Source organism: Leopardus geoffroyi, chromosome B4 (genome assembly GCF_018350155.1).
Source record: "Leopardus geoffroyi isolate Oge1 chromosome B4, O.geoffroyi_Oge1_pat1.0, whole genome shotgun sequence".
NCBI classification, from domain to species: Eukaryota; Metazoa; Chordata; class Mammalia; order Carnivora; family Felidae; genus Leopardus; species Leopardus geoffroyi.
The window spans coordinates 119,529,533-119,601,621 of NC_059341.1; the positions used below are offsets into that span (position 1 = coordinate 119,529,533).

The window sequence follows — 72,089 nt, forward strand, 5'->3', positions numbered from 1 at the left end:
ATATCCTGCGGCTATGCACATTAACATTGCAGAGGTTAAAAGGCAAGCCTGAACTGCATGTAGCAGGAAACTAGGGAGTTTTTCAAGTCTAAGCAAGTGCCATATTGAGGACGATGATTTCATCCATAATGGCTGTCTCTGGCACACCGTGTCAGCCCTGACTATTTTTCTCCGTTTTACACCCTCTGCCAACTAAAAATCTCACTGGACTTATCTACATGCCAGAACGGGACATTATTTCATCAGATAAGAAGCCACGGGATGCCAGCAGAGGCCGAGCAGGGGTAGACATGCTGCCCATAGACACTTTTGTCACTGTGACTGGCTACCCATAAGCCAAGCTGGAGAACATAAAGCCACAACATAGCACTACTAATTGCATATTCTTTGTCTTTTTTTCTTTTTTTTTTTTTAAGTTTATTTATTTATTTTTGATGGGGGGAAGGGCAGAGAGAAGAGAGAGAGAATCCCAAGCAGGCTCCGCACAGCACAGAACCCAATGTGGGGCTCCAACTCACAAACTGAGAGACCACGGCCTGAGCTGAAACCAAGAGTCAGACGCTTGACCTTGTCACCCAGGCACCCCTGCATGTTCTTATGCTTCTTCATTTTTCAGTTCCAATTTTGCAGAGAAAAATACCGGCATCCAAATTCAGAGTCAAGGAACATTTATAGGTGCCTCTGTGCCTAGCACTGTTCTGGGCTCCAAAATGCCTTACAAGCTCCAGAGTTAGTCAATCTCAGGGAATTCACAAATTTGTCTCAGTGCATGATCTCAGGCAATCTCTCTAATCTTATCTGTGAGAGAGAAAATGATTTCTACATCACAGGGTTTTTATAAGGATCAAATGATTAGATAGATAGGTAGACATTGATATAGATATAAATATATCTTGGAATAATAACATGAGCTATTATTATTAGGAATGTTGCATTTAATTCTTACAACATCGAAGGCAGACTTTGTTGAACTAATGTTTTCGTCTGTTCAGGCTGCTATAACAAAATACCACAAAGCCTAGGTGGCTTGTAAACTACAGAAATTTATTTCTCACAATTCTGGAGGTTGGGAAGTCCAGGATCAAGGCACAGGCAGATTTGATGTCTGGTGAAGATCTGCCTCCTGGAGGGAGGTGGCTAGGAGCTCTGCCAGGCCATTAATCCCATTAATGAAGCCTCCACCCTCATGACCTAAGCACCTTCCAGAAGCCCCTCATTTCAATAGCATCACATCTGCCATTAGGATTCCAACATATGAATTTGGAGGGAACACAAACGTTCAGACCTTAGCAGCCTTTTTTACAAATGAAAAAGCTAAGCTTCAGAGAGAGAGATTGATGAAGAATTGCATTAACTCTTTCCAGCCATTTTATGTCCTGGAGTTAGTAGGCTTAAAGGAAAAAAGGAGGGTCCCCCAAAGGAATAAAGGACTTTGCAACAGTGGCAGTAGTTGCTGAATATTCCAGAATCCCAGCTTTGCAGGGATTCCTTCCATTGGCCACGTGCAGCTTCTGCTACTCACTAAGCTTCGGTTAATTTGAAGAGTACAGCAAGTTAAAGGAAATTCTTGTGTGTTAATAGCTGGGGCATCACCTACCCATTTCTTTTTACTTGTATGAATTTATTTTGTAGATAAATTCACATCGATTTGCAAAGTTATATGTACAGGATGCTCCTTGCTTTCTGATCGTAATAAAAACAAACAGCTAGATACTAAGAAAGAGCCTCGAAAGCCATTAAAAGGTGGCAGTGTATATTCATCATGGTACTTTTTCCTCTCCAGATTTTACTGAGATACTACTGTCATGTAACATATGTAAGTTTAAGGTATACAACATAATGATTTTATAAACAAATATATTGCAAAATGATTACCACAGTAAGGCTGGTTAACACTTCCATCCCCTCACATAATTACCATTTTGTGTGTATGTGGTGATAACGTTTAAGATCTACTCTTTTTTTTTGTAATCCATCTTGATATCGGCCCTAAGTTCTCTGATGATCAAAATCTCGTGAAGAGAAGTTACCCAGGGAAATACATAAAATGTGTGGCCAGAATTGGATTAGGTCTAACCGGGCTTTGTTTCTTGTGTGTTTATTTATTTTCCTTACCCTGCTCAGTACCAACTCAGAGAATAACTACCAGCTTTACTGAGGATTTCTATATTTGTGAAAGAAGTCCACAATTTCAAAATAAGTCCTGGAAAGACGGTGATATAAATAAGCCTGTAGAAACTCGGGGAAGATAGGAAGGAGAGACACATTCATGGCTAAAAAAAGTCCTCATTGGAATGTTGGCAGCAAAATAAGAGGTAAGGTTAGCAATGAGGGAATAAGCCCTGGGCCATCAGTCTGTAGTCATTTCTGTATTCAACAGATGATTGTTGAGCTCCTAGTCTCTGTGACCCTGTGCTAGGATTGCACTGAGAATAAGTAAGATAAGTAAGAAGCCAAAGGGGAATGGGTCTCCTTGAGTGTGGGGGGGGGGGGGTAATCCTCTTACCCACATAACTGTTACAGCACAGGGTCCTATCCTGCCAGTTCAAAAGCCAGCACAAGCCCACTATTTCACTATTTCTCTCTAAGTGTTAGGCATCCACATCAAGCCCCTCACTCTCCTCCATGATGCAGTTCAGCATGGAACACTGACTCTGGCAAGCCTCAGGCTGGAGTGCTGGTTTTTGCCAGTGTTTGGCAGTTATGTTACTCCATGCAGCTTGCTTAAACTCACTCAATTTCTGTTTGCTCATCTGAAAAGCAGGGTTTATAATACTCACTTCTTCCGAAGACTATTATGAAAGTTAAAGATGGTTTATGTCAACAACTTAAAGCAGAATCAGGTATATACTAAATGGTATACGCAGCACACTTATTTACAGATCCATTAGAGTCAGGCTTTGGAGTTATTAACAGTAACAAATACCACTACCTGGAATATCATTCAGGCACGAGAAAGGAGGATATCCTGCCATTTGGGACCACAGGGATGGAACTTGAGCACATTTTCCTAAGTGAGAGGAGTCAGACAGAGAAAGACAAGTGCAACAGCATTTGTATGTGGAAGCTAAAAAATTCAAAGCTGTAGAACACAGAAAGTAAAATGGTAGCCACCAGGGGATGGAGGTGGGGCTCAAGATGGATGGTGTGTAAAGGCACGAACATGCAATGAGTAGTAAACAAGCCATACAGACCTAATGCACAGTAGCATGAATATAGACATTAATATTATATAATAATTACATGATGTGATAAATATCACGGCAACAGCAATCGTTGCTTAGAGTGAAAAGCTCCAAAATGAAAGTATGAATCAGGTGCCCTTCAGAGTCAAGGGTGGCAGTGAATACATGTGGCTGGAGAGACCCAGAAAGGCTGTTGTTTCTCTTTTCCTGCTTTAGCCTCGCCATCTGTGAATTAACAGACCAGCTGGAGAAGACGGTCTCCAAAGGCCAATAGCAGCTCAGGTTTGTTCGGATTTTAAGAAACGCCCCGGAGGAGCATCTACTTTTCAGACTCCAGTGTAGGGAAACCCTGGTTAGGATGGGTGAGGAGGAGGGCTACGGTGAGGATGGGGAAGAGGCTCCATGTGTGCGGCCCCTTAACAGTCCAGTCCCCTGCCCCTCACAACTCAGCTCACACCAGTGAGCATGCTCATTGAGCTTTCTGCTCATTACTTTGCAGAACTAAGTTGAAAAAATAGGCCAAGGAGAAAATCAGTAGATTATAAGCCAACCCCTGGTCAAATAACACAAAAACTAGCGGCTGGTGGAGCCTCAGGCCCAGTCCTGAAGAACAGGGTCCTCACAGACAGAAGCAGGAACACGGGCTTTCCCCAGTGGCCTTCCAGAGTCCCAGGTCCAGCCTCACTTTCCATCGTGTCTGCCTCCACCACCCTTTCCGGTACTTGGGGATGGTCTCACTTTTATTGTGATTTGAAATGATTCCATGACTCAGTTCTATTGTTGTTCTGTGTACAGTGAGTAATGAAACATTTTTAACGGCATCTTTTGGGCGCCTTTTCCTTTGATTTTTTCCACCTTAATGACATTATTGGGAGGGCTTCGGGGACCGTTATGCAGATGTACTTCCTGGCGAAGTTGCTGCTTCAGGAGAAGTCATTACTTTTTGTGGGGCCCACAGGCACTGGAGAGGCTGCTCTTACAAACCGCTTCCTGCGACAGTTACCTCATGAAAAATATGTTATATGTCAAATTAACTTCACGGTGCAGACCTCAGCTAAGCAGACCCAGGACATCTCCCTAACGGAACTTGAAAGGTACCCAGAGTTTTAATTAAAATCAAGAATGTAATTGTGCTTAGTTTACTCCTCAGAGATTATCCACAAAATAATATGAAGCGCTCGCCTTCGGTTTCTGACAGAATAAATGAAACTTGATTTGTTCCCCCCTGTAATGTTTATTACCGGGGAAACTACATTTTAATTGTTGTTGACAAATATTCTGATTTATGGTGTGCATAAAATGGAACGCAGTCTAGATAGCATGTGTCGACTTAACTTTTTCTTTGCAAAATTTTGCTTCGGGAGGCTGTGCTAGCTGTCTGTCGTGGGTATTCTTTAGGCCAAAGCATATTAAAGTAAATCACCAGATTGGATCTTGACTAGTAAAAAGAACCATCTGTTAGGGAAAAATGTAAGCAGTGGGCGATAGAGGCAGTACTTGCCAACACAGGGAGGGCAAAAAGATCAACTGGAAGAATGGCAGTGTCCGGGGGATTCTATCCAGAAGCTGGTTAGCTTTCCAGCCTCCAAATCATGCATTTTTAATTCATCACATGGCAAAAAGACAAGTCAGACACTAATTGGCACCATAAAAGAAAATTTGCACCATACCAGGAACTGTTCAGTCAGGGGGACGTTGCGTCCCATTCCACATGGACCATTTTATATTCTGTTTAAAGTTTAGAACTAAAACCTGAGGATTCAGAGATGGCTAAAGAATCTATTTAAATGACAGATTCCATTCAGAATGCTAGTTCATTACCAGAAAAACATTTGGGGGTAAATATGCCCATGACCCTCTTCTAAACAAAGTAAGAATCTAGTAAATAATTGGCACGTATGGAGTGTCCATATATATATATATATATGGAATATATATATATATGGAATATATATATATGGAATATATATATGGAATATATATATATATATGGAATATATATATGGAATATATATATATATGGAATATATATATGGAATATATATATGGAATATATATATGGAATATATATATGGAATATATATATATGGAATATATATATATATGGAATATATATATGGAATATATATATGGAATATATATATGGAATATATATATGGAATATATATATGGAATATATATATGGAATATATATATGGAATATATATATATGGAATATATATATGGAATATATATATATGGAATATATATATGGAATATATATATGGAATATATATATGGAATATATATATGGAATATATATATGGAATATATATATGGAATATATATATAGGGAATCTATATATAGGGAATCTATATATAGGGAATATATATATAGGGAATATATATATAGGGAATATATATACATAGGGAATATATATATATATATATATACCAGTTATGTTATGTTATGTTATGTTATGTTATGTTGTTATGTTATACACACACACCTAAAATGTGTCAGGTGTTAATAACAAAGTATTTGCTATATCAATAATCAGTTGGTTCTGATAGTGGTCATTTTTTATATGTGTGTCCTTAAGGAAACTAGAATAAATGTTGATTAATTTTAATGTTATATGTTAAATATACATTAATATATTTGAGATCTATTAAGTTGAAGAATCTTGAGACTTGCGGTATTTCTTTCCACTGGTGACAATTAAGCCTCAGGAATACATAAAAGTATTGCCCTATTCTTCTAGGTCCTTGTCCCAGAAGAAGCAAAATGAATGTTAATGGAGGGTCTTCCTTGCCCTCAATATGGCTATGGGTGATTACAGACTTTGCATACTTTGCTTTCAAGATTTTTCTTATGGCTGCTTTCTCAAACTTTATATCCCAACACACTTTGCTTTTGCTGCATTTTTAGCTCAAAAAGCTCTTTCAAGCATAATTAAATCATTTAATGTTCCTGAGTGTTATTTCCCTCCTTAAGAAATGCAATTTCATGTCATTTCTTTAATTTGAACTCGTATTAGTTTTTCTGCCTTAGAATATACCTGTCTTTATGAAGCTCCTGCAGGTACATTTCCAACACCTGGGATTTTAAGAAGTTAACCCAATACTGCCCCACTGCAGATGGGCAGGGCCAGACCATTACTACCACCATGCACTTTCTTTGGGACATTTTGAAACTTAAACATCACTGTGGGGACTCAGCATTACATCTCAGCCAAGTTCTCCATCCCTGTCTCCTGGGGAGAGAACGAGGTGACAGTCAAGCCTTTCCTGAGGTGACATTTGCAGAGTTCAAATAGAAAGATGGATTTCCTCTTTTTCTTTAGCCTTGAAAATTTTCAAATCTTATGGGAAGTCTGGAGAAAAAGTTAGGGAACTTTGATCATAGAGGCATGAAAGAATGGTTGGGACTCGAGCCATGTGCAGAACCTGGAGGAGAATTTAGGAATAACTGCTCAATTTGGCAACCTTACCAAAACTGAAGTATCAAAAATAGTTGCTGTCTTAGTCAGCTCAGGCTGCCATAGCAAAATACCACAGACTGGGTAACTTGAACAACAGAAATTTATTTTCTCCCAGTTCGGGAGGCTAGATGTCCAAGATCAAGGTGTTGGCATATTTGATTTCTCCTGAGATTTCTCTCTTCACCTGCAGATGGCCACTTTTCACTGTGTCCTCACATGGCCTTTCCTCTGAGTGTGTGCGTCCATAATGCCTCTTCCTCTTCCCATAAGGACATCAGTCATATTGGATTAGGACCTACAAATATGACCTCACTTAACCTTCATTACCTTTTTGAACACTTTATCTCCAAATACAGTCACAGTCTAAGGTATGATGGGTTAGGACTTCAACATATGAATTTTAAGGGCACACAGTTAAGTCCATAACAACTGCAAATGCTCTAATGTGGTGAGAGCAGCCAGCGTGGGGGAAATTAATTCAATATGCCCAAGATGCAAAGCACCCCACTGGACAACATGAATAAAGCCCATCCTTAGGACTTGAAGTATTTTATTTCTGTGCCTGAAAGGGCTACATGAAAACCTATGGGATTCACAGCCCAAGACATTATCTTTAAGAAAGAGAAAGATTCAAGAAAAGAATAATCAAAGCTAAGTTACTGTTCGCAGGATGTTCCTGGCTAATCTAGCCTCAAATTCATTCTAAGCCCAGTATTAGAGCACCAGATACATCTTTTCACAGTGGCTCTAGACTGTGAGCTCCTCCAGGGCAGGGACTCTGTGTCACACATCCTTTGTGTCTCTCATGCCCAACGAAGGACCTGACACATTCAGGGGTTGGCGGGTGGGGAGTGGTGAGAGTTTCCTGAACGGAGGCAAAGACTTTGTTAGCAGAGCAAATGAGAGTGTGGAGAGGCTCAAGTCCTGCTGAATTCATTATATTAGGTAGAACTATCTGGTATTTCTCTCAAATTAGAGCTTTTTCTGCCAGAGTAGTATTTGAAATAGAATGCATGACAACTGTGAATAAAATAAAGAATTCACTTTAAAAGTCAATGTATTCATTCCTGGTGTTTACTCAGAAAATATCTGCAGAACATATTAAGGCATTTAAAGTTTCAGAGGGAATTAACAGTCCCTAAGGAATATCAGTGACCTCACGGAAACAATCTAAATATTTCCCCAAAAACTCTCGTCAAACTTTGGCACACTACTTCGTTTACATTTACATCTTTTCTTAGAGAAATAGATGGTATGTACCTTATTCTCCTCTGTATCTCTTTACAATTGTGCCAGATGGGAATTTCTACTAAACTTCTAATTTTACCCCTATTGGTTTTATTAAATATTAACCATTTAGTCAACTGACCCTCAGACAAATAATTGTTTCTTAGTAATGAGCATTGATTTTCACATATTAGCATGACAGTAAAGGGAACCTTAGATGTTTTAGGTGTACCATATTAACTTTTCAGTTGAAGACGTAGCTGGTAAGCATAATGTGGAGACTATGAGAGAATGAGACCCATCCTTTAGACTCCAAGTACTTTCTTAAAAGAATAACTAATATAAACCTGGGCTCTACTGTCCCAAGTTTCTCTTATTTCTCCTAAAAAGTAAAGGCAATTTCACACCTGTTCTCTTTTATCTCTACAATATCCCTCTCAGGAAAACCGATTGCTGTGCCTCTGTTTTGTGAATGGAAACGCTCACTCAGGAGGTATTCACAGCTTTCCTACAAGTCACGGTGTGCACAAAGCTGGGATCACACTCCGGGTCTTCATCAACTTCAGTGGCAGAACTGACTTTAACAGCTGAGAATGGAACCTTCTTGAAGGTGCCTATAATCCATAGAGCTCCTGGCATTTGCTGGGCACTCAGAGCAACACAACTTGATATGCAATAGATTTCAAATCACCTGAGCTTCAGCTAAAACTTCTCTACAGTGGTTTAAGACCACCTATAAGAAAAACCCTCCTATGAATATTGTTTTCATGATAAAAAAAATTATAAGGCAGAGCCACCTTTAGAAATGTGGAGAAGACAGCTGGGAAAAAGCATTAATAATCTCTGCCCTATAAAGAACAAAACAGTGACTACTATTTAAAAGATGAAAAGGACATTTACTCTTACTATAGACAAGTCATGTGTGGCCCACCACAGGACTCTCTAGGATCAGTGCCTTTTGTCGACTATCTCCAGATGAAGTTTAATTTAGAACCATGTTAACATAGAACTTTAGGGTTGTAAGAGGTCTTAAGGGGCATCTTATGCAGGATTCCATCCAGTGCTTGACTTTCTTCAATAATATCCCCCCAACTGATTGTCACTCACTCTTGGCTTAAACACTTGAAATGCAGTAAGGGGCCTCTTCTCCTTTGAACATCTCTGACTGATGAGGGACCTCCATAAGTTCCATCATCATGCAATGAACAGAAATGTCTAACTTCAACCTATTATTGCATTTCCAAGGTGGACTCCCAGAGAACTAATCTAATCCTTCCTCTATAACATGGTACTTTTATAGTTGGTGATACCTATCCTGTCTCATTTTCTCCCAGCTGAACAATCTCAGTTCCTCTAACCACCCTTAATAGGACATGGATTCAGTTTACCACCTCTCCTTGTGACCATGCCATTGAATGTATACATTTTTATTTTATTTTACTTTATTTAATTTTTTTAATATTAGAGGGAGAGAAACTGCAAGCAGGGGAGAGGGGCAGAGGAAGAAAGAGAGAATCTCAAGTAGGCTCCAAGCTCAGCACAGAACCAGACACAGGGCTCAATCCCATAAATGATCTGAGCCGAAATCAAGAGTCCGACACTCAACCCACTGAGCCACCCAGGCACCCCTGAATGTATACATTTAATATTTATTCATTTGACAGATACTTATTGAGTGCCTCAGGTGTGAAGCCAAGAACCTAAAGATCAAGTATATAGCTCTACTAACAGAATACAAAAAATGTGGTCAAGTCATTTGGTATCTTCTAGATGATTTCTTCCAGAATACCATTTCCCATTAAACTAGACACCATACTTCTATTAATATTACTGAAGACTGAAGTGGGGTTTTTTGTTTCTATTTTTGCTTGTTGTTGTTTTTTTAGCAAAGAATAACGGTGGTTATTGTGGTAATAGTCCCCAAATCTCTATGGCTTAACTTGTAATAGTTTGTAATAGTTGAGCACTTCTCAGGTGACATGAAGTCACAGATCAGGAGGCAAGGGCAGAGGAAGGGCTCTCCTCAACACAGTCCTTCATGGACCAAGGCTTTGGCACATTCCTAGGACCTCAGAGTACCCCACTACATCCAGCCCTAAGTCAAGGGAAAAGTGAAATTATGGAGAAGGCTTGGTGCTCTTAACTGCCTTTGCCCAGAAAAGTCACATGGATCATACCGTCCTGAATTTGTACAGTTCGTTTATTAGTTGATTTGTCAAATTTTTGTCCGATTTGATTCAGACCATTTATTTTGTTTTATTTTCAATCTTTATTCTGTCACAAGTTATATTTGCTATCACTTCCATATTCATGTCACTTTACCATCTGTACATTTCTTAAGAATATTGTTATGTCCTCATGAAAGGCATTAGCTGAAAAGGTAAATCACCTGGGGAAAAGGACTACAGCACACTATTAGAAACTCCCTTCCAAGGTAACAAAAATGAACTTTCTTTGTATTTAGTTATTGTTATTCTTCCAATTATGAAGTCATTTATATAGGTAGAAGATAGATGATAGATTGACTGATTGATACATGATAGACAGATAGATAGTTAGATAGATAGATAGATAGAGTCATCTTGCTAAAACACATCTTTTCCTTATTCCCTTGCCTGAAATTCATCATTCAGTTATTAAATAAACAATTGTTTTTAACCTTTACTGTGGGTCAGGTACCTTGATAAGATTTTGATCCATTTCTCCTTAATCCTCACAAGTACCTGTAAAATAGTTATGCTCATCTTACAGATAAAGAAACTGAAACTTAGGAAGATGAAGAAATTCCGCCAAACTAAGTAGTTTGGAGTCAGAATCTAAACTTTGATGTCTGTCTCCAGAGCCTGCTTTTGCATGTGCTTCATGACCTTTCATACCTCAGTGGGTCCTCTTCTCTGTTCTCCTTCCTCTTGGGCCATAGGCAGATGGGTTCAGGCAGGGAGAGATGGATAACCTCAACAGCACATATCTCAATTATTATCAGGGACCACTGTTATGTTATTATCACTCATGGTTTTCCCAAGATTCAGTGTCAAGCAAACCAAACCATGGGCTTCTCCATATCCAATAGACCTTTTGCTGGTCTTTTCTCAGGCATACTTTGGCTCTGTTGGCCACTCCTACTCTCTTGAAATACTTTCTTTCTTTCCTCAGCTCCAATGATACCTCACTCTCTTCTCCTTCCCTCCCTCTGGCCATTCCTTCTTTGTCTTCTCCTCTACTTAGCATTAAATGTTGCTATTCATTAAAATAGGAATCTATGCCCCCTCTTCTCATCCATGCCTATAGCTGCATCATCACGTATATACAGATAAATCCAAGTGTACATGTGACATTTTAGAATTTCCTCTGAGCTCCAGACCCAAATATCCAGCACTCCCTTGGCTCACCACACTCAACAGTCCAAAAGCAGACACGAGCTTCTCTGGCAAACATGGTTTTCTTCCAGGGGTCTCTTAGCTTGCTTACGAGTACTCCTATGCACACCAGAATCAGAGAATCACCTCTCTGCCCATCACCATCCTGTCATTATCTTTACATTCACTCATTCTATTTCTGCCACTTCTACCCCAATCCAGCCCTTCTGTGCTATCTCTTCTGAAATAGCCCACTGGCTAGTCTGCCTACATTCATTCTGGTCTCCTGACAACCCATACCCCCACTGCAACCAGAGTGATCTTGCCAAAACCTAAATCTATTCACATCTTCCTCTGCTTTAAACTCCTTGATGGGTCCCCATTGTTCCCTGATCCCTAGCCACATTGACCTTTTCTCAGCCCCACTTAGCTATTATGCTCCCTCCTGCCCCAGGACATTTGTATACATTGTTCCTTCTCTCCAAAGTACCCTTTCCCATGACAATTCCACCTGAAGAAATCATGCTTCTCCCTCACCTCAGTGCAAACACCACTTCCTAGGGAAAACCAGGTCGATTTCTCTTATATGCTCACACTTACATACCTTTCACCCTTCTTTTGTAACAGTTATCATGACTGTCATTTTATATTTATTCTGGTATTTCTTTGATTAATGTATGTCTTCCCCACTAGACTATAACGTTTTTAGGAGCAAAGGCCATATCTCCTTTTAACCCCTCGTATTGCCAGTGCCTAATAGAGTGCTTAGCACATTTCTGTGAAATAAATGAATGACCCAGCCCATTCTGTAATTCTAATTCTCATTTGATTCCCAGGAAACTGTCCTGATCTAATGAAAACTAAAATATCCACTTCATTATTAAATTATGGCTTCATGAGAATTCATTGTGGGTAGGCCAGAACCAAAATTTCACCTAACCACTAGACGCATATTCATTCGTGTGCATGAAATCTACCATATTACTTCACAGCGCATGATGAAATATAAACTCCAGTGCTGGAATGTTTTCCAATAGTGAGCTATTAATAATTTAACAAAATTAATTCAGAACACTTCACTCAACAGTGAAACAGAGATGAGGAGGAAATGATGCGTGTACCAGTCTTCTAAGGTTGAATTAAATACGGCAAGCAAGTAAAAGGGAAAAGCCGCCGACCCTTCTTTAGAATGAAAGTCCCCATTTACAATTTAACACAAATTTTATGTTTTTCTACAGATATTAAAGAACAAACATCAGAGACATAAATAAAAATCTCTGCTTTACACAGGTGAGTGACTTAACATGGTAATAGTCATTTGTCAGGCCTCAGAAAAGGAAAGAAAAATTGAAGGGATTTTTTTCTTCAGCATGAAGCAGTAATCAAGTCAAAGAAAAGCTTTCAGTAATTATTATTATTAGGAATAATCATTAGGACTAAAAAGTGAGGCAGACAATCCACAGAGCATAGAATTAGCTCCTACCCAGAGGGCCTCACAGTTTTCACTAGAACAGCAGAGAAAAGCAGGAGACATTTATTAGACAAACAGGTGAGCCACTAGTGGAGCAAAGTTTCCCAGTCAAAATCTTACTTTAAATAGGGAAGCCAGCTGATTTCTCTACCCCACCCACCAAGAGTTAAAGAGGAGAAAGATGGTGAGCAAGCTGCCAAAATCGTTATCCGAAGGAAGGAGAAAACAGATGTCCAGCAGTCAAAATGTAACTCGTCAATAAGAAGCATTGGTATGTAGACCAGTGGTCCCCAGACATTAGAGCATCACCATCACACGAAGGCTTGTTAAAATGCAATAACTGGAGAGCGCCTGGGTGGCTCAGTCAGTTAAGCATCTGACTCGTGGTTTCGGCTCGTGTCATGGTCTCACCGTTAGTGAGTTTGAGCCCTGCAATGGGCTCCATGCTGACAGCGCAGAGCCTGCTTGAGATTCTTTCTCTCCCTGTCCCTCTCTGCCCTTCCCCTGCTCACACTCACTCGCCCTCTCTCCTTCTCTCTTTCAAAATAAATAAGGAAACTTAAAAAAATAAAAGAATAAAATGCAATAACTGGGGCCCACCCCCCAGAAGTTCTGATTCGGTGAATCTAGGGCAGGCCCAGGAATTTGCATTTTAACACACGTTCACAGGTGATGCCGATGCTGCCGCTCTAAGGACCACCCTTCGAAAACCACCGTTTGAAAACCACCTACAAAACTTCTAATAATAATGAGTGCTTGCGCTGTGCTGAAGGTTTTGCATATGTCACCTCATCTCATCTTTATAACAACACTAGGAAAGGGGAAAAATATCCCCAACTTATAATAAGGAACTTGAGGCTGAGGCATGAGTTAACCGGCCAGCCCAGTGTGGAAAGTCTAATTCCAGAGGTCAGGACATGGGTAACACTGCTGGTGGGAAACACCGACCCAAGCAGGAGCCACAGGACAGCAGTAGAGAGGTTACAGAGATGCTGCTCTCTTATGTAAATGGGTTCTTCTCCCGGTACCCCCACTGCCCTCCAAAGAAGCCTGCATCCTAGAGGACAGCTCTGGAGTATAACAGACTATACGTGGGTGCCAGGGGTTACAAGCCTTCTCTATAGCTCAATTACTCATCTGTTTCATGGACCTAATAATTCCTCCCTCCACGGCTTGTAAGAATTAAATGAGATAATGTATGTAAAGCACTTAGTACCTGGGGCATCATACCAGCTCAGAAGCTGCTGGCTCTTTTATTATTATTGCTATTGTTGCTTCGTTATCATCAGCATTAATGTTGTCATCCTCAAGGGAAGAGCAATTATTTCAAAGGGAAAGTATAATGGCCTTGATAATCTTCAGTGATCAGTTCACAGTATTCCTCCTGTTAATCAAAAGCTTGGCAGTTTGGGTCACGTGGTTCTAATGGCACAGGTGCTCCTGACAGAATTAGCAAAAAAGGAAAGTAAAATAAAGCAGCATTTGGTGCCCTACTTTTCTCCAGTACGGTTTACATGTTCTCCTAATTAAATTTTTGAGTAAACTTCGTTCCACAGCCGTGCTGGGTTTACTCAGATGCACTATAGAATGATTCACAGCCTTGATAGAAACTTCTCCGCTCTCGGTGCCAAATGCCTTGCTGTAGGTGCAACATGAGAATTCATCTATTATTTTACCCTCGCTTAATTAATTCCACTGCCAGCTACCTGTTGATGATGGGGGTCTGTTGGCAATGCTGAACAAAGTCTTAAGTCAAAGAGTTTTAATAACATGTTTACTGCTGGGTGGTCTGCCACTTTTGATTAAACTTCATGAGGATTTATAACCATGTTTCCCCCCACATGTCTGTAACCTTTAAGGGATGTCTGATACAAAGCAAAGGTCATGGGTTCCAAAAGCCCTTCTTCTAATAAATATGTTAGACAGCTGATCCTGAACATGCAGTGGTTTCTCATCCTTTCTCCACCCCCCCCCCACTTGCTTTTTACAGCAATTCTCAACAAGGATAAAAATTAACGCGAAAAGAATTAATGGTTTAATTTTGCAAGAGCAAAGAGAGCGTTTACGATGTCTCACTGGGGAAAGGGGCTTCTGTCTTTGCTGATGACCCAAACGTGTCTGCCAAGGAGAAATATGGTGTCCAGTCTCCCATTGAACTGCCACAGGAATGGATTGGCCGTGGCTACTGGCTTGACAGGTGCAATAAATATTAATTAGTGTGCTTGGCTACAGAGGGAGTAATGATATACACTGCTCCTCTGAAGCGTTAAATTGTAGTGTTAGTCTTGATAATGCCTCATCTTCTCCATCACGGCAGGAAAACATTTTGAGTTACACGCGTCCCTATATAGGCAAAGGAATAAAGGTTTATCTGCTGTCAGGAATATTGCAGGTGCAAAAAGTGGGGGCTAAGACTGATGTGAGTCAGGCACCAGGTATTCCGTGTGTGTGTGTGTGTGTGTGTGTTTTAATCAGCATTTCATGCGGCACAAACCAATTTCTATAATGTTTGCTGCTGTTAAGGGATAAAGCTGAAACATTTTGCTATTGTCAAGATACTTGATTAGGTTGGGAATGGATTTGAAAACTCCTTGTCTGAAACAACTGCCACAAATATGCATTAAATATTGGAGGAACCGTGTTTATTAGATTACAGACGAGTTGGTATGTTTATGGGATGATCCCCAGTGTTTGTGAATAAATACCTAGAACAGCCTGGGAACTGGAGATGGCTGTATTTGGGAACTAAAGATAAAAATGCTCTTAAAATTCAGCTCTGATCAGAAACGAACAAATAAAACAAAAAAACAGGCGAGGAAGACACAAGATAAGCAAATTAACACTAGCACTGATTCTAGGCTTGCAACAAAACACGTTTTAGAAATGGGTATGTTTAGTTGTTTACACCTGAAGTTACAGCAACGCAACAGCATTTCACCAAGAAAAGAGGCTCTAATTAAATACTGATATTTTCCAAATCCTTAATTATAATGGCTTACAGTTCTGCCTAAGGGCTTCTCTAGGAGCTAATTTGCTGGAATATTACCATTTACACTTTTTCGTTTGTTGAAGATCTTGTTCCCTTGCGAATTGCCTTTTCTAAGTTTGTTGTAACTTCATTTGCCATTCTCTTTCTGGGAATGCTTCCTACCCCCTGTATAGGAAAAACTGGCAAGAAACTTGGCAAACAAAGTTTCCTTCTGGGTGGAATTCTTTCCCCCTCCTGCATGGCTTAAATGTGTTGATACCTGTTTTTGTAATGCAGCTGCAAAGCAATGGTTTTTGGCAACGGGAATGCACGTGTGTTTCTTATTCTCTCCTGGAGTCCTGGGTTCTAGCAGCATATCCTCAAGCAAGCATTTCTGGAGCCACAGGGGGCACAGGGAAGCAGCATCCAATGGGCACTGAAATATTAACTAATGATGAATTGCCCCCAGTCAGCAGACACCTGGGAACTGGCACTGGACCATTTTTGCAAAATATGCCTGCTGGGCAATCTCCCAGGACACAGCTCCAATCAGTGGGACATACCTTCCCCAACTCCCTCCTCTCCTGCAACATTTCCACCCGCTTTCCTAGAGAATAACAGAGTCCATCTCCTCACCGCCTCCCTGCCCCCCACCCAGGTCCTTGGAAAAGGTTTGACTACCCCCTGGAGGTGACTCCACAATTAATAGTCCTCGATATTTCCTGTCTACCAGACCCTTAAACACAAGGGGCCATTGTATATGTAGGCGCCTGATGATGGAACAGGAACTAATATGTGATTAATCACCTCTTGTCCCCAGCATGGAGTCAGATCTCTAGAACCTTTTCCTTGGCAGGATGGACCAAGAGGTGAACAAGGAGGCCCATGGGATAAGAGCAAGGCATATTCTCTAGCCTTGCTCGTGTAAAAATGTGTTCCTCTACAATCCCCAGGACTACAAGATTCTGCCTAGCTATTATGAAACAATTTGTGGAAATGGGCAGGTTTCTAACTGTCATCAAAATACAGATAATTAATGAGATACTTGAAGAAGATTAGAATGTGGATGCTATGGCCCCATTATTAAACACTGCCTTACTGGCATATGTGTACTTCTGCTTTGAAAAATTTCAAAGTTCAATGCCCTCAACAAAAATCAAGGTATTTCCAAAGGCAAAGCAGGTGATAGTATTCAAACTCATACTGAGCCCATGAAAATGAAAAGCCCACAAACTGAATTTTGAGAAAAGTATATCAAAAATTAAATAAGCTTTGCTTCATGGAGCTCCAGAAATTCTTTAAAACTCTTTAATGTATAAGACGCCAGATCTGCTATAGTCCTGGGCTACAACCTGATGGTTGGAATCACCAGCCTTCCCCTAGGCATGGTTAAGAGACTCAAAAAGAAAAACATCTAGTTAGATCAATTATGCTTTCACCCATAAGAAGAGAAAAGTCCCTGTTGAAACCTCTAAAAATATATCTTAAATGCACGTCTAAGTAAGGGGGATTTAAAATAAAAATGCTAATGGAATTTGGGGGCACCTGGGTGGCTCTGTGGGTTAATGTCAGACTCTTGATTTTCAGCTCAGATCATGTCTCACAGGTTCATGAGATCAAGCCCCATATCAGGCTGAGCACTGACAGCTGTTTGTGATTTTCTCTCTCCCTCTCTCTCTGCCCCCAACCCCCCCTTCTTGCATAATCTCTCTCTCTCTCTCTCTCTCTCTCTCTCTCTCTCTCTCTCTCAATAAATAAACATTTAAAAAATGCTGATGGAATTTGGAAACTGACATACCTGGGCTTAAATAGGGAGTCACCAGGAAATGTGAAATCTTGGGTAGGTCACTTGAGCCTCGATTTCCTCATCTGTAAATGGAGTATAGTGGTACTTTTCTCAAAAGGCTATTAGGATCCAATAAGATTATATTTTGTAATGTTTGGAATCTAATAAATAGATGGTATACATAGTAACTACATGATAGTAATTACCACAATTATTGCTATTAAATTTCAAAACCTTCACAATGATCCATAAGGCCCTACTTCATCAGATTCCTCTCCAAGTCATATGATGTGGTAGGCAGAATTACAGGGGGAGAGAAGACCCCACACCCAAATCCCCAAGACTGTGAATCTGTCACGCCTGTGAATATGTTCCAGTGAATAGGTTTAAGGGGCTAATCAATTGACTTTAAAATGGGGAGAGTATCATGGATTACCCAGGTAGGTCCAATAAAAAGCGCATGAGCCCTTAAAGCAAAGGCCAGCAAGGCAGTCAGATTGAAAATCTGAGAAGGACTTCATCTGCTGTTGCCAGCTTAAAAATATAAAGAGCCACATGGATAGTGTGAAAAAGAAGTTCCAAGCACCAGTGAGGACCCTGAGCCTCAGATGAGAACTAGCTTGACCGCCATTTCGATTTCAGCCTTGACAGACTCTAGGCAGAGAATTCAGTTGTGCCCAGACTTCTGACCCACAGAAACTGTGAGATAATAAACGGATGCTCGGGGCGCCTGGGTGGCGCAGTCGGTTAAGCGTCCGACTTCAGCCAGGTCACCATCTCCCGGTCCGGGAGTTCGAGCCCCGCGTCGGGCTCTGGGCTGATGGCTCAGAGCCTGGAGCCTGTTTCCGATTCTGTGTCTCCCTCTCTCTCTGCCCCTCCCCCGTTCGTGCTCTGTCTCTCTCTGTCCCAAAAATGAATAAACGTTGAAAAAAAAAAAATAAATAAACGGATGCTGTTTTAGGCTCCTTAATTTGTGGTGATTTGTTATGATAGCAATAGAAAACCACTGTAGCCATCTACCCCTAACCTAAAGAGACATTTTGAACATGCCATGCTCTTTCTACCTCAGGGCCTTTGTACAAGCTGCTCCCTCTGCCATTGATTTCTTTCCCCAACTTTCCACTCTACTAACACTATTCATCCTTTTGGTGTTGGCTGAAATCTGACCTTCTCCCAGAAGTAGTCCTTGGATTTCTTATCCAAAGTGGGTCCAGAGGCACCTGAATGGCTCAGTCAGTTAATCATCTTTCTCTTGTTTTTGGCTCAGGTCATGAACTCATGGTTCATGAGATCGAGGCCCACATCGAGCTCTGTGCTGACAGCTTGGAGTCTGCTTGGGGTTCTCTCTCTCCTTCTCTCTCTGCCCCTCCCCCACTCATATTCTCCCTCTCTCTCTCTCTCGCTCTTTCAAAATAACTTTAAAAAATAAAAAATAAAGTGTGTCCCCTCCCCACCACCATTTACACTTTCTTTCAAGACCCTGTTGATCTCTTACCAAGTCTGTCAGAATTTGTAATTATCTCATTTGTCTATGCTCTTGTTTATTTTCCCTCCTTAACTGTAAATGCAGCACATACCATGAGTCAATAAATAGTTGCCGAGTGAACATGGATTACTGCTTTACCTCACTAAATCCTTATGAAACATCAGGTGAGGAAGACACTATTAGTATCTCATTTTACAGATGATGAACCTAAAAAGTAAAGAGATTGAGTAACATTCTCAGGATCACACAGCCCCTAAGTGATCGAGCCCGTGAATGACCCCATGGCTCGCGTTCTCAATCTCTGAGTTTTCATGCCCCTCTGATGGGAGTTCTACAGGTAGGAAAATATCAACATCACAGTTGATAATGTCAACAGACGTTATTCCCCTGAATTCAGACATTTGGAGCACTGTAAGTAGAACAGACACTTAAATTCAAAACTTTGCCTCCTGACGCAAAAATTGAGGCATGGTCTCTGTATTAGTATCCAATGGTGTCCAAAACAAAGTGGGTGGCTTCAAGCAGCAGAAATCTATTATGTCACAGTTCCAGAGGCTGCAAGTCTGAAATCAGTGTCTTCAGGGCCACATTCCCTCTCAAACTTGTAGAGGAGAACCCTTCCTTGTCTTTCCTTAAATTCTGGTGGTTTCCTGCAACCCTTGGTGTTCTTTGACTTACAGATGCATGCCTCCAGTCTCAACCACCATCATCACATGACATGCCGCCTCTGAGTGTCTGTGTCCAAATCTCCTCTTTTTATAAGGACGCCAGTCATTTGGATCAAAGGCCCACCTACTCCAGTTTGACCTCCTCTTTACTTAACTAATTACACCTGCAATGCCCTAGTTCCTAATAAGGTCACATTCTCAGGTACCAGGGTTAGGATTCCAACACGAATATGGTGGGGGCACAATTCAACCCCTGACAATCTCGAAACTACAACATGTGATTTTGATTGGTTATCAGATGAGGGATGTTCTGCATGCCTGTGTCGGCCCTGCTCCTCTCTGCTCTTGCAGGGTTTCTCATCGCCCGGGGAGACCACAGCAGCTGAGGTCAGAGGCTGCTGCTGCTGCCATGGTGGCTGCAACAGGAGGGAGCAATTAGGGGAAAGGCTTGTTTGTGAAAGCCAGGCTCTGTCTCCTCATTACTGTCTCTCTCACTCCGCGCCTCATCTCTGCTCTCTGCCCAGGCTCTCGGGTAGTCATTTATGGAAAAGCACGTGACGGGCGTGTGTAACTGTGAAAGTGTGATCACTGCCTCGGACATTTGATTTGGCAAATGACATTTTTACAAAAGCACTTGCGGAAGTCTGGTGGACTCCTTTCTTGACGGTTCTAACTGGGGACAAAAATAGAAACATGGACAGCAACCGCCAAAATTAATGGAGCCAGATTATTTAACACTGAAACACCCGCTCCTGACTCTGCAGCCAGTCACAACTCATGTATGTTTTATTATACTAGCAAGAAACCACAGCACAGCTTGAAGTGTGAGTTTGAGGTCACTGAACACGGGGAATTCTCCAACTGTTTCGCAGCTACCACAGAGTATGTGTGCGGAGCCTGCATATTTGTGGGGGATGGGGGGGGGCGCAGAAATCTATGTTTTAAAATTAGCCAGTTGAAATTTTCCAGTAATAGAAAAATGCAAGATGAAACTCACGAATTTATGCTTCAGGGCATCTACTACATATTGGGACTGGAACAAAGGACCTCTGGCTTTTAGTGAAATATGTGTTCTGTTCCTTGAGCTGCTTGTTCCCACTCATCTCAGGCTTGCTGCTAGCCCATGGCTACCAGAAGGCAAGCAGTAAGAATAAAACATTCTAATACCTGAACTGTGTTGCTTTTTATGGAGTCCTGGCATTCTAGTTCAAGTGTTCCAAGATAACAGTTAGATATTTTAAGCTGGTATGGCTTGGGCACTAGCAAAGAGAACAGAGCCTGCCCTTTGCTGTACAGGGAAATGCGTTAACACTGTAGTGCCTGGATCTTGCAGGAGGGCTGAGGAATCCAGGGAAAGAAACAAGGTGTCCACGGTAACAAAGGAGCATTCTGGGGACATAGGGGCATGGTTGTTTATCAGTTGATCAATTGTTATCAGTGTGAAGGTAGAGAACAACATCCTACAAATTTATACCTCAAAGCTCACCTTGAATGTAATAACCTGTAGATGCAATTTACCAAAATCCCTATGAGTAGGGATTTTCTTTGGGGTAAGATGTGAATTCTCCTAGCTGTCCCGTGCTATAGCTCCCCAAGGTCCTATGAAACCTCTGATCTGTGGCATTGTTTTACGGGGACCATACCCAACCATGTGAGGAGTGTCTCAACTGAGGCCGAGGATAGGTCACTAAATAATTAGCCCCTCACTCACTAAAGGAGGAGTTTTCCCAGCTATTTCCAACACAAGATGCAGCATGTTTACAGGAAGCACTACTTTAACAGGAAACAAATATATTCAGAGACATTCATACAAACAGATTTTCTGCTCAATAGATGATGCTCACTCAGAACTCAGCCCCAGGTGTCCCCTAGGTAATTTCCCATCACACCCTGTGATGCAGCTGTCACAGGTCAGAACGGAATAATGGTTAATTCCTGTAGTGAGGATAGAACACTTGGAAAATCCATAAATCGTCTCTGTTTAGCTTAGAGGAAACAAAATGATAGCCTTGAGAGCAATCCATATTCTTGAATTAGCTGTCAATAATTAAAACTCAAATATCACATTTAAATAAAACTTGAATTTTCAGATTGGCTTTAAAAATTGGGTGATCTGGCCATCCTGGGCCTGCCTTCCCCCCATGACGATAGTCAAAGTAAGGAGCGGCTGGCCAATTCACCACAATCCCCACCTACTTGACTGATTTCTGTCACCTGTCTGACCTCTATGGGCATTTCAATTTCTGACCCTTGATTTTGTCTATTGCCAAGGCCAATTTCTTTCTGTAAGGAAAAGCCTCTGTATTGATTAAAAGTTTTCAGGACATTAACCTGTATTTTCTTAGCCTTGGTCACTGCATGTGAAATTCAATACTCAAACTATCCCCAAACATCTTCAATTGCTATTCAAGTCAGATGCACTTACTTAAACAAGCAATTAGCCTTGGCATAAAAGGCTGAAAAGAAATGAAGTTCACGAATCTGCTACTTGTTCTTCCCTAGATGATGCCATTAGTCATTGTCCAAGTGTTGATGTATAGCAAATGTGCCAATTCTAGTACCAAGGAGATTGGAGATAGGAATGTCTAATGTTTCAGAAAGCTCAAAGGAGCAGAGGGTAGGGTTGGCTAAGAAATGGTAAATTTTCTAAATGTCTACTATGCATACAATGCTCTACCAGGCAGGCTATGGGCTTGGGGGAAGGTGTAGAGATTGAGAGAATGGACCCAAAAATAATTTAGGGTATACAGTTGACCCATGAACAATGTAGAGATTAGGGGTGTTGACCCCTTGTGCAGTTGAAAATCCACATATAACTTTTGACTCCCTCAAAGCTTAATTACTAATAGCCTACTGTTGATTGGAAGCCTTACAGATAACATAAACAGTAGATTAACACATATTTGTATGTTTCATGTGTTATATACTGTATTCTTACAATAAAGGAAGCTAGAGAAAAGAAAATCTTAAGGAAGAGAAAATACATTTATAGTACTATACTGTATTTGCCAAAAAAAATCTACATACAAGTGGATCTGCATAGTTCAAACCCATGTTCAAAGGTCAACTGAATATGAGCAGAAATATATATAGCATATATATGTCATATATATACGACATACTTGCCATTGGTTGTGAAATCAATAACTGGTACTTAATGTACAAGCATAATTTAAATATTTTGTAGCTTATATTTTACTTATTTTTTTATTCTTCTTTAATGTTTATTTATTTTTGAGAAGAGAGAGACAGAGACAGAGACAGAGCATGAGTAGGGAGGATCAGGGAGAGAGGGGAACACAGAATCCTAAGCAGGCTTCAGGCTCCGAGCTATCAGCACAGAGCCCGATGCAGGCTCGAACTCACAAGCCATGACATCATGAGCTGAGCTGAAGTTGGATGCCTAACCAACTGAACCACCCAGGCGCCCCTGTAGCTTGAATTTTAAATAGGAAAGACAAATTCACTGTGTTATCTGAAGTCTCTTTATAGGGGCACCTAGATGACTGAATCAGATAACTGTCCCAGTCTTGATTTCAGCTTAGGTTATGATCTCACGGTTCCTGAGATCGAGCCTTGCATCTGGCTCTGAGCTGACAGTGTGGAGCCTGCTTGGGATTCTTATTCCTCTCTCTATCTATCTCTCTTGCCTCTCCCCCACTCACACGAGCACTCTAAATAAGTAGATAGATAAACTAAAAAAAAAAAAAAATACTAACATCTTTACAGAAGATTCATAGACTATCAGAAATATGCACAAACACGCTGAAAAAAATTCAAAAGTCTTTAGTCATTTTCACCTCTCTGCATGGAAACAACCACCAGTGTTGCTTGTAGAGTATTCTCTATGAAATTTGATTCAAGTTTGCCAAAAGGGAAAAGATGGCTGAATTAAAAGTCCATGCGTACTTTACCACTGTTTACGGTGACGGGGAAAGGAAGACTGTGTAGATGTTCCTCACGGGCTCCCGTTCCCCTTCTTTTCTCCAAAGCCCTATACTTCCCCTACCCTGGAAGCATCCTCCCCAAATCCAAGATCCAGCACATGTCCCCCACCTTGGAAGTCACAAGACATGAACTGGAGCTGAACTGACGGACTGCTTCTCCTCTTAAACAAGAGGCTTATCCAAATGTCAGGCTTAAAAGAAAGAAACTTAAAAACAAACACTAATTTTCAAGCACTTATAGAGTAAGCCTTTTCTTTCACAGCTTAAGCAAGGACTTGACTGAAACAGATATTCTTGCTAAATCTGAAAGGATGGCAAAAAAAAAAAAAACATTTTGACTCAGTCGTTTTGTAAAAGATTGGGGAGGGATGAGTTACTGTAAAATTATATAAAATAAATAAATACTTATTGAGTACCCACTGTGTGCTAGGTTATGTGCTAGATACTGCAGTTTTTAAAAATGTGGCCCCTGACATAAAGGACCCAGTCCAACTGAAGTCAGACATAATAAATGCTAAAATAACAATACATACAATATGGAAGTATTTCAGAAGAAAACATACTGGATGTATTAACTAGCTATTGCTACATAACAAAGCACCCCCAAACTTATACCCAAAACACCAACAATTGATAATTGCTCATATGTCTAAGGGTCAGCTGAATGATTCTGCTGATCTTAGCTGGGCTCAATTACATATCTGTGGCCAGATGTTGGATGTTTAGTCCAGGATAGCCTTGGTTGCATCAACCTGGGCTGACTTTGTTCTATTCCACACTACTCTCCTTTTCCAGTAGGATTCTGTGGATGTGTCCTCAGGAAAAAATTCAGAGGATCAAGGGGTAAAGAAAGCAGAAATTGCCCCATGCTATATGTAAACCTTTGCTTGAATCAAGTTTGCTACTTTCCCATTTGCAAAAGCAAGCCACAATGAACAAGCCCAGTATCGGTTTGGGAAGAAACCATTAACTAACAGAACAAAGGACATAGACACAGGGATGCCATTTAATTTGGGTCATTGATGCAATCACCCTACCATAGTGGAGAAAGAAGAAAGAGTATGTGCGATGGTTTTCATATGATGAATAGAATTTAACAAATTATGGACAGGGAAAGAGATTCCAGGAGTAAGAACAGAAGCACAGTCTCTCCACTATAAAGGAGAGACTGGAAGAAAGAACAGAACCAGGATCTAGGAGACCAGTTAGGAGCTATTGCAGTTGTACAATTAATTGATAATAATAATAATAATAATAATAAGGACTCGAGCTAGGGTGGCAGCAGCAGGGAAGGCAAGAGGGGGAGGGATTCAGAGGCATCATGAGAGCAGAATCTATAAGAATGAATGGATGTCAGAGTGGGAAGAGAGAAGAATCAAATATGAGCTACAGTATGTTGAGAACCTGAGTTGATGACAATGATAGTACAGGTCATGAAACGGAACAGGCTTAGGTGCAAAGAGACAGGACAGGTTCTGGTTTTGGCACGTTGGTTTAGAGGTATCTGCTATAATAGTGAGATCTAGCAATCTGCCATATAAAGAAGAAAATTTCCAAAGATTAATGAACACTGCTTAGGGCAGTTGTGGTAAATTGGAAAGAGCCATGAATATGGAGCTAGAACTGCTGGGGTCCCAGCTCTTCCCCTTATTAACTGTGTAAAAATATGAGGATAAAGCAGAGAAGAAAATGGCGACACAGGGGGTTACCAATTGTTCATTTACTGATATGTTCTGAATCCTTTGCTTTGCTTTAGTGCAGCCTCTTCCCTCAGCCTACATCACCTGTTCATTTTTAAAAACCAGTCATGCCTACAAAATTCTAGGGGAAATAAAAAAGATCTGTGCATTCAGAGGGACATGCATTTCACCTACAGGTTTCAGAAACCATTTGGGATTTTTTTAATATCAATGAGCTCTGTTCAGATAAGCGACTGCTGTATTTTTTTTTTCTTTAAGCCTTTAAGTTACTGTAATTTTAAAAATAACTTCAGCTGTTTTGCATTTATATTAAGACTTATTTTTGCATTATTATTTCATCAGGAAAAACTTGACTCAAATAACTTTTAAATATGATTTCAAAAAGGTTACTGAGTTTGTAAATGTGATTAGATTGGATTTGGATGCTAAAAAGTATTCCAGAGAAACATATGTATGATTTTATGTTGAAAGTGTATAGAAAAGCAGAGAGCCATTATACCAAAACTGACTCCACAGACCACCTTTATAAGCATATCTATTACAAAAAAAAAAATTGAGGTTAACTCTGGAGTGAAGAGAGCACAGAATTACTGAGGAGTCTTTGGAATAACCACATTTAGTCAGGCCAAACACACTCCTGGACAGGACTGAATCTGAGGTGGGTTTAGGGGAGCAGAGGACAAGAAAGAGAAAACAATGCAGAAGAGATGGCAAGGGAAATGGCCTATTATGTGCTGTATGACCGGCAAGCATTTGCTATTGGAATGAAGAGTTGAGTTGAAGGCAGAATCCCAAGGCCACTGAAAGCCCCTGAACCTACACATGAAGATCAAACTCATTAGACCTTGGCCTTTACAGCCTTTCTAGACTTGCGCCTTTCTTCTCTGAGTTTCTCTCTCCCTACAGTGAGATGACTCCACCTCGCTATCCTGCCAGCCTACCATACTTCAGAACTGGGGTTGGCATCCACCTATGGTAGGGAGTGTGGCTCTCACTGGTGGCTATGTGTAGTGTCACCTGTGCAGCTTTGTCAGTCCTGCTATTTGTTTTTAATATATCTGTCCTCCCTCTCCAAAAGACAGAGGACAGATATATTAAATTCCTTGGCATTACAGTCTAAATTTAATGCAAGTTTGTGGAGACAATGGTGAAGAAGATCAACATTTATTTTGAGGGTGATTTTAATGAATCTGATAATGATTGGCACCTCCCTACGAAAACACGATACATAGGTCACAAAGAGAGACATGCGCTTCTCCTCCTTGTGGCAGATTAACGACTTTTTGAAAGCCGCCATCTTCGAGAGGCTGTGAGTAGGACCACAGGGAGAGACTGTGTAAGAATAAAAGTCAGTGATTCTCTCCCAGTCTTCCAGCATCTCTCAGAAAGGCTTGCTAGGTCTGTAACTCAATTACATTTACTGTGAGGCCGTGCTCTAAAAAAAGAGGATGGTAGGCTTCTGTTGTTCTCCCTTTTAAAGGGGAGAGCATGAGAATAGCCGTTTGAGCAGAGCAAAACAGCCCAAGCCTGGTTGCCAAATAGTCTGTGTGTAGGTGCCTGCTGTTTATAGTCATTAGGTACACATGCCACAATGGTGAGTATAAGGACAGCCCTTCTCACTGGAAGGAGGATGTGGTCAAGCATCCCCAGAGCCACCCTCAGCTTCAACGATTCACTAGAAGGACTCACAGAACTCAGAAAAACTGTTATACCCACTGTATGGTTAACCACAGTGAAAGGATACAGATTAAAATCAAGAGAGACCAAACACAAACTTCTAGTTGTCCTCTCCCAGTGGAGTTACACAGACAGCAGCGAATTCTCCCAGAGCCAATATGTGACAACACATAGGGTATTGCCAACCAGGGAAGTGCACCAAGCTTTAGAGTTTAGGGTTTTACTGGGAGTCACATAGTCATGGAGTATGAAGCTGACCCTCATTACCCAGCCTCCAGGACCACCAGAGCTCAAACTGACATCACATGGTCCAAGGCCCCCTCCATAAATCATATTGGTGTAGTTCAAGGCCACAGGTAAACAAAGACACTCTTGTCAAGTAGGATATACCAAAGTCTTAGAGGTTATCTCTCAGGAGCCAGTCAAGGGCCAGACCTTTCTCTGGAATGTGCAGGGTTTGAACATCCCAAACCTGCTGAGTCAAACCTTTACACACCGAAGAGAAGCAACTCAGGATATACTTGCAAGGTCATTCACTGGAAAATTCCCGCTTGTCTTTCCATGAGGGGAAGGGAGCTATGCTCTGGGGGTCCCCACTTTCTTTACTCTTATGGAGGAGGCCAAAACTGAAGTCCAACCATACATACATTTCAGTTCACAATTTGATGTCTGTAAAGCACAATACTTTGCAATCCCACATGTAATAGAAGAGCATAATGTATATGCCAAAAAACAAGAATGAAAACGCAAGTCTTTCAGCATTTTCTGGGCTAATTAACCTTCTGCTAAACATTTTGAAAAGTCAAGAAATAATCTTCAGCCTGGAAACAGTCTTTGGTTTTCAGTATTTTCTTTCCTTCTTCCATACATGTGGCTATCAGATTTTTTTTTTTTTTGAGAGAAAGAGAGAGAAGAGAGAGTAGGGGAAGGGCAGAGGGAGAGGGAAAGGGAGAGAGAATCACAAACAGGGTCCGTGCTGTCAGCATGGAGCCTGATGCGAGGCTACATCTCATGATTGAGATCTAGACCTGAGCCAAAATCAAGAGTATGATACTTAACCAACTGAGCCACCTAGGCGTCCCCATCCCCAGATTTTTATTTTAATGTATGTGCCATAGAAATATCTAGTGTTGAACTTTTGGGAGGCCTCAAATGCAAGTAAAAACATCTTAATACAATTCTTCTAAGGAGAGACCAATATACATAAGACAATTCACTCCCTCAGATTATACGCTGGTCTGTGAAATCTGTGAGTTTTTTAAATATAAAACTCTGAAAACCTTTATCCATTTTTTCCTGCTTACTTTAAAGTGCTTACAAATTAGGTCTGTGCTCTTTGATCCAGGTTGATTTATTTGCATTTGTATTTAATACTTTCACCAAAGGGCAATGGCAGCTTCTAGATATGCTAAGAATCCTACCTTTTAATGGGTTGAGAGGAAAATAATCTACAACATTCAGAGAACTGAACAAAGATTGGAAGTTTGCTTTGAACCTGGGACTCTCCTACACTTTACCCAAGCCCACGCCAAATTTGTACAGGTGCACACCACATGAACAGATGAACAAATGTGATTATAAGAGCTCTTAGGATGCACCTGAGCCTATAATGCATTTCTCCCAAAGTGGACTTGTGCATCTGTTATAAACTTGAAGTATTTGTTTACTTGCCAACAAAAAGCTACTTAAATTGCTGAGCATGTACCCTATTAGGTCTTACCATTTTAAAAAGAAGAAAAAAGAAAAAGGACAAGATGAGATGACATGACAGGAGTGTCACAATGTGCTCAATGTCTTTCAGGGACTACAGAGCTCAACAGAAGAGGCACAAGATTTGAGGTGTCCTAACTTTCAGAATATTGTAGTGATATATCACCATCCTTTTGTTCTGAGAATGCATTGTCATGTAAGGAGAATGTTGAATTGTAAAGGTTATTTAATGTGGCTTTTGTAATAAGGTTTGTTTTGCTTTCAACACACACACACACACACACACACACACACACATATTTGGAAAATAAATATGGGAAAGATGTTCCCTACTCCAGATCCTGGATATTATCAAAGATATTCTCTTCGTATGGTCCTTCTGCTCCTTCTCCGTAATACCCATGTCCCAGATTCTTACTTCTCCACCCATTTTGCAGTCTCCCACACCTGTTTTTCTCTACACTCCTCCAATTTTTCATTCACTGAACAAATGGCTTTTAGTTCCCTCTCAATCAGTCCCTGCCCCCATGGAGCTTAAACTCAAGTGGGGCAAAACAGATCATTAACATAATGTATATGCAAATTAAGTACGTTAGAAGGTGCTGAGTGCTACAGAGAAAAATAAAACAAGGTGAAGGGGATGAGAAAGAGCCAGAGGACTGAACAAAAAAACTTTTCCCTGTTCTTTCTGTTTTCCTTTGTGCTTCTTAGCTGTACTGACTCGGCTTGATTTGTTGCTGGAAGAAAGCAATCCTTTTCCTTTCTTCCTTGCCTTCCCACTGGTGTGTACATTGCACCAATAAAAGTGATAAATTTATCATATTATTTCTTTTAATCCTCAAAACAACCTATTTGAAGAAAATTAGCCCTCAGAAAATGTGAATAACTTAGTGAATGTCAGGTAGCTACTTAGTAACAGAATAGGAATCTAGAACCCATCTTCTCTGAAACCACATTGCCTAGACTTTTGTACCCATTGTCACTCCCATTGTTCGACTCAAGAAAGAAAAACTAAAGGTATGAATATCAGGCCAGGTAGATAGAGGAGAGAGAGTCCCAGGCAAAACGGCAAAAGTATCATTCATGAAGCCAATCAGTAAACTGTGCATGCCATGGGCACTCAACAAATCATTCAACAAATTCAACTTATTGAGTGTCTACTATACTATGTGCTAGGTGCTGGGAGTCATCATTACTTTGTATGAAAATAAGATATGTTAGATTAAAATCAGTAGGCAGTGGCAGGCTGAGAAATGCATGTTTTAAATAAGAACAGAATATCCTATTAATAATTGTTGGATCTATTACTTCAATGGAGTCTAAAAAAATATTAATATATGGAAAGGAAGAAGAAATAAAGGACACAGGAGGTGTAAATAAACTAAATTTAAAACTAAGGGCAGCATTAAGTTTTAAATCAGAGAGTGTTCGCCATTACCTTAATAGTTCAGGAAGGTGAAGTAAGGCAATAGCATTAATCACTATAAATTCTTCCTAAAAAACCTTAAAGAGAGACCTTGTGGGAAAGAGCTATGGTATAATGGATCAAGCACAGGACCTAAGACTTTCTTATCCTGACTCTGTCATTTAGCAGTTTTGTGACCTTTATCTATAAAAGGAAGTTAATAATCCTTACCCAGCGGGGGTGGAATTGCATAAGGTCACACGTGTGAATGTGGCATCAAGCGACCATTTTTGTCAGAGCTCTTGCGACTGCAGGGGACAGAAATGCAACTCCAAAGGTTATTTATTGGCTTGCATGAATTTAAAAAACGTAGTGCTAGTGCTTTAGGTATGCCTAGAGGCAAGAACTCAACTGATGCCACAAAGAACCTGGCCTTCTCCATCTCTTGGCCATGCTCTCATTTGTGCTAACTTTAAACTCAGATTGGCTCTTCCCTTGAGGGAACAAAATGGCAGCTGGCAGCTCCAGACTCAAATCCTCAGTTACAGAACTCTTTTACCATAATTCAACTCCAGGTTTAATAGGGCCATCCTTGGCCTGGACAGGGTCATGGAGCCACTCTAAACCCATCATTATGGACAATGCAATTCTGCACTTTGATTTACCTGCTTTAGATCATATGCCTTGCTTTGGGAGCCAGGGAAAAAGTCAGCCTCAACTGATCTACAAACACTAAGAGAGAGAGAGAGAGAGAGAGAGAGAGAGAGAAAAGTGTCATGTCCCAGGGGAAAACCCAAAATGCTGCTGTGAGAAGGAAGAATATAAGATCACAAAAGCAAACTAAGCCCACCGGTATGGAAGTTCAGTTAGTATTGTTTCATCTAGATCTGCTAGACTGTGTGTCATGTCTCCAAATAGACCAGAAATAGAATATAGAACCCAGCTCCTATACGAATCATGTTTCCTATATGTTTCTTTTGTTGGAAAAATGTATTAATAATACTGCTTTCTCTGAGGATAGAGAGCCTGCTCAAATAGCCTTGTGCTTCAGAAAAAAAATTCATCACTAAGCAAGAAAAATGCATTTCTTGTTTGGCTCATGAGCTCAGAAGAGGATTGGAATATTAATATTTAGTGCATGCACCTAGAAATGACCCTGTACGCATAAATATGCTTTAGCATCTCCATTTATACCTACATCAAGGAAAAAAATTAAATTATGATCTACTGCTGTGAAGAAATGAAATGAAACACCAGACATATATTAAACTTAAAGAATAGAAATGAACCCACAACACAAGAAAATTTGGAATCTCACATACTCTGCTTTCCTTAATATGGGTCTCTGTGCATCCCTGTCTGTTTCTATTGACTAGTTATGAACTTTGTGATATATAAAATTAATAGCTTTTTACCTTTCCCTTTGCCTAAAGAACTTGACAATGCAAGTCTCTCCCATCTTAAGCACAGCATCTTTTTCTTTCTACTACTCAATTCCTCTCTTGTTTCACAGCCAAGATTCTAGAAAAAGCGGACTATCCCAGCTCTTTCTACTTTCTTACCCTTGCCCCCATTCAAGCTCATGAAAATCTAGTTTCTGTCTTTATCAGTAGTGAGAGTTTTCTAAGCTCAACAGATCCTTACCAGTCTTTACCTTATTTAATGTGTCTGTAGCATTCTCTGCTTCTGGAAATTCTCCTTCCCTCTTGATTTCCATCTCATCAGTCTCCCCGGATTTCCCCTCTCCTTTGGGTGATTCCATCCCTCCACCTGCCCTTTATCTGTCTTCCCTGGGCTTGTTCTTCCTCTACCTGTTCTCCCCTAATCTCATGTCTTCACTTGCCCGCATATGCTGACAGCCCCCAAATCTTTATTTCAAGCACAGACCTCTATATCCAAGTGCCACTGGACATCTCTACCAAACTGTCCCACACTTGAATGGACTATTCAAAATGGAACAAGGAAAAAAGCCCTGGGAAATAGCAATATATAAAAGATGTAATGGAAAAGAAGAACACCTGAGACAGCTCAGAAAGGTATAACGAAAACCAAGAATGAGAGATGTCCCAACAGCCAAAGCAAGAGAGGTCTTTTGGAAGGAAAGAGGGCATGAAACTATTACATGCAAGATTGAGTAACATAAGGACTAACGTCTATGCCTTCAAATTAACAGCTAGAAGCTCGTTAGTGATCTTGACAGAGACATTTCTGTGGTTAGGGCAGAAACTAGACTCTGGTGTGTTAGGGAGTAAATAAGAAGTAAGAAAGCAGATATAGAGAACATAAAGCCATTTTTTAAGAGCTTGAATGAAGGAGCTGAAATAGCTAAATGGAGATGAGGGGTAAGGGAACGTTGGTTTATTTTGTTGGTGGAGTAGGTGTTAGTTTTTAAGCTGGGAGAAATCTGAGACTGTTTACTAAAGGAAGTAAAAGCAGTATGGAATTAGAAGTTGAAAACGCAGGAATCAGAGGGGGGAGGGTGGTAATGCTGCCTAAGCTTCCCACGACTGCTGTGTTCTATCAAGAACACAGATTTGTGTGAGCTTCACCCCCTTCACTTCTAGTGCCTTCAGTAATTCTTTATTGTGCACAGGTTAAAATTTAATCCTCAGCTTTGCATTTAAACGATCTCCTCAAGGTCTGATTTCATCTCTTCCACATTACATCCCTCAAGTCCTATTCAAAATGATGTTAGAAGCCTTTCCTTACTTCTTTCTCCTCTCTCTTAAGACCTACCTCAGGTTCGGTTTCCTCTGAGCTTTCCCTAACCACCTCAGTTCTCAGCAGTTACTCCTTTTATGGCATTTATGTAGGATTGATATGGTTCTTCATTTTTTCTGACTAATGTAATTATTTACCCACTCACGTAGATGTTCCCGCTCCCTAAATCAGTTAGCTATAAGCCCACGAAGGGCTTTGACCGTCCAACATCGCAGAATCCCTCCTCAGATTGTGAGGCCCTTATATTAGGGACAGCTGTGATAGAGTGGTTTTGTAAGCATTGGGAAAGGCTGAAGTTGACTCTATGGTCACCAGTGACCTTGTGGGAATAATTGACGGGTGGAGTAAGGAGCAGCAGGAGCCAAATAAGACATAAGACACATAAGACAGTGAAGGAGAATGCACAATTCTAGAAGGGTCCAAGTCTTTTGATTAATAGTCATTGAGCAAATACTGTGAACAGAGCACTGTCCTGGATGCGAAGACATAGGAGTGAACAAAGCAGAACATTTCTCTGCCCTCAGGGAGCTTATAGTCCAGAACAGCAGACAGACATTTAACATATAATTTCAAATGTGATGAGTGGTAGTTAAAGGAAAGAGTACCAGGAGAGAGTATTGTATCCTGTATATTCCCGGTGGCTTGAGCACAGCTTGACGTGTAGTGGGCACTGACTCTCTGAAAGGAGGGAGAGAGAGAAAAGAAAGGAAGAAAGAAAGAGGACAGAAGGGAAGGAGAAAGGACATTAATTATGGATCCCAATACCTCCTATGTTATTGATGGTTAGGATAAAAACTGCAAAGTTAAAAAAAGATTCAACCCATTCGTTCACAAAACAGATCACCATTAGGTACCTATGGCATGTGAGGTGCTGTGATGGTGTTATTTTCTATTTATTACAGGCGATTTTAGATTGTGGCGAAAACAGAAGGAAGCCTTCAAACAAAATAACTTCTAGAATCTCTCGCTTGCTTCCCTAAAATCCTGGACCTTGGTCATCAACTCTATTTAACAGGGTCCTACACACATTAGTTGTGAGCAGACATTTGTCGTGTTGAGCTGCTTAACATTGAGTTTTTTCAAAGAATCCTAAGTGAAGCAGGTAAACTGTAGCCACTGGCTAACTTCAAATTTTCTGTTTGTGGGGCACAGGGATATACTTCCCTCATTTATAAAATAAATAAATAAATAAAAATAAACAAACTAACTAACTAAGTAAATAAATAAATAAATAAATAAAGACCAAATTTGGGATGCTTCATGAATATCCAAATCCTGAGAAAAGAGAGGATGATAAGAGACACCTCCATTTGAGCAGCTGTTGGTAAACAGTTACCATATCAACATTTGAAACTGCATCATGTGGCACATTATTTGTCATTTTAATGCAGTAATATAACCACAAGATTACAAAGTTAAATTTATGTAAATCATGTTTTGGAAATTACTGGAGCAGACTGTGGGGGCTGCGTGTACTCAATCTGCTAATGAAACGACCCATCTCACCAACAGAAAATCAAATGAAGGAAATATTTTTGCTGCACTTCCTTTGGTCTGTTTTGAAGATGTAAAGGATTCTGTTAGGAATGTTTCCCCCAAAGGCTTTAATTTGGAAGAGATGGGGAAGAGAGAGAAGTCTGTGTTCATCCTTTGTTAAAGAGGCCACCTTGGGAGCTAGGGAATGTTCCCTTTGGTTTGTGGTCTATTCAACAAGGCTGGTGGTATTTCTGCTCCCAGCTGATTAATCTATCAAACCCCCAATGTTTTCAAGGAACCACAGACTACTCAGACAATTGTTAGGAGAATGATGTCCCTGCATTATGAATCTAACATTCATTTTCATAGATGGCAGCATGACTAATGATGATGCTTCGCATTTCTATAACAATTTACAGTTTCCAGACCACTTTCTCATTGATCATCTCATTTGATTCTCATGACAACCCTGTGAGGTCTCAAGGGCAGGAATTTTTGTTCTTATATTTCAAATGAAGAAGAGAACTCTAGGCTCCAAGGGGATCACCTCCCTAGTCAAGTAAATGGTGAAGTCCTAACTGAAATGTAGACCTTCTGATATTGATTTCAGTGTTCTTTCCATAGACAATTACCCTAAATTGTTACTCAAGAACCGTGGTCTTGAGAGTTATGCTGTGAAAACAAAATTGTTTCCGAGCAAATATATACATAGACATATATATACACAGTGATGTGTATGGTATACACACATTATATACCTTTCATATCAGCCAGGGTTCAGGGCGGGAGACAAAAACCACTCTAAGTGTTTCAAGCAGAAAAGGAATTTAATACAAGAAATTTGGTGATCACAAAATTTTCAGAAGGACTGAAGGAACAGAAGTCAGGGGCTGCCCCAGGCTGCTCAGCTCAAGAGCCCACATGCACAGTTGCCAGAATACAGACTTCTGGAAGCTGCAACTGTCACATGACTGAGCCAAAACTGCTTATAAATAATCACATCCCTGTGACCTTGCTTACCAGCATGAATAGCAAGAAAATTAACTACATCTCACTTTCACTTTCCAAATTTCATAGGCATGCACGTGATTGGCAGAACTGAATTCTCATCCAGAACTTTAGTTGCAAGGGAGTCTGAAAAATGTCGCTTCTCGGAGGGGGTTGAGAGCGCCAATCATGCTATCATTCCCCTTTTAAAAATGTATGGTGCTCATTAACATTTTAAGCCTTTTTAAAAAATCCTGCAGTAAAGGAAACTATTAAACTTTAACCTTGCTAAACTCAGCTTTTTCTCAAATTGTTTGACCATGGAGCTCTTTATCTGGCAGCCCTTCATTAAGCAGAACACGTTCAGGGGAGATTGCGCCACAGCAAGCTGGGGTCACCCAGCATTCACACGTGCGCCAACATGTCAGTCAAGTAACCAATAAACATGAACTCAGCCAGCGTCTGCAGCAGCCGCTATGGTGGGCCCTGGGGCGGCGAGCAGGCCAATTCCAGTCTGCACAATAAATGTGTGATGCAGAGCCCCTTTCCCTAGAGTGATTACAATGTAGTTGAAGAAAACACCTATAGGCCTAGGCCCCAGAAATTGAAGACACCAGAATTCATACTAAGCAGAAAATGAGTTAAGACTAGAAAGTGCTATAGAGATCATTGTCCATCACTGAGGGCCATAAACAGCCAGCAATGCAAATTTTTGGAAGCACTCATAGTATTGTTGAGCGAGCCAAGCACTCTCTGTTGACAGGCCCCACCACCCCCTATTATCTCCCTTCTGCTCGAATCACAAAGTTCTTTTTTCTCTCCGGTACCTGTGCGCATTGGAGTTTGATGCACCCAGGTGGACACACAAGCAGGTGACATGACTGTGGAATTGGTGGGGTCTGGACTGAGCTGTGAAGGCCGAGGGGACAGCACCCTCTACAGTGCTCCTCCTGGACTTCTGCGAGAATATTTGTTACCTATGGGAGTGGGCATGATATGATTAAAGAGTAAGCCCTGAATCAACCACCTAGACCTCGTTAAAAACTCTGAAGCAGGCCTCCTCATAGTGGAGAAATTTCGAGTGAGAAAAGAGTTTTGAGGCAGGCCTCAACTGTGACTAAGGAGAGAGTGTGAATGCTCCCCTAAAGCAGAGAGGGCTTAGAAGGGGAATTCTGTGTATCCTTTATCCTTCATCAGAGAGAGAGAACACATGATGTATATATAATGGCTATTGTATCTCATTGTTCTTGTGGGGCTTCCACTATGAATAAAGCACTCTTTTCTGCATCCACATTCAATTTTTAAGGAGCTTAAGTGAAATACTTAAAATACAATTCTTGGGGCACCTGAGTGGCTCAGTAGGTTGAACGTCCGACTTTGGCTCAGGTCATGATCTCACAGTTTGTGAGTCTGAGCCCCACATTGGGCTCTCTGCCGACAGCTCAGAGCCTGGAGCCTGCTTCGGATTCTGTGTCTCCCTCTCTCTCTGCCCCTCCCCTGTTCATGCTCTGTCTCTCACTGTCCCAAAAATGAATAAACGTTGAAAAAAAAAATTTAAAAAAAAAATAAATCTTGCTTAATATCTTTTTTTAAAAAGAAGATCTGGTGTATTAAGAAGGAAAACCAGAGCAGAAGGCAACTTAGATTATCCACTTTTCAGTGACGTTTTAAAACAATACCAGTAAGTGATTTAAACAGAGAAACAACCTGTATGGGTCCCCATGTGGTAATGCTGCAGAACTGTTTTGATCATTAGCCTGCTTTTTTTTATTATCATTATGATACATAGTCATGGGGAAATCTAGGAAGGCTGCAAGGTTCAGTTAATGTTGGCAATTAAACATACAAATGCTTATTGAAATATGTATTAGGTTCCTATTGCTGTGTAACAAATTTCCACAAAATTAGCAGCTTAAAAAAACACAGCTTTATTATCTTACCATTTCTGTGGATCAGTAGTCCAGGCATAGCTCAGCTGGGCCCTTGGCTGAAGCTGAGGTAAGGCTGAAACCATGGTGTTAGTTGGACTGGGTTCCTTTCTAGAGCTCAGGATTCTCATTCAAACTCACATAGCCTTTGGCAGAATCCAGTTCTGTGGTCCCATGAAGGAAGCTCCTGTTTTGCTGGTTGCCAATTAGGGGCCACTTGCATCTCCTAAGAGCCACCTGCAGCAGCCCTCCTTTTAAAGGCTCACCAAGTTAGGTCAGGCCCACATGATCATCCCCCTTTCGCTTAACTCAACTAATTAGTGACCTTGATTGCATCTGCAAAAGGTTTTTTGCCATATAACATAACATAATCACAGGAATGATATCTCCTTGTAGTCATGTAGACATCCTTTCTACCTCATAGGTATGATTTCATCCCAGTGCACAGTCTTTGTTGGCAGGACTCCTTGTATCTCCAGGTATCCTGGCAACATTGACTCCGTAGGCCCTGGGCATCCTGGCCGTGACACTGTCTTACCTCCCTTGTCAGAAAGAGCAGATGTCCTCCACTCTCTAGCCCTAGTCATGCTGCAAGTCCTACCTCTCTGACATGACCTCCAAACTCATACATCTGTGTGTCACTCCTAAGAGCAAACCCTGAAATTTCTACAGTCTGCTGTATGTCTCCATTTTCTACAGATATTTGCTGAGCACCTACTATGTACTGGAAACACAAAAGTAAACAATATATAAAAATCCTGCTCTGATGGAACTTACAACCCAGTGGGGAGAGGCAGAAAATAAACAGATAAATAAATAACAACCAAAAAAGCATAATCAATTTAGATGATAGTAAGTGCTAGAAGGAAAATGAAACAAGGTGAAAAGGTTGATGGTAATAGAAGAGAAAGGGTCTCTGGAAGAGACGACATGTAAACTAAAACCTGAATGCTGGTAGGTAGCAACTTGGGGACAGCTGGTGGAGAGGGGAAGAAGGACAGGGCACAGGAAAGCACTCCTGGCAGAGGTAAGAGAGGCTTCAGTGAACTTGGCAGTGGAGTAAAGGAAAAGCATAATGACTGCAGCACAGTGAATGAGACAGAGAATGGAGTGAGGAAGTTACAGAGCTGGGCAGAGGCCAGATCAAGACGGATCTTCCAGGCCTAGGAAGATTATGAATTGTAGTTCCTAAATTACATCATAATTATTTCAAGCATCATCTGCCCTCAAACTGTTCTTGTTAAATTTCCCATCTCTGCCAAAACCTAGAATGGAGATTTTACCTCCATTCTACCTATCACTTGGCTCAAAATTCAGAATTTAGTTTGACTTCTTACACCCCTTCACCCTGTATAATCAATCAATTATCGCAATTCTCTTGTCATCCTTTCATCTCCTCATCCTTTTACTGTCCTAACATGACTATTCTGCCATAGATTTTTGCCGCCTCATGCCTAGACTATTGCAGTAGCACATAATTTTTGTTTCTCCTTGTACCAATCCATCAAACATAGTTACCATTATTATTGCCTTCAGTTATCATGTTCATAGTGTTACTCCCCTGTTTACAGGCTTCCAGTGGATGTCTACGACATAAAGGATCAAGACCATAGTCCTTGATAGAAGAGGAATTCAAGGCCCTAAGCTCCTCTATAACTTGAACTTAATGTGAATTCAAACCTTCTCTCTCCATACTCCACTTTCATCTCTTTCCCAAGCACAGCTTGCTCACTTTCTCCTTCCTGCCTTTTCTCGCCCTGTCCTCTTTGTCCCATCTTTACAAATCCAAAGTCAATTCTGTAGAATCCCATTCAACATTCAACTATTTCCTCCATAGCAGGAAACTGCTCCTCCAGAGCAGTTTTCAGAGTGTGCCCCTGGGGTCCTGACACCCTGTCAGAGGGGTCTGTGACGTCCTCCTTTTCCAATTGCAGAGCTGGTGAGTCCAGATTTCCTCCATATCCTTCAACCAAAGCAACATATCACAGCAGATGAACTGCAGAAGTAGATAGTAAACCAGACATTAAGGAGGTTTGCAAAAATATAAAACAATGTCACTATTTCCATTAAAGATTTTGTTTTGAAAATGCCAAATAAAAACAAAACTGGACTTAGATAAGGAGAGACTTTATTCAGAGAGACTACTGTAATGAGGGAAGTGGTTTCACCTCAGGACCTGCACGTCTCAATATCACGCTGAAAGAGGCTTCTCTTATGTAGGGAGGGGTAACCAGGGACTTCATGGGGGGAGGAGGGCAAGCTGATGGGGTGAGAAGGTGGTAAAATCAGGACACTTCAATAAGAAATGTTTCTTTTTGGAGTTAGCCAGTCTCAGAATGAGCTGTTAAGGGTGGGTGGTGCTCACCTCAGTGCATTAGTGCATGCTCAAATGGGGGGCAAGCCAGATCTTAAAGGCCCGTGGGGAAGAAAGAAATCTGATTAAAATGTGGTTAAGCCAAAGTTCAATGGATAAGTAATAGGTGATTATGAGTATTTGGTCAAAAAATATTTTATTTCTTAGGGTGCCTGGGTGGCTCAGTAGGTTAAGGGTCTGACTTCAGCTCAGGTCATGATCTCATGGTTCATGGGTTTGAGCCCCATGTCAGGGTCTGTGCTGACAGCTCAGAGCCTGAAGCCTGCTTCGGATTCTGTGTTTCCCTCTCTCTCTGCCCCTCCCCTAATCATGCTCTGTCTCTCTCTCTCTCTCTCTCTCTCTCTCTCTCTCTCTCTCTCAAAAATAAACATTAAAAATTTTTTTAATATTTTATTTCTCATGAAAATAATTTTATGTTTACATGTAATAGGTTTATATTTTAATCAATTAATACATATTTTAAAGTCACATTTTTGTACTAAATGTCAATTTTGTATGGTAAATATCAATAGGTACAACCCACCTAAACAAAAGCTCTTTGGGCCCCTCAATAATTTTTAAGAGTATAAAGGGAACCTGCAACCATAATGTCCAAGGACCTCTGCTCTAGATCACTCATAAATGTCCCCATTAATCATAGAACAATAATATGACTTAGAGATCTTTTAGTTCAATCTTTTCAATATGGATTAACTTATGGAGGCTATGTGACTTGCCCAAGACCAGAGTTAATTAAAAGCACCAATAAGATTAAATACTGACCTCCTGATTTCTGATCCTATGTTGACCCTATGCTGCTATTTACTAATAGCAAATTCGCTTTTCAGATGTGTGTCTCACCCAACCTCTGAGAGCAAGTCTCTGCCTTGTACTTCTTCCATGTACTTCAGAGCACCTGGCACGCACCCCTAATACCCACATGATAGGTGTTCAAAATTCTCATTGGATTGAATGGATACAGGAAGGGACTCAGGAAAGGATGAAGGTGGGGAGCCTTTCATAGATTCACAGGCCTTGAAACCACCGAAGTCTTCCAACACCCACACCTGTATCATTCCACGCACATTAACCTCCCAGTAGTTATTTCCAGACTATTGGGGCCACAGAAATATGATCTTTGAAAAACTCCCCAAATCTTCCTGAATGGTTTACAGCCTGAGATATCCAAAGGAAAGCACACGGAAGCACCTGGTTCTCACCATCTTAATGCACACAGCCCACCACAGGCCATGGCAAGAATGCCACTGATGCTTTGCTCTGTCCCACTTTGTTGCCCACACACCCTGTGACTTCACGGAGTCCTGAGTCCTGCAGAGGTTCAGTTGGACAAGAGGGAAAAGAGATACAGAGGAGAGCGTCAACACAGATAAATGCTCCTTCAGTCAGGGGGTGCTGGAGAAGAGCTACTGGGGGAGCCAGGGTCTAGAGAAGCTGCTAGAACAGCTTTTTTTGAAAAAGGAAAAGAAACAAGAAAGGCTATCGATCTTCTAAGAAAAAAGAAAGAAAAGCTAAAAAATAATTGGGGGAAATCATTTCTTAACTAAATGAAACTATCCCTTCTTTGTTTTAAGGAAAACAGTCTTGCATAGACTATAGTCAGACATGGTTCTGTGGTCCCAGGATAGTTTACCAGACCTCAGCTATAGAAATTAGAATGTGAAGGTGGGAGTCTGTGGGTGGAGTGATATTAGCTTGGATCCAATTGTTGACCACTTCATGACCACTAATGAGGGCTTCAGGGCATATCCATAAGGTGTAGGAGGCGATCCAACGGTCATTTGTTTTCCTCAGTCAAGTCTACACCAGCTAAATTTAGCTAGAGATTAACTAATCCTTCTCAGGGTGCTGGGAAACTCCACTCTTGCAGATCTATCGAATTCCTCCCCTGTCTTCACTCAGTTCACCCAGAATTCAGGAAGCTATCTCAAATCCATATAGGTACTCATCCTCCAACTGCTATGACCCAGGGTCGAAGCTACCATTGTTGCTCATTGCATCAGTCAGGACCAGTCAGGAAAACAAAGTCCAAGCTCTGATTCGAGGTATTTTAATGTAGAGGGCTAGTCATAAAGGTGCTCAAAAAGCCAGAGAATGGTGATACAACCCAGAAATTAGCAGTAGCAGGGAGTCACTATTACCGCCAAGACTGAAGGAACTGAGGAAGAGATGGTACTGCTGAAGTGTAAGAACTTGGGAAGCCAGGTAGAAAGAGGAACCATGGAGAAAAGTGCCCTGAAGGATCCAGGTCCAGAGACAATGGGACCATCCAGTGGGTCTGTCCAACGGGGCTGTCCAGGAGCAGCTGATACCTAAAAGGACCAACATTGCTAGGGATGCCCCACAAAGCAGGGAGAGACAAGAGGAAATATCCTGGCTTCTCCTTTCATCCAGCTCTGCAGTCTCGCTCCACTGCCTCACATTGGTTCAGCCCACCCAAAAGCAAATTGGCCAGAGAGTTTCGGAAATATACTTTGTTTTGCACGGGAAGGATAAAGAACAGATTTCAGAACAAATAGGCAAATGAGCAACGCATTCCCCATCCCCACGGAAATTCCCTCCCAACTGGTCTCCTGGCATTTATTCTTGCCTTTCTCCCATCCTCTCTCTACACGGAGATCTCTATAAATTGATTTTCATCACTTCTACCCTTCAGCAGCTTTCTGTTGCTTGCAGAAACTCCCTACCATGGTCTACAGGGCCCTGTGTGGTTCTGCCTCTGCCAATCTTCCCAGCCACGTTTCAAGCCACTCTCCCCCTCAGTCACCAAGCTCCAACAGTAAGTGCTGTCTTTTAGTCCCTGCAGGGCCTTCACACCTGTCCTTCCATCTGTCTGGAAATATCTATTCCCCTGCTTTGGCTAAATCCTCCTCATCCTATATAGGTCTCAGCTTAAATGTCATTTCTTCAGAGAGGCTTTGCCAAGCTTTCCCTATTTCAATGAGATGCAAAGTTTGTGGTCTTAATCAATTCCTGCGCTTTGCCTTCGTGGTACGTTAACATAATTTATAAGTATATATTTACTTATGCCTCTGATTTTTGACTATTTGCCCTCCTCCTGTCTAGAAACTAAGCAACAGTAGGTATCTTACTGAGCGTTGTCTCTGGGACAGCTGCTGCGTCGAGCACCCTGTCTGGCACAGACATGTATCCACTAAAGAATGGCAGATGATGAAGGCAGAGGGATGCTATGATGAGATCACATTATTTAATTCATATGTTTTTCCAAGGTCCATCCAATCTGACTTCTGACCCTTCATTTAGAAACTCAGAACTAACCCCCTCCGAATAAATTCTCCCGGATGGTTAATAGATTCACAAACCCGCTGTTGCTAAATTGAGCTCCAAGGATACATTTTTTGACTTCTGTGTTTAGAAGGACAAAAAGTTCATTGTGTCCTTTGGAGAATAACTCTTGCTGAGAAAACAGGAGAATTCTGAGGCCTCCAGTTACCTTTTCATGACAACATGTGAAAAAGCCTCTCCCTTTTTATTTCCAGTCAACACTAGCTTGTCCTTATTTTTTTGTGTGGCTGTGATTCTGTCATGCTTTGTAATGTTCATTTAATAATGTAAGGATATCACAGTATGTTTATATTACTCACAAAAGACCGTACCATTCTTTCTGGATGTGCAGCATATTTTTTTTTTTTAAAAAAAAGCTCTTTTAAGTAGGTTTTGTTTTTCATGCAGGAAAGGCTACTGGTATAATACAAGTCAAGGACACTTCCATGGTTGTAACCATGGCCCCTCCTTGTGGCAAAACACATGCAATGACTCTAAATGCCACCTCTGGTTTTTTCTTCTCCATCTAACCTTTACCAGCGAACCAACAGAGGAGTATAATACCCAGGCAATCTTTGTCTGGAATTTTAGCCATGACTTTGCCTCAAAGTTTCCTTACCACCCTACCCAAAGCATTTCCTTAATGGGCCAGCCCTCAAGTCTTTTCAGTACTGTCTCGTTATTTTTCATCCTACCAAGCTAAATGTGTTATTAATAACAACAACAAAAAAATTAAGTATGGTGTGCACACTAATCTAAAATTTTGAGTTGGCAATTAGTTAGAGCGAAATGCAATTAGATGTTTTCCTTCAAGTCCTAATTTACATGCTGGAAAACATGGGCAAGCTTCACAAGTAATTGCAAAAATAAGCCCCGCTTTCTCTGTTTGTGTGTAAATATAAAGCTTCCCAGCACACCTGCCTTTGCCTAAATAGAATAGAGTCCCAGGGGTCTTCTTGCTTTATGATCACTGAGATATACTGCAGAAAAGAAACTGATCAGCCTTTAGGTGGAAATGTGCTTTCTCTCCAATGCAGAAGCTCATTAATTGGCATTGACTTTACCCATCGAGAGCTGGGGTGTATAAACTAGGTCTGACAGAGCTTCATGTAACCCCATGAGGTGAATTAAGGCTCTTCAGAGCTCTAGTACCCCTTTTTGTGCACTTAGAGTAATAGCTAATGTAGTTCAATCCATTAAACATTTCATGGGCATCTGCCCTATGCAAGACTGTTAGGAACCCTGGAGGGTACAAATTGAATAAGATACTGTTGACGTCTTCAAGAGGTTACTGTCTAGTAGAGAAGATAAGGCACAGACACAAATACCATCATGAGAATGGCTTCACAGGAGGTAGAGGATGGCGAACCTAAGCATCAATGCCCCTGGATGCTGTGCCTCGTAGCTCCTTGAGGGATGATGAGAAAAAGTGGGGGTGTCTCAGATACCATGTCAGTGCCCCAAGGGAGAATCTGATTTCAGCTTAGGTCCCAGTCAAGAAGCTAGTCTAACAATACAAGGGTGTGGAGCGGGGACTTCTCGTTTCTGCAGAAAGGCTAAGGACAGGAAGGGGAAAGTAGGGTAATTTTGCAGAATATAAGAGCAAATGAAAAAATCAAGGACGGGGCGCCTGGGTGGCGCAGTCGGTTAAGCGTCCGACTTCAGCCAGGTCACGATCTCGCGGTCCGTGAGTTCGAGCCCCGCGTCGGGCTCTGGGCTGATGGCTCAGAGCCTGGAGCCTGTTTCCGATTCTGTGTCTCCCTCTCTCTCTGCCCCTCCCCCGTTCATGCTCTGTCTCACTCTGTCCCAAAAATAAATAAACGTTGAAAAAAAAAAAAAAAATTTAAAAAAAAAAAAAAAAAAGAAAAAATCAAGGACTACAGATTTTCTGCAAATAGCATTAAGGGCTCTGATAGAAGAAAAGAACATTTTAGTGAAGATGAGGGATCAAAACAAGAAATTCACAGAAAGAATCCTAGAGCACATAGAACTTGGATGATACAAAAAGGAAAAAAAAAATATTCAGCATGGAACAGAAACCTTTCTGTTGGCCACACTACTGAGCAGTTTTTCAATCCCTTAGTGAATAGAAAATTGGCCAACATCAGAATCTCCCTATATATAATGTATAATTCCTTATTTATAAATAATTTTGCTTGCTAACTCTACATAGCTCTCATTGCATAGCATGGGCTCAGTTATTATTTACTTATGTATACCCCCATATTGTTTCAAAAGTAACTTGATGCACATTTTTATTACCTTCATAAAGTCCTAAGATAAAGAGCCCGTTTTCGATATTGTCACATATGCAGAAATTTAAACTGGTTGGACCCCACCCAACAGCAGTGATCAAGATTTTAATGCTCAGAGCTTGTAAAACCAAACAAGTAGCCCACAGCACTGAATTTTGCAAAGTGCCAAGCCTTTGTTGTGCCTCAGTGTGCTATAGACTACAAAAATGCAAAGTGTGGCTAAGTGTTTTGCTCAAGATAGAAACAAAGAAAAGTTATTCCAGCTGGAGGAACCAGGGACAGCCACATTGGGGGAGTACCACTTGAAAGATGAGTAGGAAGGTAAGAAGAGACGAATTGCTGACACGGGAAATGGCATGTACAAAGGATGGAGGTAGGAAGTTACTTGGCGGTATGCATGGTAGTAAAGAAGAAAACAGAGAAATCGTTTCTGTCCTCCCTTTTTTTTATAAGTCTTTGTTCTTTTTACATATAGGGACTATTGACAGGATGAAAGCTAGCACAGTATCTACTTCCCTATGGCAGATAATGAGATGCTAATGGACCCAGCAACACGCTAGATGGACAAGATCCACCTGCATCGAGGTGCAGGTTATGAAAGGATTTCAGGGAAAATATTCTTCTTAAAAATATCCTCAATCCCTCGATACTCATTTCACCTTAAATTTCTCTAATGGGAGTACAATCTTTCATTTTACAGTTGGTAATAGTGCTTTAAAAGCAAATACTCTTAGGGGCACCCGGGTGGCTTAGTCGGTTAAGCATCGGGCTGCGGCTCAGGTCATGATCTCGCAGTTTGTGAGTTTGAGCCCCACATCCAGCTGTGTGCTGACAGCTGAGAGCCTGGAACCTGCTTCAGATTCTGTGTCTCCCTCTTTCTCTGCCCCTCCCCTGCTCACACTGTCTCTTCCTGTCTCTCAAAAATAAGCGTTAAAAAAAATGTGTTTTTAATAAAAGCAAATACTCTTAGAAGGGGCTACAGAATGGCCATCATTTCCCTGGAAGCATAGATGACATTGCATGTGACCAGTTTAGCTACAGAGGGAGGAAGAAGACAACATAACAGAACAGCAGGCCTGAAACAGAAACAGGCTAAGGTCTAGGTTCAAGTTAGGAAACAAGAAGGGAGGAAGAGGGTCCAGAAGAAGAATCAGTAGTAAGAATGACTAGTGTGGCCAACGCTGTACTTATTTATATGGCAATCAGTTCTATGTGCAGAAGTGTCCCCCCAGACATTTGAGTGAGGAGGGCAGGGAAAATTTAGTCACTCCATTTTGGCATAAGCCTCCAATAATCACAAGCTTTCCTATAAAACCCAGCATAAAGATGTCCATCCGGACCTCAAAATCACTTCTATGTTCCTTGAAGCCATTTCAAGCTTCAATAGGGTCTTTTTATTCTACATGAAAAAACAAAGCTATGGACTGCTGAAAAGTTATTTAAAGGCAAACCCCATTTCTTTAAACATGGGATTATTTTAATTTTCTTTTTTAAAATATACAATGGAAATGTGTGCTGAGGTTTGGAGGAGGGAGAGCTGCCACAGAAATGAAGAAAATGAAGGACCATGGCACAGGAGGGGCCTCTAAGCAAGAGGAGTGTGATCAAAGTGGGGCTTCCTTTTCGTGGTAGAGGGAATATAGGTTGATAAAACCAAGAGCTGCTTTTATAAAGGGAGCATCACTAAATGGACAGGGGAGCGTGGGAGCTGTCAACTACAGTCCCACACTCTGCAGGAGACGTAAGGAGGGATCACAGGTGATTAGAAGTGTTTTGAGCTAACTGACTCTCCCAGGTAAGGTTAAGCTTAGCAAGAAGACCCCTGCCAGACTATCGCTCCAGCTTTGATCTGCACTCAGTAAGCAGCTGGCATTGTGACCCTTTATCAAAAGCATGTGTGAGTGGATGAAAAGATAAAGTGGAAGACAGTAGGTAGGAAGTATCCAGGTGTCCATGGTTAATTGCATTAAGCCTCACTTGTCCATCTGTGCACTGCAGGGGGTCCTTTTTTTATTTTGTATTCAGGCATCATCAGCACAGAGCAAAGGCCGGGGAGGTCCCCACTTCCTTCATCAGTGATCTGGAGATTTACTTATTTCCAGACATCAACTGTATCGTTACGTTGTCACCACATTCTCTCGTGTTCCCTGCTGGGAAGGCCTTTTAATAATGACTGACTATTCTAATAGGATACCTCCTGGTTTGTTTTAACTTCATTCAAATCAACAAGCGGGTAAGAAATAGTAAGAGCCTAGACCAGAATAATGGTTTTAAAAAAAAGATAGATAATTCCAAGAAAAAAAATAAGGGAGTTAAAATCCACAGGAGTTGGTTAGTAATTGGATTTGGCTGAGGACTAGGGGGCTGTGAATTGGGTGGCTAAAAAGAGGATGATACCACCAACTGAGGTGGAAAGTAGACTACCTGCAGAGCTCGTGGTGCCTGGGGGACACAGTATTAATAAAGAAAGGTCAAGCTCTACTATGGCAACAAATAACCCCCCAAATTTCAGTGGCTTAACAAACTTTTATTCCTGGCTCATATTACAGCTCAAGGCAGTTTGGGTAGCTCTCTTGGGAAGCTCTCCTTCAAGGAGTGACTCAGGAATCCAGGCTTCTCCCATATGATAATACTGCCATCCGGGAGAACTTTGCTTCCAGCCATGAAGACAGAAGAGAGATGTATGGAATTGGTGCATATCATTTTCACTCACATCAGTCCATGGGCTAGTGCTCATTCATTTAATCTCCAACTAAATGCAGAAGAAGTTAGCAACTATAGTCTAACTGTGTGGCCAGGAAGAGGAACCTGGTTGGATGAGCAACTAGCCTGTGTCTGCCATAGACATCTAAGTGGTAACAGAGTAGGTGGCTGAATATATCAGTGTAGGATTCAGGGTAAGAGGCATGAGACTGACCTGTAAATGTAGATTTGGACATGGTCAAGTACTTAGGCCTAGAAAAGTCTACGAGATCAACCAAGGAGAGCATATAGCATAAGAAAAGAAGGAAAATCTGAAGAACACTAAGTTTTAAAGAGCCAGGGAAGGAAGAGCCACTGAGAAAGCCACTATGGAAAGTCACCAGGGACAAGGTGGGGGGGCACAGAAAGTAGAATAATTTTCTTCTAGTAATTAAGATGTATTAATTAAATGTATTCAGCATTCGTTTATTAAGCGAAGCTGGGTAATAGTGAATTAACCATATTTACAAAGGCAAAAGTGTTAGGTCATTCTTATTAAGAATTTTTATTTCTTCTTGGCAATAGAAGAATGCTAGAATCTTCAATTTACAGATGGGGAAATTGAGGCTGACAGAAGTAAGTTGACCCTGTTATACTAGATCACACACAAAAATCCAGGTATAGGCAGATAGAATAATAGGTTCAGAACAATCAGGATCCTTACTTTACATGCTGCTATCAAGCTTCCTTCATTTATTCAGTAAATATATAATTAATGCTTCAGAGACATTATCCCTGCTCTCACTGAGCACTTTTCCAAGAAATGGGAAACCAAGTGCAGAGGTCTCCACCCTCCAACACCCAGGCTGGGGAGCTAATTAGGAGCTATGCTCTCCTCAACACATATCTCCTCATCCAGGCTCTGAGTGGGATACATTTCAAGTCTGAAATGGATGGGCCCTTAGTATACTTGAAAAGGTGCTTTTCCATTTTTGAGAAGGTGATTCCCCATCTTTGTTAGCTGAGTAGTTTAGTAATTAGGTTCTTTATCACTTTGTCAAAATGGAGCAAGAAGAGCTAAACAAAGCAAGACTTCAGTGACCCGTATTCCATCAATATGAAGAAAATGGATAAGGTGACCCAATTTTCAAATCCTTTCCAAGGTAAAGAGCTCAATCTTTTCACACACACACACACACACACACACACACACACACACACACATGCAAAGTGTTCTTTTACATCTGTCTATTTATCAAGTTACACAGTAAAATATTCTTATTATAATAAACCATAGAATTTAATGTATTCTATGAGATCATGAACATGATCATGCAATGCAAATTATCAGGGGAAAGCAACAATATTACAATAAACTTAACTAGTTTACTATTTTACTTTTTAATTTCAACTTAAGTGCACTCTTTATTCCCCTGTAATTGTCAGTAAAATTAAATTCTCTTTTCCAATTAGACTAAAATCAAAATGTTTAGCTGTTGAGCCTCTATGAGCTCTCTATAAATCTGCTTTAACAGGTAAAATAAAAGCCATATCTGGCACCCTATCAGTCTCCAACAGTGTTATTACACATTGTACACAATAAAAAGATGTGACTTTTTTTTTAATTTTCAAAGCCCAACTATAGGAAAGTTGTCTTGCTAATGATATTTTTCTCCCTATTACTACCAACGAACCTCTGAAGCCAAGTTTTTCCACTGCTATAACCCCAAGGTCTAGTCTAGTGTCTTGGTCACTGTACCTATTCAATATTTAGTTATTGAATGATTTGAATAGGTAAAAGCATATTATTTACTAAAGATAAAGTAAGACATTTAAGGACCTTGCTATCAAGAAGCTTACATTTGTGTGGTGAGGGATAGGAATGTAAATATATAAATAAAATAATTTATTTTGCCACAGCTACCAGTGTACTCTTGATTTTTTTAAAAAGTTCCTGGAGTGCCCGGGTGGCTCAGTCAGTGAAGGGTCTGACTCTCGATTCAGCTCAGACTCATGGTCCATGAGTGAGTCCTGCATCGGGCTCTGCACTGACAGCATAGAGCCTGCTGCAGATTCTCTCTTTCCCCTCTCTCTCTGCCCCTCCCCTGCCCATGCTCTATCTCTCTCTCTCTCAAAATAAAGAAATAAACTTTAAAAAAATAGTTCCTATTTATACGATTGAAGGTCATCCTCTTTAGCCAAATGAACAACTTCTGGAAGAATAAGCATGATATGATAGAAGTGGGCATCCCACCAGCCAATTCTGTCTACTCAAGCTTGGTGAACCAACTTGACTAGCCTTGTACTCTGCCCCTTTAAGAAACACGTGCTCCAAACCACCCAGCTCCAACGAAACAACTACTAAAAAAGCCTATGAACACTGGATGTTGCCTGTCTCTCATGCAAGGCTAAAGAATCCACCAGGACAAAGCTTGATTTCAATTATTCTGCAGGGCAAAAGCGAAAGACTAATGTTATCTAGGTCTATAGATTTAAATTAGCAATTGTTCACTTAAGAATGTTGTTCTTGGTTAGCTGTATGTGTGCCCACATCAAATGTCTTGCACACATAGTTTTAACTTGTCCCCATCTGATTGAAGGTAAACACAGTAGCCCTAGTCTGTCTGAGATGCCTAGCCTCCTCTTTCTGTATCCTGCTATATTATGCTTGCATGCTCTATATCAGTTGGCATTTATGTAAGAAAATGGAAACCACTCTAAGTATTTCAAGTAGACTGTATTTAAATTCAGAGAACTAGTGTTCTTAAAATCCTTGGAAGGGTTTGAGGAATCATAAACAATGAGATCAACTATAACACGAAAGAAAGTGATTTGGGGGATAAGGGGGATGTTCAGGTTTAGAAATTTAATTTTCAAATATAGCCTGGATAAAGCAGCCCTTGTTTTTGCAAAGAACAAAAATTGTCTATCAAGAAGTGCATTCTATAGCCCTTTTAAGGAACTGTGACCTAAACCGCAAATTTCTAAAAACTTAAATCTTACTTGGTACGTGAGCAAACTCTGTTCCATGGAAATAAATATTTTCTCTAAAAATGTCATTTAGAGTTTGAAAATAGAAGAAGCAAAGCTAATATCCAGCATTGAGAGAACTGTGTTAAGTGGACGAAACCTTCTAAAGATCAAAGATAACACAATAAAAAACAAAGGGTGGGATTAATTACTGTATTGTCTTTGATAGGTTTAGATACTTTAGATACTTTGTTTGATAGGCTTAGATACTCCTAAGCCCTAGGAGTCTGTAGCTTGCTTACAGGCCACAGGTAGCAATATTACCCATTACAGTAGCCCTAGATCTACAGTCTACCTTCTCACATTCAAGAATTTGACAGTCATTCCATAAGGCAATGTATGTAGAATCACTCTATACTTCAAAACTAAAATTAGCTTTTGAAGGGGAAATTTTTTTTACCATAATAAAGTACAGTTTAGAGCTTATATGCTTCTAGCACCAAAATCTATTCTATTTCTCTATTTTTGTTTATAATAAGTACCGGTGGTTTCTAATTCTCTTTGAAGCTCTGCCCACGCTGGCACTCCCCACCATCATAGACACCTATGGCAATCCTTTGCTTTCCAGAGCTACACAAAGAGTCCACTCCCTCTTTACATGGTGCCTGGTCCTGACTGGCTAAGACCATGATCATCTCCACAGCTCTAGAAGCAAAGCATCCTTGGGGGCTTTTTTTTCTAAGTCAAAATTTTAAAAAAGACATCTTACTGCCTTGACTATTTATTGTCCCTAGAAGGATTGGTTACTCATTAAGCAAAAGATTGGCTTTTCTGTCTTCCTTGCTTTGTCAATATTTGTGTACAAGATGGTGCAGTCCTTCGTGCTTAAATATATTCTGGATCAGCATCCGAAGAAGAGGGGCATAGTGGACCATCCCTCTAACACAAGGGTACTCTGAATTTGTGATCCAGGTCCTACTTTCGCAGAGGAAAAACCCCCATGACCTTCCTATCCTTAGCATTTGCACAAAAGAAAGATGAAAATGAAGAATTAGAGCAGAACTGAATGACATTTAACATGACAATAATATAGGGATTTTCCAAAATGACCAATCAAAGCAAAATCTTTTTAAACATTCTTTTATGTATTTATGTAACAGCAGCAACCAGATGCTGTGACTCATCCCAGATCACAGCACACTAGTGAGGCACTGATAACAAAGCACCATGTCTGCAAGTTAAGAAATTCTATCCAAATGTAAATACGTAAGACTAGAGTTTTATGACAATGGTAAACATCATGTAACTAGTAGTGTTGTTATTGTTTATCATTTTCTTCAAAGATATAGTCTGAATGAAACTTTCACAAGCCCAAGTATAAAATATGCACTAATTTAATTCAATTTGGCAAACAAATACTATGTGCTATTGTTTGCTATGCACTAAACTAGCCTCTGATAATATGGAGAAAAATGAGATCTAGTCCCTGACCTCAGGGAACTCAAAATATAGGAGGAGACAATGTGAAAAAATAATGAAAGTTCATTGTAATAATATTTATGTAAGGTGTTACAATACCATGTTTTTCTTTTTTTTTTTTTAATGTGTATTTATTTTTGAGAGAAAGAGAGACAGAGCATGAGTGGAGGAGGGGCAGAGAGAGAGGGAGACACAGAATCAGAAGCAGGCTCCAGGCTCCAAGCTGTCAGCACAGACCCTGACATGGGGCTCAAACCCATGAACCATGAGATCATGACCTGAGCCAAAGTCGGGTGCTTAATCGACTGACCTACCCAGGTGTCTCACAATACCATGTTTTTCAAACTGGAGTATTATTATTCTACAGGGGTACAAGAAATGATGCCAGAAAATACCCAAATTCATGGTGTAAAAATGGTTCATTATCCCACAACATCAATTGTATTTGAAAATTTGGAGACTATTTTTTTAAATATTTTTTTAAGTTTATTTTTGAGAGAGAGAGAAAGCATGAGTGGGGTCAGGGCAGAGAGAGAGAGGGAGGGAGAGAGAGAATCCCAAGCAGACTCTACACTATCAGTGCGGAGCCTGATGCACGACTGGAACCAACAATCTGAACTGCAAGGTCATGACCTGAGCCGAAGTCGGTCGCCTAACCGACCGAGCCACCCAGGCACCCCAAAACTTAGGTACTACTTAAGTGATAATAGATAAATATTATTTTTATAATTTAGTCCACAATGCAAAGTTCAAGTTGGGATAGCTGACAGTAGGATCCACAATCAATCACTTTGTCTTGCTATTGAAGTTTTATGGGTAGACATTTGTGAAAAACACTGACAGGGACTGGAAGCCTTTATTCCTTCCTCCCCCAGCTTCTCTGTGTTAATTGATAATATAACTTTTTATGCTTTTTCAATCCTTGTGGAATTAATGAGTATAATACTCTGTTGGCTTTTAATGATGTTACCCTCAACTGATTTTTTTTTCTGTAATTCAATGTACCTTGAAAGAAAAAAATTCCCGTTGCAGTACTACATCAAGGTCCCCAAAAGAATATTAAGAATACATATGAGATGAACATTCAAACCTCATTGAAAATGTACAGAAACTTCTTTGAGAATTTAGTTTTTAATAGAGAAAAAATTCTTCTCACTATAAGAGATATCTATTGTATTTATAAGGATACATATCTAATTAGCATCTTACCTACCAAGATAAAATGAATTTGGCTAGCACCTAAATGCATTTAGATACTTTCCCAGGCCAAGGACAAGTAAAACATTATTTTTTTAATTTAAATTTTACTTAGTTAACATACAGCATAACATTCATTTTGGAGTAGATACCAGTGATTCATCACTTACATACAACACCCAGTGGTCATCTCAACAAGCATCCTCCTTAATACCCATCACCCATCTGGTCCATCTCCCACCTACCTCCCTTCATCAACCCTCAATTTGAGTAAAACGTTATTTAAAATGAAATGACTAACACAATTTGCTATGTGAAGTCATACTTTTATACTACTTATAAATGTATTAAAATTACATATTACCCCAGATTGAAGTTAAAATAATTTCTTCTGAAACAAAAAGCTTACTAAAAAACAAAACAAGGAGATACTCTTTTTTTTGAGCTGTTTCTTCCCTGTGCATAATCCCCTGTTGATCTCACGGTAGTCTACATTTCCAAATCTGAAAGTCAGCCAATAGGCAGGTATTTATTAAATACTAATTGGGTACAGAGGCCAGTTCTGAGAACTGTGGGGAAATAAGAAAAGCAATATAAGACTTGGTCCCAGTCCTCTAACAGGTTCAATTAGAAAAAAAAACAAAAACAAAAAAAACAAAAAAAACCCACCCTCTACTTCTTACAGTCTCTAATGGCAAAATTCTTTTTAAGTTCAACAGCAGATAATGTCTTTGGCTCTCGATGGAAAGCAGGTTAATGGAGTTCCAGAGTACCAATCAAGACAAACCTAGTAAAACAACAATGTTACAGCTGACATGATCTCAACCCCCAACTTCCTTCTGCACAAAGAGAGTTTTAAGAGAAAAGATATATCATACAGTTTACAATTTATATTTTTATAAACTGTACATTATTTACTAAATTAACAGCAAATAGTTCTAGGCATTGTCCTTTCTTTGCAGATGTAAAACAGCAATGAGAGCAACTTCTATCTTTACATTCTTCTTTGTGATTCTTGGTTTCATACTATTTCCTTAGCTTACTTTACTGGCATCATCAAACATTATTTTCTTCCTGCAGTTGAATTCTAGGAATATCTAAGAAAGTGAGAAATCAGAAAAAAACATAAGCTGAAAATGTGGGAGATTTCTTAAAAATGAACCCAATAGTCTTTAGTACCATTAAGCCAGATGACATAGGCAATGGTCAATTTTTTTTGCTATAGTATACACCAGTAACCATAAATTGGTCTTTTTTTTTTTTAGAAAAATACTGGCACAAAACTCCCTAAATACTGTTCAATCATTATTGATACTTTAATGGAAAAAAGAAGTTATCATACGATGTATTTTAGTATATGCATGTTGTTTGTTTTGTATGGATGTGAGTGATGTTGTATGTTATAAGGTTGAACCAAGATACAACCGTGGGACTAGGCAAGATGAAGAAGCATACAAAAAGAAGAGAAATAAGAAATGAAACATTATTTTAAGACCAGATGTTTGTATTTGAGTTAGTATGTTCTTATGACATAATATGTCATGAAAGATTCTCCTAGGAGGCAAGACATATTTGGAGGGGGAATGTTATAAACTCAAGCAAACAATAAACTGTGAATGGAAAATTTCCTTCCTTATCTGTATTTTAGGTCATTTTTGTACAATGTGAGAATAAATCTAGTGGATTCTATTTGGGGGTACCCCTACTAGTGGATCCACAAAATACAACTTGTCAAGAAGGTAGAACAAACATCAAAAATCTACTGTACAAGCTGTAAACTTTTGTTCAGAATTCACTAAAAGCATCCACCTCCTCCCTATTACTTGAAGCACTTATAACAACAGTATCAACTGTCTAGATTTGATCCTTGACTTACCCAAGATTACTACTACTCTTGGAAAGTTTACTTAACTTTATAGGGGTTTTTTTGTGTGTGAAGATTAAATATGATGTGGTATATAATGTACTTAACATACAGCAACTGCTCAATAAATGTTACAGAAAGAGACAAGGAGAGAGAGGTAGGTGATGATGAGAGATAGATGATAGAAGATGATAGATAGATAGATTATATATATGTGTGTGTGTATATATATATATATATATATATATATATATATATACACACACACACACACACACAGAGAGAGGAGAGAGTGCTTTTAGTCAATGTTTACTTTCAACATAATGGTTTATATTATATGGAATCACAAGGATGTTGCTACATGTGTGAAGTCATAGCTTAAATTTAGAGATTTTAATTTAAAACTTTAGAGGTGTTGGTTGATTTCACAATTATGCCTGATACTCCTGTTGAGTAGAAACACTGTCTGATTATCTTCTCTTTGTTCTTAAATTCGGGCACCCTCATTCTATAGTAGTTGAAACTTACAATTTGAAATCAGCATCTTTCATTGTTCTGAGCATTTATTTTTCAAATCAAATTCACTTTTTAGTTGGGTAGGTCCTAGCACTAATGTTAGACAAAGTCTTAATGTATTGAAACTGTCAGGAATAAGTAATTCATGTATGATTTAGAGCAAAATAATCTAGATAAGTACTTTCATTTCCAGTTATTACAGAATAACTATTAGAGATTTGCTTCCTGCTAACGACAATTCTAACACTGGACAAAGTACATAAAGCAATTGTTTTAAGACTTTTTTTTTAATTCTTTTTTGATGTTTGTTTATTTTTTAGAGAGACAGAGCACGAGTGGGGGAGGGGCAGACAGAGGGGCAGCACAGAGCCTAACACAGGGCTTGAACTCACCGCGAGATCAGGACCTGAGCTGAAGTTGGACACTTAACCATCTGAGCCACCCAGGTGCCCCAACTGTTTCAAGACTTCGAACAGCAAACAGCACAGGGCTGTCTTCTTTGAGAGGAGGGAAATACACAAAGTGAGGGCAAATGGAGCTGGGCAATCTCCCTGAGCTAAGGAAGCAATGAGTGGAGCTCCAGGTGGCTAAAGGGACTGAAACTGGCAGGGCTAGGTAATGGAAAGAAGAATCCACACAGAAAAAGTGAGGCTCACAAGAAAAGTGAGGATTCATTGTAGGCTCTTGGCCCAGAAAAAATTATATTTCACCTGCTCTCTGGGCATCTTTTTGCCCAGTCCAGTTGACACACAAAATTAACCATCACAGGCCTTCTCTGTGACTCCTCTACTCAAAGATAAAGTTATTCCAGGTCAGAAAACCATGCAGGGACTACAGAGGTAAACAATTTAGAAAGTTCTTTTACCAGGGTGCTTGGGTGGCTCAGTCAGTTATGGGTTTGACTCTTGATTTCGGCTCAGGTCTTGATCCCAGGGTCATGGGATCAAGCCCTGCATCGGGCTCTGCACTGAACGTGGAGCCTGCTTAAGATCCTCTCTCTCTCTCTCTCCCTCTCCCTCTCCCTCTCCCTCTCCCTCTCCCCTCCCTTCCTCCCCTCTCCCCCATTCTTTCTCTTTCTAAAATAAAAGAAAGAAAGCACTTTTAGTAACACTTCACCTTATACACTCAGCGATCTTGTAATGTCCATTTTACAGATAAGGAAACTGAAGGTGAGAGGGATTGGTAGGCCTTTCCACATGGTCATAACCAGAACTCCAGTCTCATGGTTCTGATTCAGTTCTTTTCATGCCCCCATGGTGTTGGGGTGAGGAAAACAATGAGATTAGTAACCTGAGCTGGTAGAAGAAGAAGTCTTGGGGCAGACCACGAAAATGCAGCCATGAGCAGTTACTAGGATTCCCTGTGTGAACTGTGTCAGGAGAGACAGTAGACTTGGTTTTTCAGACATATGACAAGAACCTGTATCTGGAACCATCATGTCTCTTTTAAAATTCATTTAAACTTTTCTACTAACAACTTGGCTTTTATATGTGTTAATTTTTTAACTTGCATACATTAGAGGAAAACCTTGCAATACTCTTTCTATTAAACTCTAGGATCATCCTAAAGCAAAAGCAAGGTAGGCAAAACTTTATCATATCTGGCTGAGTTTTAAAAGATGTCAAGAGCATGTTCCCTGGGATTTGCTTGGCTATGCACTACCATGCTTCTCTAATATGTTTGTGTAATTATTATACGAATTATTGATTTTGCAGGATTCATATTCTCTGCAATTTCTCATTGATTAGTCCAGGGCTGATCTTATTGAAGGCTGAACAAGGACCTCCAGGAATTGAAGAAACACAAAAATGAATGTGATTCTGGATTTCATCGTATCTACTGAGCCTGACGTGGTAACTTTGCTAACATTTGTGAGTGGCAATTCCTAAGCACCAGCACAAAGCTGGGAAGCTTCTGGCAATTTTAAGAAAGACTTTGAAGTTCAATAATAAAAGTTTATTGAATGCACCTCTGATTTTCTTGTCCTGCCCTTTTTTATGGGCTTGGTTGCTTTGCTAAATTAGGTTTGAGGTTCACTCGCTTTGTTACAGCACCGCGTTAATGAGGCCAAAATGTCAGACTCCATCTCTGTGGTGACAAACTGCGCCCCTAACCTCCAGGAGTTTCCCTGCTAGATGAAAGCAAAGAGGATATTTCCACAAAACTGGAAATACAACCTTAGGGCCTCAACACTGAGATGGGCATCACTTCCACTTTTACAAAATAGCAAATTGTTCCCCTCCACTAAAAAAGAAAAACCCAAAGGAAATTATTAGTGTCATAGAAGAAATGAAGTTGCAAAAAAAAAAAAAAAAACAACAAAGAACAAAAATTAGAGGGTCCAAAAATGATTAACAGAGAACCATACCCATAATTTAAAAGATGGAAATTTTCAGCCATTTGGCTTGAGATGCCCCAGTGATTACTCGGCATAAATGTGCTAAACAGTCCAGGTTGCACATCGAGTAATTAAAATCTGATTAATTCTTATCAGGTTAGCAAAGGGTGCTGCTTTTTACCCCCCAAACAAATTGGCAATGCACCTGAACATTAAATTTAATTTGTCATTTTGCACATTTCACTGGCTCTATTATAATATACTTAAAAGCACATTTGCCACTCTGTCCTTTTTGACATCAGTTCTTTCTACACTATGTACATTAGGTAAATACTAAAATGTAGATAGGACAAAGTACTCTTAAAATTCTCTCATTTAAGAACATCACAATGAACTAATTGTGATTCAAGATATCAACATTGCTTCTTGGCAGTCACTACCAGTACAAAATAATAAAATGTGAATGAACAAATTACTGTTTAAACAGCAATACTTTTGATAATTAGCAGATATACTGAGGGATAAATATGGGGGGAAACCTGAAAAGGGAAAAAGGGGATTTAAATTTAAATAGGATTTTTTAATGTTTCCCCCATTGTGCAAAAGTCCATCTTTAATTCATATTACAGTGAGTAATTTGTAATGCTGTGTCAAAATAGATATGCAAAAAGGATATGCATTTGAATTTTAAATCTGATCCCTAAGTTTGAATTTAATATAGCGTCCTAACTGAGTCCTGTATGTGGAAGAGGAATTTTGAATCTGTTTTGAATGTCACAAGGATCAGCAATCATGCATGGTGTTATCATTGTTCATTATCTACCATGACTTGTGAAAGGAACATGAAATGGCATTAATCATTATTTTCTACTACTAATAATATACTTTCAATGGAAATTTCACCATTTTCTAAATATCTGGCAGGAGGAACTTCTCCTTCATTGCACCTACAAACCACCCCTTCTCCTTCATTCTTAATTTGCAGCTGGAGGCTTTGGTGACTGATGTTTATGATAAAATGCAGCTCTCCCAAAGGAAAGATTTAGACCTTCTGACATTAAAGAAAACTTGAACTTGATCCCAAGCCCAAATTCCTAGAGTCATGAAATCATTGAACCTCAAGGGACCTCAGGAATCATCTAATCTACCCCTCATTTATCACACAGGGCAATAAAGGCCCATTTGGTAGCTTGACTTGTCCAAGGTCACCTGCTTATTAAGGGCATATGGGGAAATGGAAGCCAGAGCTCCTGACTTCAGGCTAAGTGTTCTTCCCAACGCACAAAATGAACAGAATGATACCACCTCTAGAAACAAAAGCTTTGAGATCAAACAGATGTAGGTTTGAGTCCTGATTCTGCCAATTATTGCTTTAATTTCTACATTTGAAAAATGCATAAAGTCTGTAATGATACAGACTTTTTCACATCACTGTGAGGATTAAAATGATATAATGCAGAGGACCCTGGGTGGCCACCCACTCTCGTCCAACTCTTGATTTCGGCTCATGTCATGATCTCACGGTTTGTAAGTTCAAGCCCTGCATCACTCTGCACTGATAGTGCGGAGCCTGCTTGAGATTCTCTCTCTCTCTCTCTCTCTCTCCCTCTCTCTCTCTGCCTTTCCCCTGCTAGCGTCCACTCTCTTTCTCTCTCAAAATAAATAACTAAAAATATTTTTTAAATAAAATGGTACAATGCACATAAAGTACACAGCCCTAGGCCTGGCAAAAAAAAAAAAAAAGTAAACATTAAATATTAACAATGGATATTATTATCAACTCATGTTGCCTAAACAAGAACTTTTGTGCAGATAAATAACTTAATGTTTCCCACTCTCCCTCCCCATATATACATATACCTACATACACACTTGTAAAGCCTGACAGTGCAATAAGACCTTGCCAACTTATCTCTTGAACCCTGCTGATAACAAACAAGACCCCATGTGAGACGTGAGGAAAGCTGCCATAGCATGATGACTGTGTTCAGTTCTCCTGCATTGACATAGCAGCTTATAAACCACAATGGAATATATCATTGTGTTTCAACATTAAACAACCTTGTGCCACAGGCAGATGAGACACTCTTACATCCATCTAATAGTGAAGCAAATGGAGGCTCAGAGAGGCAGTAAGTGACTTGCCTAAGGTTATACAGTTGGCTCAGGACCAGTGCTCTGCCTCTGATATCTCACTTTGGACGCTTCATCAAAGGAAAATCAAGAGATTCAAAGAAGCTAACATCACTTAATGCAAGTCAGATCTTCACCAGTATGTTTTCTACTACCTAAAATGATCCCAGTGATCTTGTTCGTCTGCCCATGCAAACTCCCAGCACAAACCTCTCCCCTTTAGCACAACTGACTGGAGAATGAACAAACATGGTCATGGGGTAAGGCAAGGGAGCTGGTGGTTTTCACCCAATCCAATGTTGTGTGTGTGCATGTGTGTGAGTGTGCACACATGTATGAGTAGTCAAGGAGAAAGGAGAGGAAGTGGGGAGAGAGACAGATTGACTAGGAAGGCTGATTGCTTAACTAGAGAAGTTCAGCTTGTCAGTACAAGGACAAGAATCCCAAGTAGGTCTAAGCAGCCATAACCTAAAGATCAGAGCCAGACTAAGGAGGTCACTGTGGCAGTGGCCATCTCAAAGGGGCCCTACACCCTCATTAGAGATGAAGATGAGTGTATGCACCAGAACTTTCCCTAGTGAGAATACAGTATGTGCTGAGTAATTTGAGAACCTCTTGAGAGGTGGGACTCCACATGGGTCTTTGCTCCAGTATTGCTGTATTAATCTGGATTTTTTGGGTTTAAATAAGATGGCCATATAATTTATCCTCTCAATCAGGATACTTCTGAGAGTGAAAGCACACTATTCATAATGATGCTGAGACAATAGGTATAAATTAAGGCTGTCCCAAACGACATATGCTCACCCTTGTTTTAGATGTTGAAAATTAAATCAAACTGGCTTAATCAAAAGGGCATTTATTGGTGCCAATGTTTGAAAAGTCCAGTGGTAAATCTGGCTTCAAGAATGCCAGAACCTAGTGACTTATTCAGGATTCAGCCTCTCTTTCCACCTACTATCTCACAGTGGCCCCTAGCACCTCCAGACTTACATCGTACATTCTAGCAACATCCTCTTTTCCTTCCTAACACTCTACCAAAGTCCCAGGATAGGGTCTCATTGGTCTACTTGGATCACAAGCCCATCCTTGATCTAGTCACTGTGGCCATGAGGAAATAGAATAGACTGGTTGGTCAAATCCAGATCATAAATCATTTCTGAATTTGGGGATAAGGGAGAAAAATCATCCAACCAAACCACCTGGACCAAGCTCAGGCAAGAGATGATTTCCCCAACAGAAAAGCAAGGCATAAATTTGGAGGAAGGGGGATTCTACAGGGAAGGACTTTGTTTGGTTAGTAATAATAGACAACATTTTTTACAGGATCCCTATGTGCTAGGACTCATGGTAATGGTACTATATGGGTGATCCTATTTAAACTTCAAAACAATTCTATAAACTAAACACTAACTAACCATAAAATAAATACATATTATTATATGTATGTTATAGATGAGGTAACTGTGATACATAGAATTTAAGTAACTTGTCCAAAGTCATAAACCAGGACATAAAAAAGCCAAGATCGAAAGCCAGGCAGTCAGATTCTAGAGTCCATACTCTTAGCTTTTACCCAGGGTGTCATCCCATGCAGAGTGGCAAGTACATTGTGTCAGGTCTTGGAATAGGAGAGGAAAAATTCAGAGCTACCACCAGTGGCCCTCTACTTCCAATATTTTCACAGCTGTAAATAAATGTTGAATGATTATTTGATATGACTAGTGTGATGCTATGCTCAAAAATTTTCCTGCACAGAGCATCGCATTATTGGCCTTCCCATGACACTTGCATATTTTGGTTCAACTCTGAGGGGATTAGAAGAAAGAACCTACAGCCAGTCAAGAGAAGCATCCTCTCTATTGATTTATAGCCCCCAAGTCCTGATACAAATTACCTCAGTAATTTTGATAGAGTCCCAAAGCCCTGCAGTCAGCCAGCCTCTTCGGATAAAAGAAACTGGAAGTTAGTTGCTTTATTGTTCTGGCTTTATCTGTATCTCTAGAATCCCAGCAGGGAAGTCACTCAACAGAACTGAGAAGGTATGCTCCAACAGTGGGTCCAATGAATTCAAAAAGCCTTCTATGGACAAACAACAACAAAAATTTCGCTTCAAAGATTGGGGGAAGGAGTGAGGGAGGGGGACCCTCACAGACTATTTTTTTATAGCAAAGAATTTCTAATTACAGTTTTGCAAAAGGCACTTTAAAGATTCCAGAAATCATCTGGTTGTGTTGATATGGAGCATTATTTGGAAGTTTTTAATGCAAGTGAAATATATTGTCCATGTTTACTTACACATTCCTAAATTAGACCTGAATAACTAGCTAATAGATACATAGTACAAAACAGCTTGCTTATAACAGTAAAATTGTTCAATCTATCTTCCTTTATAACTGAGCCTCCACAGCCTTGATTTATTGGTGTGGTGGTTCAGGAAATTTGTCCCACATAGAGTTATAGGGAATCACTTTCATTTGTATGCTAACTGCTTTTGATTTTTTTTTTTTTTAAGCATCGTCAGTGGCCTTGATGATTGATTTTCAGTCTAGCTAAACCAGTTCGTATTATACATATTCCCCAGTAGGAAAGAGATTAGCTTAGCAGACAGTATACTTCACGGCACAAAGAAAGTTCTGGTTCATTCCACTGACTGACATTTGAAAGTTTCCAAGGAATATGCCACATGAGCAATATGCCACATGGGCTTTTAAGGAAATAGTATAACAACAACCAAAAAAAGAAAAGATGGTAATTCTTTATTGAAATGATACATATATTCACAGTAAAGGTACATGCAATAGCTACACAATTACTCAAGAATTTAGGCTCTGCGATCAAGACTCTAGCGCTTGAATCCTGGTACCATCACTCACCAGCTATGGGACCCTAGACAAGTACATAACTTCCCTAAACCTGTTTCCACACCCAAAAGTCAGAGCCACTAACAATATGAACAACATTGATGCCTGTGTAACACATTGAGTTCTTGGCTCATAGGAAGCCCTCGATAAATATTTGTTGTTGTTGTTGTTGTTGTTGTTGTTGTTGTTGTTGTCAGAGCTGCAAAGGAAATAAACACAAAGATGTCTCTCTGGCCACCAAATACCTAATAACATAAAGGGAATGGAATACAGAATCACCCAAACAAGATCAATAATTTCCATGTAGCCCATTATGATTTCTCTGCACACATGCTAGAATTTATTCTGTTGACTATGCTCAACTCACATGTATCACAGTGTCCCAGTCCAGGAATAAGGCAAGATCATTATTGTGGGTTCCTTTTAATCCATACAGTAGTAAATTTGCATTTATTTCAGAGATTATCTTCCAGACCCATATCATACCATACCCTGACCATATAAACAAGGCCTTTGTCCTAACATTGCCTTTATTTTTTGTCATCCACAACACCACCAATTCTCCCCCAAAAGACTAGTTGCCACTTGTAACTTGGCAAAATCTGAGGGTGAGCTTCACATTTTACTCGAGTCAGGTGCTAGACAGCACATTTCCCATCCTTGTTCCCCAGCTTCCCCAGGTAAAATAGAAATTCAGGTTTATGGTACATAATAGACATTCCTATGGTTTCTTTCCACTTATCCATGCTCTTTTCCTTGAAGACAACCACTGGATTTCCTTTTGGGAAGTCCTTCTAAGCCCAATGCATAGAGTTACAGGGAGGTTGTCAATCAAGGTGCCTACCACAGGACATATAACCTGTGCTAGTTTCCTAAAGGTACTGAAACAAATTACCACAAACTTGGTGGCTAAAAAAAAAAAAGAAAAACTTATTCTTTCATAGCTTAGGCAGACCTAAGTCCAAAATTCCAAAATCAAGCTTTCAGCAGGGTTGGTTCTTTCTGGGGACTCTGGAAGAGAAACTGTCCCATGCCTCCCTTCCAACTTATGGTGGTTGCTGGCAATCCTTGGTGTTCCTGAGCTGTGGACACATCACTGCCATATCTGTCTCCATGGCACATCACCTCCCTCTCTGTGTGTCTGTGTCTCCTCATTTTCTGCCTCATATAAGAACACTCTCATTAGATGCAGAGCTCACCTCAATCCAGTATGGCCTCATCTCTACCCTACCTAAGTTACATCTGCAAAGACCCTTATTCCAAATAAGGTCACACATTCTGAGGTTCTGGATGGATATGAACTTCGAAGGGATATTACAGAACCCATTCCACAACATAAGATAAGTGAACACAACTCTTTTTCCCTGGAAAGTCAAAAGATTTGAAACTATTTGCAAGACATTCATTCCACCAACAGAATCCTGAAGAGATCCCCCTACTAGTGCCTGCTACCGACATCCCAGAAACCTCCCTAATCCCCCATGTTGCATGGCCGAACTATTCAAAGTCTCCTTCATTCTGCGCATTACCCAATATCCTACCAGTCAATTCCCATGTAGCTTAGCCAGGTAGAATCAAGTTCCACTACCAGAAACCAAAGAAGATAAGTCAGAGACTGCAACTTCTAAACCACCTACATCCTGCAATATAGAAATAAGAACAATGGGATGTCAAGGCCTGTTTTTTACACTTTCCACTAACTAAATATTCCTTTGGTCACAATGCCTCCACCCATATAATTTAGATTTTATTTCTGGAAACTTTACCTGCTCCTCATAGTAATTTCTCTAGAAGTCTTAAAAGTTTCTGCAAGTGTGTAGGTGATAGTTCCTGGCATCCTTCCAAATCCTGAAAATGCTGACAGACTGACTAAGCTAAGAAGTTATCTCGTAATCCTAGGGCAGACTAATTAAATCCCACACATTGACATTTTTGGCTAAAAAAAAAATGATAACTGCACTAATTAGCCCGTTAGAAAATATTCATATCTCATTGTGCCAAATGAGAGGGGATTCCTTATAATTGTTCCTACAGGATTGCAAGCAACTTGTTATGGACATGATTTAATTGCAGGAAACGTCATTACCTTCCAAGTCCCATCACCCACTTAAGTACCCCAGAAGTTCCCACCCGAACATGAGGTGGAATCAGAGCCGAATGGTCTTTCCAGAATCATGGCTCATTACCAGTGCACCCCAAAGATTCCAGGAATATAATGAGTCTTTGAAAGTGAAATGAATGTAGCCTCTGACCTCCTACTAGATCCCACACTGTCTCAGGACACAGGGAAGCCAAAATACAAACAAACAAGTACAAAGAGTGAACAATTAACACATTGCAAACTTTGGAAGACAGTGAGGAAACTGTATCAAGTGTTCATAAAGAACATTTGGAGCTCTTGGAAAAGCATTTATTTAAGTAAAATCCCTAAAGATTTACTAAATGTCAGACAGTGTGGTTAAAATATCAATACACGGCAGAGAGGCCAAAATAGAATTAATAACATGGAGACAAATTACTCAATTCAATACAATTTAACCAATCTTTGGAAATGCCTACTATGTGTGAGGCACTGTGGTAGGCCCAGCAGGGGATACGAACATGAACAAAAAGAGGTTCTGGCCCCCAAAGAGTTTATAATCCAGCAAGGAGGGTCAGAGAAGAATTCAAATTCCAGAAATATAAGGGAAAAAAGTAAATGCCGTAAGAAAACCAATAAAAACGCTAGAGGAAAAAGGATTTCGTCAGTTGCAAAGATGAGGGAAAGTTTTCATGGGGGCAAGTAAAAATAGGGTGGTCTTTGAATGACACAAATATAGAAAAGATGAAACGGATGGGGAGTTAACCGAAGCAAAATCATAGAAATAGGAACACTGACTGTGTATTCAGGGAAATTAGTATATAGGGCTCAGTCAAGAGGGAGACATGGGGGGAAAAGAAGATTGGAGCTATCCCAAGGACGGCCCTAAAAGATAGATAAACACAAGGTATTTTTGATTCATGGAGGGCAGGAGGTAGCCACTGAAAGTTTTTGCGAGAGAGCAGTCTGTCCGCCACTGGTTTAGAAAGATTAATCTGCAGGCAGTGTAAATGATGAATGCAAGAAACATCAATCCATTGAGAATTTGACTCAGTTTTAAGCAGAAGGGTTAGAAAGAAAACAGGAAGGAGGGCAGATAAGACAGTGTCCAAACCCAGAGTAGAAACTCTCAACCCTGGCTGCGTGGTAGAATCTCCTGCCAACTTTATGAAAATACCGAAAGCCAGGTTTACTCCAAACCAATTAAGTCAGAACCTCCGTGGTGGCACCCAGGCATTGAGATGCTTGAAAAGCTTACCAGGTAATTCCAAAATGCAAACGGTCCTGACACTCCCTTCTTCAAGATGTAGTCTAGGAACCAGCAAGCCCAGTATCACCTGGGGTCAGGGTTGGAAATGCAGATTCTCTGACCACTCCACTCAAAATACACACACAAGATGCCCAGGCGATGTGCCCATGCACATAGAAGTTAGAGAGGCAGAAACAGGTGCTTCTGCGGCAGGCCCTAAGATGCTGCAGTTCTAACCAGCACCCAGGTAAAGCCACCCCAGTCCACAGACCACACTTGAGAACATATTAGCAGAGCCAACTCTGTGCATGGTCGAGCCACTCACTAGGGCTTCTGCTGTGTTCCTGTGGTCCATCTTCCTCCCCTTCACTCCACTTCCTAGTGTTAGACGCCACCCCCCACCTCTGCACACCTGTCACCAGCTTCACGGATCTCAAGAACAACTCCAGGAAAACAGTTTGGCTGTTCCTCAAAAAAACTAAACATAAAATTACCATGGGACCCAGCAATCGCACTCCTACGTATACACCCAAAAGAATTAAAAGAAGGGACTCAGACACTTGTATGCTGATGTTCTTGCAGCATTCTTCACAACAGGCAAAAGGTAGAAACAACCCAAATGTCTATTGACAGATCCACGTGTGAAATATAGATATGCATGTGTGTGAGTGGGGCTCACACTACAGGCAGCCGACTAAGGGCTTCGTTAACCTGGAGCCTTGTCCACCCTGCCTGCCAGGGGCTTGGTTCTCCCCACTCACACTGTTCACACTGTTTTCAGAAGTGTGTTTGAATTATTCAATGCTAGGAACCATCCTTTTTTCTTGTATAAATGTTTGCTCAGAAAAGGAAAGCATAGTCTAACCAGTTGAAGTTCCCTACTGTCCAGCCAGAGAAAAACACAGTTTGCCCAGCCTCAGCTGTACGGGCTCCATGTTCCAGATCCTCCTGCTGTGGTAAGACAGGCTAATGGAGAACACTTCGGACTAGTTTCCTTTCCGTTTTTCTTGATAATTTGCTAAAATAAGACATTTATTAGTGTCTGATCTACAAATGTGAAATGATTCTGTATCAATGTAAATAAGATTATCTGCCTCAAAGAGATATTTAAAACCTAAAAAACAAAAACAAAAACAAAAAACATACAATGAAATGAAATATGGCCTTTTGTAGCAACGTGGATGGAACTGGAGAGTGTGATGCTAAGTGAAATAAGCCATACAGAGAAAGACAGTTACCATATGGTTTCACTCTTATGTGGATCCTGAGAAACGTAACAGGAACCCATGGGGGAGGGGGAGGAAAAAAGAAAAAAAAAAAAAAAGAGGTTAGAGTGGGAGAGAGCCAAAGCATAAGAGACTGTTAAAAACTGAGAATAAACTGAGGGTTGATGGGGGGTGGGAGGGAGGAGAGGGTGGGTGATGGGTATTGAGGAGGGCACCTTTTGGGATGAGCACTGGGTGTTTTATGGAAACCAATTTGACAATAAATTTCATATATTATAAAAAAAAAAAAAAACCTTACACTGGCTTTACTGTACTCTGAGAATAAAAACAATGGTCCTTTCAAAAAAAAAAAAACCTAAAAAACAAAAACAAAAACAAAAAACATACAATGGAATATTATTTAGCCTTAAAAAGCAAAGAAATTCTGGGGCGCCTGGGTGGCTCAGGCGGTTAAGCATCTGACTTTGGCTCAGGTCATTATCTCACAGTTTGTGGGTTCAAGCCCCATGTCAGGCTCTGTGCTGACAGCTTAGAGCCTGGAGCCTGCTTCGGATTCTGTCTCCCTCTCTCTATGCCCCTCTCCCACTTGTTCTTTCTCTCTCTCTCTCTCTCTCTCTCTCTCTCTCAAAAATTAAATTAAAAAAAAAGAAATTCTGATACATGCTATAAACATGGATGAACCTTGAAAACATTATGCTGTGTAAAATAATCCAGACACAAAGAGGCAAATATTGTATGATTCCACCTATATGAAATACCTAAAATAGGCAAACCCGTAGAGACAGAAAGCAGATTAGAGGTTATCAAGGGCTAAAGGAGGAGAGAATGGGGAGTTATAGTTTCCGGTTAGGGCAATGGAAAAGTTTTGGAAATAGTGGTGATGGTTGCATAACATTGTAAATATGATTAATCACAATGAATTATACACTTAAAATGGTTAACATGGCAAATTTTATGTTAGATATTTTTTCCCACAATTAAAAAGAAGACAAACTCCATCCCATCCATACCTTTTACCTGAGGAGTCTGAGCCTCCTACTCCTGGTGTCTAGCTCTACACCTTACTTCTGGACTGTTCCTAACCCCCTAAATGGGAAACTCTCTGGTCTCCAACCTCAAGCTACACTAACATCAAAGAGACAGGGTCTTATTGTACCATATCTCAAATCAGGACAGCTGGCCTTTAGCCCCGGGCCCAGAAACTTGGGTGGTCACATTCCTTTCCATTTGTTGTGGGACCACCACTCTCTCTGCCAGGCAGGCTGCACTGTGCATTCTACCCCAAACAATCCCAAATTGGTCCAATAAAGCTCTTCATTCCACCTCATTCCACCTTCTTAAAGGGTACTCAGAACACTCAGAACCCGAGCTTTTATGATACTATCAAAAAGACCCACATTCAACAAAATAACACTCCTAAGGGCAGGAAACAAAGAGTCCATTTTAAACATTAGAGCACTCTCAATGCTCAGAACCCAGGAGACCTAAAATGAGCAATATGAATAGAGTGAAAATATGAGTCCTCCCAAGCACATTCTCTCTTTGAAGCTGAGAAGATCCAGCTTGATGTTTGGTACAATGACAAATTGTTTTGGGCAGATTTTCCAGAGTAATCCAAGATCCCTGAGTCCCTCTACACAAATTGTCTACTGTGGTGACTTAATTTCATGTTTTTAGTTTTAAGGAGAAGAGATTTGGATAAATGTTCTAATGTAGTAATTAGCAGTTACATTAATAGCATTGATTTCCCATTATGTTGTCCCATTATTCCAATTATATTTCTCTTTAAACAATTTTTCAGACCGTAATATTCTACTTAAATGAGCCTGATACCCTGAATAACCTCCCCTCTCCATTGTGCACCCAAATTGATAATGAGTTCTGTGTTATTTAACCTCACATCACACATTTTTTTTAAAAAAACAATCACTCCAAAGAGCCCTGGGTAAATATTCTCTCTTGAGCAATTTCCTCCAGGACCCAGAACCAATACTGCAATAATCAGAGCAGGTGGTCATTTGGCAGGGCTCTCTACACAAACCTCCTTGACATGCCATTAGTATGTCAGAAATCCTATGCTTGAAGAGCCCTTTTGGGGGGTCTTTGGGGTTTTTTCAGTCTTTGATAGATGCTGAAAAGAATAAGCTATGTCAAGCAACAACCTGCAGAGAATACCACTTATCAAAAGCCTATAAGATGCAACAGATACTCAGATTAGAGCTAACGGTCACATACTACTTACTCTATGTTTGAGGCCACCATTCTAAGTGTCTTACATATATTAACTCATTTAATTCTCCAAACCTCAGTGGGGTAGATAGTGTCGTGATTTATATTTTGCAGATGAGGAAACTGAAGCTTATCCAAGATCCTCTAGCAACTAAGGGATACAGGCAGGATTCAAACACACAGGCAGGTGCCAGGATCTGTGCTCCTAACCTCTGCTATTCTGTTCTCTGATGTATTTATTATCCAGTCATCTCATGAAGGAGGTATTTTACACCTGTTTAGATAGATGAAGAAGCTAATGACCAGAGACGTTAAATAATTTACCCAAAGGCACACAGTTAGTTAAGTGCCCCAATTATGATGTAAACTCAGGAGTGTCTGACTCCAGAGACTTGATCCTTCCCTTTTGCTTCCAAGAATATATCACAACATCCAACCATAATGTCTATTTAGGGCAATACCTAAACAACTGAGGAATGAGAAATAATGTAATAGGCCACATGGTCTACTAACTAAGGGTAGGAATGGCAGATAGATATGGCAGAGACTACTAGCTAATTGACAAACCTATTTCCTCCTCTCTCCAGACACACACTGCATTTCTCAGCAACCTTTGTAGTCAAGTGTCACCAAGTGACTGAGTTTTGGCCTGTGGACTATGGCAGAAAGTCTTGTAGCACCATCATACCTCTTTTCTCACCGGCTAAATGGAGAGCCTTCAAGAACCCAGAAGAGAGAAGAGCCCAAAGAGTAAAGAAGTCTGGGTTCCTGATTGGCCATGTGGAAGGCTGCCCAACCAGGAAAAGACCCAAAGGATTGTGGCAGCAAGAGGTAAACTTGTACTTTTTTAAGCCATGGAGATTTCAAATTGATCTCATCTAGCAACTAATAACTAACTAATCAACTACCTAATTAAATTAACTAATAAACTATAATCTAATCTAATTAACTAATAAACTAATAATTAACTAATAAAACTAATCGACTAATTAAATCAACTAATATCAAATTAACTAATAAAATATAGAAGTTGAATGCTATCATCAAAATCCTAAAATGTATGTTATTGATTTACAGTTGGGTTTTGGATAGAAGAGAAAAAAAAAAAAAACTCAGGTTGCAAAGCTAGAGATCATGTGATGTGTATCCACAAAACATTTGGTAAAATTGTCCCTACAGTAACTTGGAAGGCAGCTCACATGCCTACTGGCTTTCACTCCGGATGAAACAAGCTGTCATTGGAGGTTTTGAGTAACAGATCTGACCTTAGTAGATGGATCGCTCCGGCTGCTGTTTTGAAAATAGACAGGGGAGTCAAGGATAGGAGCAAGACAGTCAGGAGGCTATTTCCACGGACCACAAAGAGTGAATTATTTGGATGAAGCTCTCCTCCTACAGCCCAATGATGCTTGGTTCTCCTGAGGAATGTTTCTGAGCCACCAGGCCAGACAAAGTTATTACCATCGGTTCTGAGAACACTATTGTTTCCAACCAATGACTAAGTTCAAAACAAAATTGAATATGGATAAAGAACATGTATCACAGTATTCAAATTCTTTCTTTGTTAAAATTGTTTTTTCATATTGCCTTAACATCATATTTACATTAAAAAGAAATTCCACAGATACACAATCCACTTTTGGGGTCCTTAAATACCTAATTTTCTGCCTGTAGAATTGTGATTTCTCTAAATTTGGGATGCATAAAAATATAAATATTCCTTAGAGGCCTGCCAACCGCAACAGGGACTGAGAGATTTACAGTTGACCTTCTTGAGATAAACATCCACAGTTCACGTCTACCACCGAAACTCCCTAAGGTATTAGCATGATGCCCATATAGCCAGCTGGGAGGAAAAACCACCTTTAACGCTTCAGTTTAAATCTCTCTGTCCCAGTCCTCACGTAAGCCCAGAAAACACATTCCTGCATGGACACACTACATTTATTTTTCAGTTACAAATGGCTGAATAGAGTTGATTGTCTCTCTGCCTATGGTTGTTATCACATACTAGTAAAATCCAAAAAGATTCACGGGCCAAATTCTGACTTAACCAGTAGTTAGAACCAAGCACTCCATGCTTGGATTCTGCTTAATTGTCCAAACCAGAGGAGTAGGCTAATTTGTCTACAACTAGTTTCTGATCTATGTCATTACTTATATTCACAGCTTAGGAGTTCAGGCTCTTG

At 40.3% G+C, this 72,089-nt stretch overlaps 1 long non-coding RNA gene across 1 annotated transcript; it reads left to right on the forward strand.

Annotated features, from left to right (window-relative positions):
• Window positions 1–4,112: 4,112 nt before the first annotated feature.
• Window positions 4,113–57,749, forward strand: LOC123590683. Its single transcript, XR_006708923.1, has 3 exons — window positions 4,113–4,279; window positions 12,471–12,522; window positions 57,497–57,749. It is a non-coding gene; the product is annotated as an uncharacterized LOC123590683 (long non-coding RNA).
• The last annotated feature ends 14,340 nt before the right edge of the window (window positions 57,750–72,089 follow it).